Source organism: Eurosta solidaginis, chromosome 4, assembly GCF_040869045.1.
Source record: "Eurosta solidaginis isolate ZX-2024a chromosome 4, ASM4086904v1, whole genome shotgun sequence".
Taxonomy (NCBI): Eukaryota; Metazoa; Arthropoda; class Insecta; order Diptera; family Tephritidae; genus Eurosta; species Eurosta solidaginis.
In genome coordinates, this window is record NC_090322.1 from 197,411,830 (window position 1) to 197,483,918 (window position 72,089).

Genomic DNA, 72,089 nt, shown 5'->3' on the forward strand with positions numbered 1-72,089 from the left:
ATTTGGGAAAAATTTAAACAACGTGACATCAGGACGTACAAGGTGGCAGCTGTTTCGATTATACCTTGTAAATCTCTTCAAAGCCTTTTCTCCCGAGGCTGGGAGTTGAACCCGCACTCCTACGATGTTTGAAGTGTTACAAACGCATTCAGCCACATCATGCCTTAGTTGTTGTAAACCTTATACCAATTGCCTTCTTTGCATTTGCATTTACAACAACTAAGGAATGACGTGGCTGAATGCGTTTGTAACAATTCAACCATCGTATCCCACTCCCGGGAGAAAAGGCTTTGAAGAGAGTTCCAAGCATAATCGTAACAGCTGTCGCCTTGTCCGTCCTGATGTCGCGTTGTTTAAAAAAAAAATGTCCCAAATTATTAAATAAATTATAAATTAGAAATTGCTTCAAATCAATATTTTCATTCATTTAAAGCAATAAGGGTAATCCCCGCTTAAAACTCATACTAATATAAAGGAAGCAATAATAAACTTTTACTTGTTGCTCAAATATTTGGCATGAAATTTGACTAAACTGTGACTAGCAACAGATGTGAAAGTCGCCGCATACTTAAAATGAAATAAAATTGCAAATAAAGAGAAATTTTTTTAAAATATCGATATAATAATTGGCTGAGTGTCGTGAATATTTGTTACGCGTCTACGGACAACAACGTCTCACTTTCGTTACAAATATGAGCGGATAACTATGTTCGCTGTTCGTTGTTGTTGTCACTGTCATGCTCAGTTCTTAAACCACACGAAATACCAACAAATAATTTGCCTATCGAAAATTTGGCAATGTGACAAAAAAAAAAAAAACAAATATTAATTTATTATAAAATATTATACAGATTAAGAAATAAAAATTAATGATTATTTTAATTACGAGATTAAATTAGTTTGCTAAGTGCCGTAGAAAGTAGTTCAATGTATATATTTAAAAAATGACTAAGGTGATAAATTTACCGGTAGGTTAATATTTGGGATGTTGATTTAGATTTTGCTGAATATGCAAAGAGGCTTCTGCTTCTTTGCCATGCTCAATGAAGATTGGTTTACCAGTAAAATTTTAAGTAACTTCACTCCATCCATCTCTCCGTTTTCATCACCCTCATATCTTTCTGCTTACGCTCTTTCTATTATCTACCTCTCGTTCGCGCTTTCCTTTTACATATTTTTCTTCTTACCTCCTCTCCCCCAATTCATCCCTCTTTCTTCTTCCTTCTTCCCTCACCCTCTCAGCATCACTCCCTCTTCCTCTAATTTCAAAATCTTTCTCGGTGAAAGTTATAGTGTCGAATCATATAAAAAAAGGACTAATCAGCTAATTTCCGACCGTCACCTGTTCCTGGTTCCACCATGACTACCTAAACGCTCTATCTTCCTCTTGCTCTCCCTCTATCTACTTCCCTCCTCTATCGCTCTCTTCCTCTCCCACTCCGCCCCTCCCTCCTTTACCTTTTACGTATGTTTCAGTTCGAAATCTGGTAATCAAATTCTCGTTTAACATGTCCGTGTCAAAAATACTGGTTGCTTGTATATAAAATAGCCGAAGGCCCTACTAGTTGTCTTGGACTTTATACTTGTTGCCAGACAGGTTTCGACGAGTTTTTTTGGCTGGTGGGTAAGTACCGAAACGATCGTGACGTTGCTAGTGGAATTAATATATATACATACATATGGGCCTTATAATAGATCATCGAGCGTATGTCCACATATATTTGATGTCAAAAAGTATTTGATGGTTAAGAGAAAATCGCATAGTAAATAAGATTAGGTGATTTGTGCAAATTAAAAAAATTATCCACGCGGATTTTTACAAAGCCCACAGATTATATTAAAAAAATAAAAACAAACAAAAATTTAAATAGTACAAATATAAAAGTAATAAAAACATTCTAAAAAGCAATGAAAATCACAAAAAATATTGGAGGGTTCCAAAAAATGCAAAAACAATTAAATTGTGCATAATTCCTTAAATATTTTCAACTAAGAATAAGACTTTCGTCACACACATAATTTTATTTATATTTATATATAAATGACATTTTTATTTATATATAGATAAATAACATACAATACAAAGTAAAAAGAACGACTATTTATTTACAATGAAAATTCAAATTGAATTTATTTAATTAATTAAACAAATACATTCATATCACACACTAAATCTAAAACAGAATTATTTTTGTGCTTAATGATTACACTGGATCAAATATTCCAATTTTTTTTCTGCACCAGAGTTGCCATTATGAAATTCCTATGTAAAATCACCCCCTGATTTCGAAAATCAAGGTTATTTTTAATTCTATGGTAAAGATTCTGAGATATTTACGGATAACGGTTTTTTCCAAAAAAAAATAAAAAAATTGGGTCCACATAATTATATATATCTCAAGAACGAATTGAGCAATTCCAAAACGGTTTGAATCTTTTAAAAGATAATAAATTTGCTATAAACTGTCATACACTTTTTGCTAGGCCCTGCAGATTCAAAGATAACGAACAATCATTACGGATTGTTTCCATTTTTTTGTTTTTGTAAAAATATAAAAAAATTTGTACTTTGTGTGGGGCGATCTCGAAAACTTTTTATTTTTTTGCTGATTTGTTTTTTTTTCTCTAAGCTCTGTTTTATTACAAAAAAAAAAAAAATAAGCTTTCATTCAAACTGCGCTAAACTGGGTTAAGTATATCTCTATTTTTTATCGGGAATTCTAAAACAAACAAAAAATTAAGGGATATAAAAAAGTGAGAATCCAGTACTCGTGAACTTCAGGCTTTAGATAGCAACCGATATCGCCACCCCTCGATAATATGTCGATAACTTTTTGATGAAAAAATAACAACCCTTTGAAAAAATGGTAACTCATCGATAAGTCTTTTTATCCATAGCAAGTTTATAAGACTTAAAAAAACACCGTTAACTCGTCAATACCTTTTTGGTATTCTTCGGTTGCTTCGGTTTTGACTTGTTATCTTTTATTACCCTTCCCAGCACTCCTCCCCCCCCCCCCCCCCTCCCAATAATCGACATCACTGATATGTTAAAAAATGTAGAATCTCTTCATCAATGACCTAGAAGACGTATCTCAAATTATTCGCAATTTGATTACTAGAAAAATACATCATCCTTTAGGACTTTACTTGACTTCTTGCTTGTATTTTTATTTTTTATTTTTTTTTTCTTTTGTTTTGAATCCGCTCATCCGCCGTTTTTCTAACGTTAGTTGTCAGTCGTGTAGACGCCAGAATCGCTGAGGTAAACCTTATAGGGATCGTTGAGCAGGAAAGTGTAGTAATTTCGATCGCTGACAGTAAATAATGCAAATTAGAGATCGACAACGTTTGGTTGGAGACAGAATTGAGTACACTTAAACCGAGTCTGCCTTAGATCCCAAAGACATCTTCAACTTTATACGCCTAGAGAGGAGTTGTACTTAACTAGCCTATTCCGGTAAGCTACCTATGGCTTCTTTGAAAGCCGGCTGGAGTACGGTACCCATCCTCAGGCCGAAGCTGGCCTCAAGCCGTACCTAGAATCCAAGTATAGCTTTTTACGTCTTCCGGTTTTACAATACAAGTGGCTAGGACTTTAAAACACAGTTGTTTGAACTAGGGCTTTGAGAGTGTATTGCGGAAGTCAGATGTGAGAGTGCAACTGTGTGCATCTCGACCAACAAAGGGATCGTATACTCATCATGGCTTTTGCCCAGGATATTTTCCCTCCTACAGGGTGATGTTGTTATTTTAACGACACTGACACTGTAGAAAGCTTCTGAGGAGCATTGTCGGTGTTGGTGGTCCTAAGGTACTATCGCGGCCATCTCAGAAACGATTTGATATGACCGCGTTTAACTTTCTAGATCATCCCACCCTCTAGTTCCAAATTTTTAAAGTCCGCGATCGCAGTAGTTCGCTATTATTTCTAAATACTTTTCGTTAGCCGGGATTTAATTATATGCGATCATTTCATCCATGTGCTATCTCCTTCAAGCCACTATCCCTATCCCCATATCATGTACAGTCGTCATCGGCAATTTGCGTGATAGCCTTTTGATACTTAGTAAAGTCGGTGTCCAAAGCCAGAAATAGCGTAAGTATGAACCTAAGTCAAGAGTTGCCAAATATTCATGAAGCTGTGGTAGCATTTTTGCAGCGATCCGAGACTGAACTCTATCACTGATTTGAAATGTAGTATCTTAGAGATACTTAAAATAATAAATTTTTCGATGCAACTTTTAATGAGACATGAGTTCATTTACTAAATAAATATTTCAGCTTTACGAAGCGACACGTAGGATTAATATGGTCATCGTCTCCATCGCCGTCATCAACATTCACAGGTCTTCTATATTTGGAAGATACCTCGATTTCTCAAAACAACACATTTAGTGACAATGTCTTTTCAGTTGCATCGATCCGTGACTGAAATCTATCACTGTTCAGTTTTTGTAACGTCTATCACTGTTCAGTCACGGATCGCTGCAACTGAAAAGACATTGTCACTAAATATATTGTTTTGAGAAATCGAGGTATCTTCCAAATATAGAAGACCTGTGAATGTTGATGACGGCGATGGATACGATGACCATATTAATCCTACCTGTCGTCTCGTAAAGCTAGTAGACATATTTATTTATTTAGTAAATGAACGAAATGTGTCATTGAAAGTTGCAACGAAAAAATTATTAATTTAATTATGCATAAATGTTTACACCATGGGTCTGCGATAGGTGATGTCTGCGTTCATATTAACCCAGTTTATTATTGTTGCTAGCAAGCGAAGTGTCAACAAAAGCAAAAATGTATACCGTAACATGCCATTAAAAATTAAAAGAAAATATTTATTGTAATTTTGAAACAAACTAAATTTAATATAAAGCTAATGAGCATGAAAAACAAGAAGAAGAAAAATAAAAATAAAAAGAAGATGAAAAATGTTTAACTAACTACTTCGTTTATATAAATGGAACAGAAGAAACGAAAAATGCCTCTTTAAACAAAACATTACCTTGATGAACTTTGATATTAAAATTTTGACATGACTACTGTAAAAATTTGTATGAGGAACAAAAACATAAATGAAGTACTTACATTTTTTTATTTTCTCCCTTTGTTGCATCTGCAAAGTAACCTGAACTATCTGTAAAGTTTCATGTTTCTAGCTCAATGAGTAGTTACTTAAAAATCGATCGCAAAATTCCACAATTCTAAATGGACTTTTTACTACTTGCAAATATTTCGATCCCTGTTCCAACTAGAAAACCTTTTTATCTAAAGTAGAACAACTTAATAAAGCCCGAAGTTTCGTTCAAAGTATCAGGTCTCTCGACTATGGGGTAAGTCCATAAAACTCGAAAGCAAAATGTCCAGGTTCCGAAGATTTTTTGTATTTTCACGACCCCTAGACCGCCTAGCAAACAAATCTTTCCAAAATGTTGCATTGATATAGAGTTGTAAACTAGGCTCTTAGTTTAAACAAACTAGTTCTACGGGAAGTTATTCAATTAGCAGTCGAAAGATGTAATTAGATTTCCTTAATACTCTGGGTATCTCGATCCCTGTCCAATACAGAAATCTCTTTTGTCATCAATATTAAAGCCCTATAGAGTTCAAAGTTTCTTTCAAAGTTTCAGGTCACTGGGTTATCGGAAAGTTCGAAATTTTTTGAGAATATTCACGATCCCTGGACCACCAGGTACATTTTTTTCCCGCTTGTTAAATTATCGTCCGGTTCCGACAAGTCTTCCAAGTTTCAAGACTATAGCTCTCTGAGAAGTCACCCAAAAATTGATTGCCAGGGTTTTCTCCAATTTTGCATGCAAATTGGCGGAAAAACATCAAATGCAACTAATATAAATGAAGTAATAATAAACTTTTACTTGTTGCTTAAATATTTGGCATGAAAGTTGACTACACTGTGACTAGCAACAGATGTGAAAGTCGCCGCATACTTAAAATGAAATAAAATTGCAAATAAAGAGAAATTTTTTTAAAATATCGATATAATAATTGGCTGAGTGTCGTGAATATTTGTTACGCGTCTACGGACAACAACGTCTCACTTTCGTTACAAATATGAGCGGATAACTATGTTCGCTGTTCGTTGTTGTTGTCACTGTCATGCTCAGTTCTTAAACCACACGAAATACCAACAAATAATTTGCCTATCGAAAATTTGGCAATGTGACAAAAAAAAAACAAATATTCATTTATTATAAAATATTATACAGATTAAGAAATAAAAATTAATGATTATTTTAATTACGAGATTAAATTAGTTTGCTAAGTGCCGTAGAAAGTAGTTCAATGTATATATTTTAAAAATGAATAAGGTGATAAATTTACCGGTAGGTTAATATTTGGGTTGTTGATTTAGATTTTGCTGAATATGCTTCTTTGCCATGCTCAATGAAGATTGGTTTACCAGTAAAATTTTAAGTAACTTCACTCCGTCCATCTCTCCGTTTTCATCTCCCTCATATCTTTCTGCTCACGCTCTTTCTATTATCTACCTCTCGTTCGCGCTTTCCTTTTGCATTTTTTTTCTTACCTCCTCTCCCCCTATTCATCCCTCTCTCTTCTTCCTTCTTCCCCCACCCACTCAGCTTCACTCCCTCTTACTCTAAATTTTTTGAATTCCTCCCATGGTGTAGCCATCATCTACTCTCTTTTTGTAAATCAATGGACTAATTTCAAAATCTTTCTTGGGTGGAAGTTGCAGTGTCGAATCATATTAAAAAAGTATTAATCAGCTAATTGCCGACCGTCACCTGTTCCTGGTTCCTGACTCTACCTAAATGCTCTATCTTCCTCTTGCTCTCCCTCTCTATCTACTTCCCTCCTCTATCGCTCTCTTCCTCTCCCACTCCGCCCCTCCCTCCGTTACCTTTTACGTATGTTTCAGTTCGAAATCTGGTAATCAAATTCTGGTTTAACATGCCCGTGTCAGAAATACTAGTTGCTTGTATGTAAAATAGCCAATTGCCCTACTAGTTGTCTTGGACTTTATACTAGTTGCCACTTAGGTTTCGACGAGTTTTTTTGACTGGTGGGTAAGTACCGTAAATTTCGTGACGTTGCTAGTGGAATTATTTTATATACATTCATATGAGCCTTATAATAGATCATCGAGTGTATATCCACATATAATTGATGTCAAAAAGATGTGTATCGTGAGAAAATCGCATAGCAAATAAGATTAGGTATTTGTGCAATTTAAAAAAATGATCCACACGGATTTTTACAAAGCCCACAGATTATATTAAAAAAATAAAAACAAACAAAAATTTAAATAGTACAAACATAAAAGTAATAAAAACATTCTAAAAAGCAATGAAAATCACAAAAAATATTGGAGGTTCCAAATCTAAGAAAATAATTCAAAAAATTCAAAAACAATTAAATTGTGCATACTTCCTTAAATATTTTCAACTAAGAATAACACTTTCGTCACACACATAATTTTGTTTATATTAATATATAAATGACATTTTTATTTATATATAGATAAATAACATACAATACAAAGTAAAAAAGAACGACTATTTATTTACAATGAAAATTCAAAGTGAATTTATTTAATTAATTAAACAAATACATACACATCACACACTAAATCTAAAACAGAATTATTTTTGTGCTTGATGATTATTATCTGCTAGCTACCGCCAAGATTATTTTTGCTTTAAGTTGCGATATGTACAGCAGCGCGCAGAAAACTGGTTGTGACAGTTTTTATTAAATATCTACAGGTTAATTTTTCTTATTTTTTCCGATATTTCAAGAAAAACCCATTGGAATTTTGTAACTAAAACTATGCAAACCAATCTCAAACCCGAAATTTCGAAAAAAAATTTATCAAAAATTCGAATATTTTATTTGAAGTTTTCTGAATTTTTTTGAGTATGCAGTTTTGTAGCCCAATCAATTTAGTTCTAATAAATAACAAGTTATAGGTCTCTGAAAATTCGAATTTATTTTGTCCAAGGGTATATTTGATTTTCCCCCCATATTTTTTCTTTAAATGGAAGAAAATCGTAAACATAGGATAGGGGAGTTCAAGATTTTTGCAAATGGTCTAGCATCATTGTATTTGTAAACTGGTGTAGTATTTTGACATAAAACGCAAAAAATTTATACGACTATGCATTTGCTATTATCAAGTTTGAATAGCAAATTAACAACTGTCAAAACAAAACAAAATATGGAAAGAAAAAATTTTAGACGAAAAAAAGTTGTTCACGAGCCTTAGCTTTCATTTGCTATAGCAAAGTTTCTAACACTAAATACACAAAATTCTGCACTCCCTTACTAAGGGAGAAGAAAAAATGGGTGCGTGTACTTGTGTACGAGCGTGAGAAGTTATACTTCTTTGTCATCATTGAAAAACAGTTTTTAATTGCATGCCAATAATTAATAACAATAAAATAATAAAAGAGCTTGAAAAAGATGGTCAACAAAGTCAATAAAGTTTAGTTTAAGTTTTAAAAAATAAATAAATAAATATTTACTTTCGTATATTAAGTGTAACATAAATTCCCAAATAAATCGAATGTTATGATTTTTAAATTATGTCCACTATCATAATATCTTCCGATAATGACTGTATCGGTACTTCAGCTATCAGTTGCTTATGATAAATAACTTTCAAACTTATGTACCAAATTTCAGGAAAATCGAAGCGGAAGCAGAATTTGTCCATTTTCCGGAAAAAAGGTTTACAGAAACACTCTCTGGGTTGCTGTGAAGCTATCCTCCAAGTTCGAGTTAAATCGGCGGAGTGGTTTCGAAGTCCATAAACGACATACAAACATATGTACATCCTTCTTTATGTATATAGTAAGATTAAATTGCCTTAGTGCACTAACATTAGCAAAAATAGAATATTGTTTAAGAATTTTAACGAAACGCTTAAAACTTTTAACGAAAGAATATTTTTGAAGAGATGTATGCATTATTAACCATTAAAAACATTAACAATATTAGCAAGCATACATATGTACATACTCGTATGTATGTCAAGCCGAAATGAAATGTAAATACATACATACATCCATACATACCTATCAATGGACTCCGGAAGTTAAATAACGCTAGCGAATGCTGGCTTTTTTCACCATTCGAACTGACTGAATATGTATATATATGATGTGGTGAAAGTCCAACTCAAAGCAGGTATGCTTGTACAGTTCATAGCGAACAAGCACACGAACTGTATTTTCAACCTGTTAATTTTGTGTCATATTTTAAAATTTCACTCTCATAATTTTTTCATAACGCGCCTAAAGAAGTATAACTTCAAAAAAACTGCATACTCAGAGAACTTTAAATAAAAAGCGCGAAATTTTCGCAAAATTTTTCCCAAGTTTCGAATTTTTTCGAAAACGTTTTTGAGGTCAGTTTAACGTATGGTGAATGAAATCCGAACACAACTTGGGAACACAAAAACTAAGTACCCCTAATTTATTAAAAACAAATTGCAGTGCATAAAATTAACGGGACATCTTTGTGACATTTTCGCGTAAAAATTATTTATATGAGGCCAACATTAGTAGTCAAAATATATTTGAACGAGTTTCAGTGGAGCGAATTAATTTGGTAATTTTATGAAAATAATCATGACAAAAGCATAAACGTAATATTTCTTTACTTTAGGGACATGGGATTTAAGATAACATCCATATATAAGACTATTAGGCTTTTCAGAGATAATAAAAGCATATCTCGAAAAAAAGGTTCCGACAAAAAATGGAATTTACAAGACAGTAAAGGTCGTGAAAGGTTGAATGCAGATACAGTGGGGCGCAAAGCATAACCGTTCCGTCAGCTCGGACAAAAACACCAAGTTGATAAGAATGCTATTAAATATTATTTGGAAGCTATGAATATACAAATTAAAGAAAGAAAATCGAAACCAGCTACTACAGAAAAGCAGGCACAAACAATAAAATCCAGGTTGCGGCTACTTTCGCAAAAATATTTTTCCACATCTTCAACTTACAAATGCGTTATGGACGATGAGAGCTACTTCACAGTGGAAGGCAACAAATGGCACCCAAAGTATTACTTCGAGTCCAAAAAACGAAAATCTTCCGACAAAGTGATATATATTCAAAATACTAAATTACCCGGGAAAGTTTTGTTGTGGCTAACAATCAGCGAGCGTGGAATAAGTGAGCCCGTATCTTTCAAGGGTAGTTTAGCCGTTTCTGCTCAGTCTTATATAGAGAAATGCATTCCAGAATTTCAAAACATTATTAAAAAGGGGAAGGTTAGTATTCCGGCTGGATTTGCATCTTCACATTATGCGAAAGGCAAGCTAAGGGACGTACAACCCCCCAAACGTTCCCCCATCTGAGACCAATTGAAACTTTTTGGGCAAATTTTAATAGGCTTGCTTATGGGGAAGGATAGCCTGCAAAAAATACGACTTATTTAGTTAATGAAATCAAAAAGTGGCTTAAAAACATCGATACAAAAGGAAATCAAGAATCAATGAGGAAATTTCCGGACAAAAAACGAAAAGCAAACCGTAATGGAGCAAATATTTATTTATAAATTTATCTTATATATCTAGATATTAAAATAAATTTACTTTAAATAAAACAAATATCATTTCATACTTTGTTTGGACTGTAATACATTTGTTCAGATTTCATTTACCATACGTTACATAGTTTCAGTTACAAAATTTATAGTAGGTTTTTCTCAAAATACCGAAAATAAAAACAGAAGAATATTATTTCAAGAAATTTGGTAAAAATTGCCACTGCTATTTTTCTGTGCGTTACTGTAGATATATATCCTATATAGTTTTATTTGTATACATGTGATATTAGATATTATTGCACAAAAAATTTTTTTTTTCTTTTCATTTGTGTCATACGTGTCTTTGCAGCGTAATTTTCGTATTCAAATAACATGATACAAAAATTAAAGAGAAAGGAAAATACAAATTGTATATACAAAATATTATTTAAGAATAACGTTAAAACTGTTTTTAAAACAATTGAATTTACAAAAGCAAAACTCACGATAAACAGTTGAGCGTCAAACGCGCTTTAAAACAATTTATCTATACAAAAAAAAAATCGCTATTATATAAGAAATATAATATACTTATGTATATAAATAAGATATGTACGTAACACCCACTTTCACCGCCCGTCAACGCCTGCTCTACATTTATTTTACCGGCTTCGCCTTCTCGGTCTCCAAATATGTGCGCATCACACAATCGCCCAGTCCCAGCTTGTCCATAATTTGCAAAATATCGTCACAGAATTTCGCTTTGGCCGTTACTTCGTCATCACCGCAATCCTCACGTTTCTTTGACAAACGCGCAATTGTTTTTAATTTTGCATCGATTACCACATGATTGCTATCGGGTATAAATTCTGAACTTATATCTCGAATATATAGAACGACGGACTTTAGTGACTTAGAATTAAATTTGGAATTAATGGCACCGGAGGCAAAATCTTGCGCTTTCGACATTTGTAAATGTGTTGATTTTTGTTTGCAAACCAAGCAATTCCAATTGGGATGTGGCATGCCGGCGATCTCGGGCACTGCTAAACCTGTACAATTGGTGTCACGACAATAGGTGGCGGATATGAAGGCACCATTCTCCTATAAGAGATAAAGATAAAAGTGGAATATTAGAGTTGCTATCAAAAGTTTAGAAGATATATGCAGAATTTTGCTTAGCAGATCCCAGCTCCGCAAATAGAAGCTAAAATTGATTCAAAAATTTTGTTTAGATAAAAAATGTATCTACTATCTACCTTATATCGGCTGTCAGTGTGAAAACCGCCTATCTTAAAATATTTGTCGGTTGAATTAAGCCTTATCCCAAAATATTTTTCATAAAAGCCCTTTTCTCGCGTCAAATTAAATTCTGATATTTGATGTTTTTTGAGTAAAATACTGAACTAGGGCGTATTTCAAATGATTTTCAGCCAGGGTGTTTTCGAAACGGCAAGTTATATAGTGATATTCCACTGAGTAGTCGATATATTTTTAGTTTTTCAAAAGCACTTCTATTCACTTTGGTTGGATGTCGCTAGGGAGGACAAATCGATACCAAATTTCACTGAAATATCAGACAGACTCTTATGGCTAAGTCAACCCAGCTCACCCTTCTATGCATTATGGTATATTTATTGTTGTAATTATTATACTTTTAGGGAGGGGGAGGGGGCATTTCATGGCGGTGTGCTTGTAACCCAGCACCTCCCCCTCCCCATTTTGGGCTGGAGCCTTCTCGTGGTGAATCCTGGTAAGGCTTCGGCGACAAATTCGGGAGGCGCCTTTTTACTTCCTCCTCCCCCCCCCCCCCCCCCCCCCGCATACTATAATCTAGTTTTCCTTCTTCACCCAACTACTATCGGTACTCCTTTGTCTTATTATGGCGGCCTACAGGTACCTTACGCCCTCTGATTGTAATTACTCGTACTAGTTAATCGGGGATGATGTCCCAGTGGTGACCTACTTTCCCCTATACTCGTTGTAACAGCTCAAAAATTGGGGCGTCTTAAATGCCTCCACGCGAACCTCTACCACGTCAAGACACCATCGGACGTCCTATGTAAGAAATTTGTTCAAGAAGGTATGTGAATAGCCATCATCCAGTAGGCCTGGATTCAACATGATGCCGTAAAAGATCTAAACAGTCCTGATGATAAGTTCATCTATGCTACCAGCTCTCGCCTCGAGTGGCGATGCATTTCAGCAATTAATAAACGTTTTTTCCACTTTAAGGGTTCATGACAACTGATTTTTGTAGCATTTGGACAAGAATTCTAACCTCGAGAGATAAACAAGAGTTAGTTCTGGCCTCTGCATACTTCTCGGGTGAAGGGGAAATTGCCCCAGCAACTGAATCAAATAGAATAGCAACTGAATCATAGAATATTTTCAGCAAAGTGGTGGAACCCTCATAATTTAAGGATCAAAAATGAGTTAGAAATATGTGAAAAGCTTGAGAAATATCAGAAATATGATCATTTAGGATTTGTTAACAAAGCAAATTCGGAAAAAATATTCATACATACATTTTGTACCACAAAGCTGATGTGTGGGCCCTCCATGTATCACCATTAGCGCTGACGGCCAGATATCGATATGACCTAGTTATGGAGTAGTTCCTTCGGCTATATTTTTTGCTTCTCCAATTGCAATGCGAAGAATGTGCAATTGCCATATGTAAGAGCATATGTACATATATATGTACGTATATATGATTTGGATTATCGTTCTAAAAGAGTATTTTCGGAGTCCCATATGTGCCGAAAATGAGCTGTTTATGACGCCAAAAAGTGACTAAGAAGGGAAATGCATTAATTTCAGACTCATAAAAAGCGTTAACCCTCCGACTTAGGATTCCTTTCTGAATCTTCTATGACTACGAACATTTGCTGGGAGCAATTTTGTTTGTACGGTACATGTATTAAGATTATAAATTTGTTCATCTATTTAACATGCACGAATAAAAGACATGACTACAAAGGAAAGGAGGGTTGGTACATATTTAAGTTTTAAATATCCTTTTTTTGTTCTTTACGAATCCCTTATTTTGTTTTTTTTTTTTTTATATACATATTTTTTTTTTTCTTAAGTTGGTACCGTGTAATTTTAAATTCTTCCGCGGCACGTTGAGCAGTGGTATATTTAATCAGTTGAGCAGAGCTCACAGAGTATATTAAGTTTGATTGGATAACGGTTGGTTGTACATATATAAAGGAATCGAGATAGATATAGACTTCCATATATCAAAATAATCATTGAGCCATGTAATTTGATTGAGCCATGTCCGTCCGTCCGTCCGTTAACACGATAACTTGAGTAAATTTTGAGGTATCTTGATGAAATTTGGTACGTAGGTTTCTGAGCACTCATCTCAGATCGCTATTTAAAATGAACGATATCTGACAATAACCACGCCCACTTTTTCGATATCGAAAATTTCGAAAAACCGAAAAAGTGCGCTAATTCATTACAACAGACAGCTAAAGCGACGAAACTTGGTAGATGAGTTGAACTTATGACGCGGAATAGAAAATTAGTAAAATTTTGGACAACGGGCGTGGCACCGCCCACTTTTTAAAGAAGGTAATTTAAAACTTTTGCAAGCTGTAATTTGGCAGTCGTTGAAGATATCATGATGAAATTTGGCAGGAACGTTACTCCTATTACTATATGTACGCTTAATAAAAATTAGCAAAATCGGAGAAGGACCACACCCACTTTTAAAAAAAAAATTTTTTTAAAGTAAAATTTTAACAAAAAATTCAATATCTTTACAGTATATAAGTAAATTATGTCAACATTCAACTCCAGTAATGATATGGTGCAACAAAATACAAAAATAAAAGAAAATTTCAAAATGGGCGTGGCTCCGCCCCTTTTCATTTAATTTGTTTAGGATACTTTTAACGCCATAAGTCGAACAATAATTAACCAATTCTTCTGAAATTTGGTAGGGGCATAGATTTTATGACAATAACAGTTTTCTGTGAAAATGGGCGAAATCGGTTGATGCCGCGCCCAGTTTTTATACACAGTCGTCCGTCTGTCCTTCCGCATGGCCGTTAACACGATAACTTGAGCTAAAATCGGCATATCTTTAATGAACTTAGTTCACGTGCTTACTTGAGCTCACTTTATCTTGGTATGAAAAATGAACGAAATCCGACTATGACCACGCCCACTTTTTCGATATCGAAAATTACGAAAAATGAAAAAACGCCATAATTCTATACCAAATACGAAAAAAGGGATGAAACATGGTAAGGTAATTGGATTGTTTTATTGACGCGAAATATAACTTTAGAAAAAACTTTATAAAATGGTTGTGACACCTTCCATATTAAGTAGAAGAAAATGAAAAGTTCTGCAGGGCGAAATAAAAAACCCTTAAAATCTTGGCAGGTATTACATATATAAATAAATTAGCGGTATCCAACAGATGATGTTCTGGGTCACCCTGGTCCACATTTTGGTCGATATCTGGAAAACGCCTTCACACCACTCCATTTTAAAACTCTCACTAATACCTTTAATTTGATACCCATATCGTACAAACCCATTCTAAAGTCACCCCTGGTCCACCTTTATGGCGATATCTCGAAAAGGCGTCCACCTATAGAACTAAGCCCCACGCCCTTTTAAAATACTCATTAAAATCTTTCATTTGATACCCATATCGTACAAACATATTCTAAAGTCACCCCTGGTCCACCTTTATGGCAATATCTCGAAAAGGCGAACACCTATAGAGCGAAGGCCCACTCCCTTTTAAAAATACTCATTAACACCTTTCATTTGATACCCATATCGTACAAACAAAGTCTAGAGTCACCCCTGGTACACCTTTATTGCGATACCTCGAAAAGGCGTCCACCTATAGAACTAAGGCCCACTCCCTTTTAAAATATCCATTAACCCCTTTCGTTTGATACCCATATTACATAAACGAATTCTAGAGTCACCCCTGGCCCACCTTTATGGCGATATCTCGAAACGGCGTCCACCTATGGAACTAAGGATTACTCCCTTTTAAAATACTCATTAACACCTTTCTTTTGATACCTATATTGTACAAACTAATTCTAGGGTCACTCCTGCTCCACCTTTATGGCGATATCTCGAAACGGCGTCCACCTATGGAACTAAGGATTAATCCCTTTTAAAATACTCATTAACACCTTTCTTTTGATACCCATATTGTAGAAACAAATTCTAGGGTCACCCCTGGTCCACCTTTATGGCGATATCTTGAAAATGCGACCACCTATACAACAACCACCACTCCCTTTTAAAACCCTCATTAATACCTTTAATTTGATACCCATATCGTACAAACATATTCTAGAGTCACCCCTGGTCCACCTTTATGGCGATATCTCGAAACGGCGTCCACCTATGGAACTAAGGATTACTTCCTTTTAAAATACTCATTAACACCTTTCTTTTGATACCCATATTGTACAGACAAATTCTAGGGTCACCCCTCGTCCACCTTTATGGCGATATCTCAAAACGGCGTCCACCTATAGAACTAAGGCCCACTCCCATTTAAAATACTCATTAACACCATTCGTTTGATGCCCATATTGTACAAACAAATTGTAGGGTCACCCCTGGTCCACCTTTGTGGCGATATCTCGAAACGGCGCCCACCTATAGAACTAAGGATTACTCCCTTTTAAAATACTCATTAACACCTTTCATTTGATACCCATATCGTACAAACGCATTCTAGAGTCAACCCTGATCCACCTTTATGGCTATATCCCTAAATGGCGTCCACCTATAAAACTATGGCCCACTCCCTCATAAAATACTCTTTAATGCCTTTCATTTGATACATATTCCAGGGTTTTCCTCGATTAATTTTCCTACATAGTTATTTTCCCTTATGTTGTCACCATAGCTCTCAACTGAGTATGTAATGTTCGGTTACACCCGAACTTAACCTTCCTTACTTGTTTTAATGGAAATTTGAAGCTTGTTTAGATACCTAATTTAAGTTTTAATTTTTGGTTTAGGGTCCATTTTGATAATTTTTCTCAATAGACATTTAAGGCATAAAACTGAATTTTTTTTATGTTGAAGATATAAACATTAGGGTGCTTTTATCTCATAGGGTAAAAAAAATATCAGAATTTTTATGGGGGCACCCCCTAAAATGTTTAATTTTGTTAGATTTTAAGATTGCCAAAGTTTGAGCACATTTGGAGTATGTTTACCCGTGCCAATGGGGCCATTGTAAAGCCTGGTTTAACACCCCCAGGAGCGTGTTTCGCACAAAAGCAAGACCTAGGCCTCATTGAAAACCTATTGAAAAACGAAAGCCTTGACAAATAAATATCAGAGAAAGGAATTAACAATATGATAAATCACCTGTGGTATCTTTGTCCTGAACTTATTGCCCTGGCATTGTTTGATCCGACAGTGCAAAACCCCGTCATTATCTCGAATTCAGTATTAATTACGAATTTTTTCATTGGATATAAAATATTTTTAACAGTATCGCCTTTAATTTAATGTAAGACACGGGCAAATAGCTCTAGCCGTTGCAGAGATATGGCTCGCCGAAATCGCCAAAAAATTGAGATTTTCAAAACTTTGAGGCCCCAGTGGCACGGGTTAACATCTTCCAATTATGCTCAAACTTTGGCAATCTTAAAATCTAACAAAATGAATCGATTTTTTAAAAACACCCTAATATACATATTTGAGAACAAACTTCTAACGGATATCCCACTGGCAGACTCGTTTAACGCATATATTTTATTGACCAAAAGTACAATGTAAATAAGTTTTTTGAAACCTTGAAACATTTATACCGGCAGAATATGACTAGTTAAATATAAACAATAAACAATTTTATTAGTTAACTCAAAAATTACACTTGGCCTCGACTACGAAGTGAAAAAAAAAGTGCAAATGAAAAGTAATTGCACTATGCTATACAGAGGTTTCATAACTTTAAAATTATGTACAAACAACAGCTGTTTTCCGAAAAACAGAAGGGGGAGGAGCTATCGACTTCTTCTCCATCCCAACCATTACGGTACCTGAATTTGTAAACCATAAATTCTTTTGCGCTTCGTTACAATCTATCTTTAGACGAACTAAATTCATGTGGCACGGTGGGGTATTTGATCAATCTAGCTGGCCAAAAGTCGATTTTTCAAAATATTCCAATTTTTTTTTTTTTTTAATATACTCCCTGGCGTTCTTAGATGTCCACTGAATAGTATACATACCTCAAAACCCATCTGCAACGTCAACGGAGCTAACCGGGCACATCTAAAGTTGTATGCAAATTGTGTGCAGTTGGATGTATTTTTGGATTAAATAACAATATACCCTTCTAACCTAAAATACTTGTTCACATTGTTTAGCCTTAATCAAATCTAGTTACATTTTCTTTTAGGACAGGTTAATGTGTTTTTAATTCATATGTTAGATGTTTCTTACCGCATGTTTTAACTGAGTTATACTACTGGTAATTCTATTACTTTTCAATATTAATTTTTTAAAAACCTTGCAAACAAAAATATATATCTTTATTTGTTTCAAAATGTAATACTATGGACGATGTACCAATTTGATTCAAATCGGTTAAGCCGTTTCGAGATGGCACTGGATACACAAAGAATATAAAAAAGGTGAGGTGGCAACCCTAAGAGGCAACCTTCTTAAAATGTCAATAGACATGCGGAGTAAAATACTTTTCGTTCGATACCCCTATTGACATGTCTCATGTAATGCCAAAAAATTACCCCGGGTCCATCCGAAACCAAACGGGGGTCCGATGCATAGTAATTCTGCGCGGAACACCGTGAATTTACTATCAGATATTTATTTTCATAACAATGAAGTGAGGCAACCACTTTTTGAACAGAAATAACTGCTGTTTTAATTTTGGCCAGCTAGATTGATCATTACAGGACGACACGTCTGTAATCTAAACACAACTGAGTATACACATAATTTATTTCCCTTTAACTAAACACATTGCACCGTGCTTATTTAGCTTACACCTATCGTTTGCGTGTGGTCCAAGTTCAATAAGCAACAGGTCGAAAACAATCACTCATTCCATCATTTTTACGTAGTTTGAGGTGCATTGACATGCCCACTCATATTTATATTGTTTTTGTTTTAATAAGGTTTTTCTATTTCATTTCGTATTTTTCATATTTTCTATACATACATACAGTCTATCACGAAATAACATCAGTGTTCAAGAAATTTTCATTTTTAGTAGAAAGAAGAAACATTCATGATTATATTTACTTATACAAAACGGAGTAAAAAATATATCATAATAAATATTTTTCCATAGAATTTGGATATCATGCATATTTGCGATTTATAATGCGTTAAAAATTTATAATTTCTATTTAGTAAAATTTTGCGTCCGACAATACGACAGTTTTGATGTTAAATCAAACATTATATACCTAGCTCCGATTTTTCATGGCCTACCAAGGAGCAGACATGGCTCAATTGATTTCTTTACAGATATTTTTAATATTACTCAAGTAATATTAAGTTAAAAAAAAAGTCTGCGAAAATTTCGGAATTTGATTCCATTTCTCAGTTACAGCACGGAGAACGCGAACAGTCGCTCAAATTTTGCCTCGTCCCAGATGGAGCGAATTCGCTCAAAATTAAATACCTTTTGATTTTTTTTTTGGAAAATAGAGTTCTATACCCCTGGAAATAGTTACTGATGAACATTTCGGGGTACTTCGGAATCATTTTGCGACTGTTTCAAAGATCATAGTTTCGTAGAATTTTAAAACTAGGTAGAATTTTAAACTAAGGATTTTTTTAAAATCCATTCGGAACTACTTTGGTATAATTATTTCGTTGTTGTTTCCGTTATCATTCCAGATTGTTTTCTAAATCGTTTCAGAACTATTTCTAAATGGACTCGCTCATTTCGCGGATATTTAATAACTAAAGACAACTGTTCTGGCGGGTGGCTAAAAAGTATGTCCTTTCCAACCTCCCAATGAAGAAAATGCTGCTATGGTGCTTGAAAACCGTCCATCCAGACAACATCAACAATAAAATTTTGAATTTATGTGAACTACGAAGTGCATACTTATATGTTTAACTACAGATGTCAAAAAGGCATAAATATGCCAAAAAGATCATTGTTTAAGGAGTTTCGGCCTGAAAAACAAAAGTAATAACTTTTTACAACGTGTCATATTTTACGTGAAGGGGAACCTTGAAAAAAGTATATATCCTTTGCACATTACCTTTTCGGTTTATAAACTAAATAAAAATAATAACTTTCAAAAATCTTAACAACAAACATTTGCGTGAAAAGCGACTTTATTCCTAAAATGAGTCAAATTTGACCTGCAAAGGGTTAAAGAAATTTTTAGTACTTCTCTGCAATTGTGTGAAATGGTCATTCAAATTTCCCCTTCATAAGTAGAAAATAAGTTGCCAGTGGTATGGCACAACTAACGACTTTATTCCGGCTAGTGCCGGAATCACTGCAACATGAAGTTTTAATGACTGTAAATTGGTGAGAAATTGAAATTTGTATTTCTCTTTATGGACTAGAACGCTCAATGTCATACTAAGGCTAGAATTAAGACGATAGTGATTTGTTAACATGGCAAAGAGACAGAAACCTGGTTTTCGTGCTTCCAAAGATCGCTTTGATATCGAATTAACCGCCGTGATTGTAAATTTCCTGGGAAGCAGGAAATATGATTACATTCCTTTCTAAACCATGCTCATTCAGACATAGCTACCACACAGCACACCAGTCTATATTTATCTCAGTAACCGAAAAGCTATAGCTTTTCAAACACCCTTTACTTCTAAATTTTTTTTATGTCCTTGCAAACTTAATTATAAAACAAGTAAGGAAGTCTAAGTTCGGGTGAAACCGAACATTACATCCCAGCTGTACACTTGAACTGTTGTTGTTGTTTGTTCTGTGTGTTTAATAGTGTTACAAGGCTGCGCAATAATACATATACATATGGTTCTATTCTGAACTAATTTTTCTTCGAGTTATGGCTCCTGAAACATAGAAAATTGCTTAGTCATAAAAGGGGCGGTGCCACGCCCATTTTTTTAAATTTAAAGTTGTTCCTAAATATTGTTATAAATCCACTTGGGAAATGAAATACCATTGATATAAAGCTCTTTTTTTTTGCAAAGATATAGCTTATTTAATTCGTCCACGACCCTTTTAAAAATATTTTATATGAAAGTGGGCGTCGTCCTTAACCGATATCGTTAATTTTTCTTCAAAGCATTCCTTATAGGAAAGGCAACCTCTCTGCCGAATTTTGTTACGATAGGTTTAACGATTTTTGATTTATGATTAATAAATATAAAAATAGGACCATAATACATACCTATATACTAGGCCGGGTCGATTTGTGGGGATGCAAAAAAATCGCCCATTGCTTTGTGAAAATCATATGCTAGGGATCAAAATAAGAAACTTTGCCGGAGGAACCATACCTCTAAAACGAATTCTGATGTCCCATCCTTTGGGTCGTAGGGGCAAATTTTGAAAAATCCCACTTTGAAATGCCTGTTTTTTTTTTTTTTTTTTTTGTTTATTTTTTACTTTAGAAATTTATTTAGTCAGAACATATGTAAATGAAAAACTGAATTTAACTTGGTAAAGAAAAGAAATTAAAAAAAAAATTATTAGAAATTAGCGTTTTTACAACCCCCTTTTAAAACCAAGGCATCACTGTGATGCATTTGCATGTCGTAAACATAGTTGTGTGGGTTTTTTTTTATTCAACCGTTTTAAGAAATGAAAGTATCACTGTGACACAATTGCAGATCGTAAAATTGCTTGTGTTGTTTTTTTTAAGCCACCAAAAGACACAGCAAGTAGAATTGAAATTGCTCCTACCCAAAAGTTCGACCCAAAGGGGGGGGTCATCAGAATTCGTTTTAGAGGTATGGTTTCTTCGGCAAATATAATACGATTTTCACAGAGCAATGAGCGATTTTTAAATCGACCCGCCCTACTATATACATATGTGTATAGGTATGTATTAGCTTTATTGTCTCTACCATCATTTTAATTATTTTTCTATTTTCTATATCTCTCATGACTTGCCAAAGAGCCAACAAATATTGTCAAATCATTTACTACAATATCATTTTGGAATTTTTATTTGAAACAAGTGGTTAACAAATTGGGATTTTCTGCTTCTTTTCCATCCGTCAGTTTAGCGCTAAAAATTCAAAATATGTATAGATAAATCAATACTTATCAAACTTATTTGCCTGCCACTTTTTTTAACTCATGGTATTTGTTGAAATACACAATTCGCGTGAGAATCTCAAAATTTTTAATCTTCATATAAATGTACATTAGAGTGACCACAAAAAATTTAGGGCGCCAGTGCGATGTTCTTATCGAATTCATTTTAACGCAGGGGTTAATTCAATCGAAATTTATATAAATTTTCAACATGGCCGTTCAATAAGGCCTCAGATAGACTGAATGTGTCCGAGAATTTGTTTGACAACCAAACGTAAGATCCCCAATCAGGTGCCAGGACTTAGGTTATAGAATAACTCCGTCTTATTGCAAAATACTAAAAGTTTTATAGGACCTAGCTTAATTGCTACTTCGATACCTGGCAACTCTGCTTCCCCTAATAGCTTGAGCCTTCAACTGGAGAGTGCAGGACATGAACACGGTATGTGCTCAACCGTTTCTGCCTTCAGCTCGCACTTTCTACATCTGCTGTTACTGATGAGGCCTCACTTATAAGAATGTAACACCAGAAGGCAGTGTCCAATTAGTATGCCTTTCGTGAGCCTTAAGCCTTCTCTCTTCAGCGGTATGAGTCAATTTACGAGTATTATACTCATCGTCGGATTTCCACATGATCATAGAAATAGTGCAGCCACGCGCTTCTGTCCAAACTTTTCCTACTTGATGGATCATTTACAACTCTTTTCTCCACTTGATTTCTTCCAAACGGATTGGGACGTTTACCTTCGATTTAGTGAGTACTGTTCCTCAACTCCTCAACTCATCGGCCTTTTCGTTACCTTCTATCCTTTAAGACTGGGAACCAAGTACAGATGTATGGTCCGGTCTGAGCCAAGTTTTTCCAATGCTTCTTTGCATTCCAAAACTCTTCTTCATAAAGTACCTTGTGAGATTATTGCCTTAATCGCCGCCTGACTTTCAATATATGTATTGACGCGACTGCAGCTTAAGCACGCTTCCTCCAAAATATCTATTGCTTTCTTCACGGCAGTCTGTAGGATCTACTTATGACTGGATCGACACAGTAAACAGCAGACCCAACCCTTTCCATTAATTTGGAACCATCGGAATACATGTGTATAGTATGTTCTGCCATTTCTGCACCCTGGGGCCAACCCTCCGGTTCAACTGTGGCCCCCAGCACTCTTTCGAATCGCATATAGCTGTTGCATTAGTTTCGCACAAATTATTGGTTGAAATGACAGATTCAATAAAAAAAAATGCATCATATTTAAGCCATAGCTTTGTTTACTTAACAATTATTGACATCCTCCTAAGTATCAAAACTATTAAAACAACAGATTTTCGTCAACATTAGAGTAACAGTGAAGGCTGTTGATATGACAGGTTTCTGAAACAACATGGTCATAAGAACTAAGTAGTGAGCGCCATGAGCATTAGTTTCTCTTTCAAATTAGCTGATGCATTTACATAATATTAACAGTTGTTCGCTGTTGAAATGACTAATAAAATAAGTTCTTTTAACAGGAGAATCTATTATAATGATCTGTATTTTTTACGCATATTGTTAAATTGAGACTAACAGTTTCTCTTCAGATGAAAAAAATCGGTTGAATTAACCATAATGCGATAAATTTCACCGAATATCTGTTAATTAAAGAAAACAAGTAAAGGTGTCTAAGTTCGGGAGTAACCGAACATTATATACTCAGCGTGAGCTTCAATTGTATGTTTCATTTCAGATAAATAACTTTTCTACATAACACGTGGCACCGCCCGTTTAAAAAAAAAATGTCTCCCCATTTCCTCTTACAATAAAACTTGATAAGTGAAATATCATTGATTCAAAACTATTTTTGCTAAGTTATAGCTTATTATTCTAGCCTACTTGTTGCCATGGTCTTTAACCGCTCCCGTCCATTTTTCCTAGAAATATTTCCAGCTATAGGGAAAATTTGTGTACCCAAATACCATTGATATAAAGCTCTTTTTGCAAAGATATATCTTATTTCATTCGTCCACGACCTTTTTAAAAATCTTTATATAAAAGTGGGCGTGGTCCTTAACCGATTTCGTTAATTTTTCTTCAAAGCATTCCTTATGCTAAAGGCAACCTCTCTGCCGAATTTTGTTACGATAGATTTAACGATTTTTGATTAATAATATTTGATTTAAAATAATTGATTTTGTCAAAAGTGGGCGGTGCCACGCCCATTTAAATTTTTTTTTTTTAATTCCATCTCACTCTAATGCCCATAAATACAAATTAGTATGTCTATTTTTTGCCAACTTTTAATTATGAATTTATATTTATGATTTTATTTACGTTAATTTCGATGCCAATGCGTCGACTATAAATTAATGAAATTTATTTAAAACTAAAAATCTTTTAATATACTAAGCATATCCACATGACAAATCCATAAGAGATTATATCAATTATAACAAATAGGTAGATAATAATATCGGACTGCATGAACTGTAAAAAAACATACACCGTATAAAATTCTGCAAAATAAACATGTCAGCTAAAACCATGGCCAAGGCTAATCGGATTAGTTTGAGGGCAAGCTATCCAAATAAAATATTTAATTTAAATCTGTTTGCAAACAATGAGCGAGGCAATTATTATCTTTATGACTTTCAGTTTGTAAACAAATCAATATTAAAAATTCATGGTCACAAAATAGTCTATAGCGTATAAAATAATTCAAATACATGCCAGAAGTCTTTATATAAAAGTAATATGAAAAAGGAAACAGAATTGAAATTTTGTTTTGTCATAGCGGTCGTTCCTCGTCAAAGGTCGATACACTCCACAATAGTAAAAAAATTTTAACATAATCGTCAATCGAAACTTTTTTCAAATCAAGTGAAACTTTTTCAGGCCAAATAAATCTTTTTTTCAAGTAAAATGAATACTTATGCTTGTTTGTTTAATGGTGTGTTCAATTTATACTTATTATTAAGAATTAATGAGCTTAACACTGGCTTATAATAATTGAATATTCAATTATTATGTTTTTATAAATGAAACTGAAAAGAAAGAAAGAAACATTTACTGGAATATTGCGATGGTACCATTTCGAAAACCGCCAACGTAATCATCATCAGGCAAGTTCGTAATGTTATCTAAGGTTTAGAACCGCGAATCACACGGTGAAACTGCAGTTGCTTTAACGACTAGGCTATCCTGCTGGTATTTGTTTTCATGCTTATTTCAGTTTTTCTCATTTCTACACTACCAACACAATTGAGACATTCTGCGAAAAAGAAACTTCACAAAAACAAATCTACACAACACGCAAATTAATAGAGCCAGAATGTCTCAATTGTGTTGTTAGTGTGGAAATGAGAAAGACTGAAATAAGCATGAAAACAAATACCACCAGGATAGCCTAGTGGTTAAGACAACTGCAGTTTCACCGTGTGATTCGCGGTTCGAATCTCTGTGAAACCTTTGATAATATTAAGAAATTGCCTGATGTGATTACGTTGGCGGTTTTCGAAATGGTACCATCGCAATATACCAGTAAATGTCTCTTTCTTTCTTTTCAGTTTCTCTTAGAAAAACATAATATCTGAATATTCAATTATTATAAGCCGGTGTTAAGCTCATGAATTCGTAATGAAATGAATATTTTACAAATCGAATCAAATCAAATTTTTTTTTTTAAGTCAAATTAATCTTTCCCTCGAATCAAATGAAAATTTTTTTAAATGAAACTTTTTTCAAACCAAAAGAAATTTTCTCCAATCAAAAGAAATAATGTAAAATGAAACTCTTTTCAAATTAAATCGGAAGTTTTTCAAGTCAACCCATATTTTTTTTTTTTTTTTTTCAAATCAATGACACTTTTTTTTAAAACAAATTAAACTTTTTCAAATCAACTTAAACTTTTTTCAAGTTAAATTTAACTTTTTTAAATCAAATTAAACTTTTTTCAAATCAGATGAAACTTATATCAAGTCGAATGGACCTTTTTTCTAATCAAATAGATCGTTTTTCAAATTAATTAAAACTTTTTTAAAATTGATTAAAATTTTTTTCTAATCAAATGAAACTTCTTCCAAGTAAAATGTCACTTTTTTAAATCAGGTGAAACTTTTTTCAGGTCAAAAAAATCTTTTGCAATTAAATGAATATTTTTTAAATCAAATCAAACTTTTTTTAAAGTCAAATTAAACTTTCCTTCGAATCAAATGAAATTTTTATTAATGAAATTTTTTTTAAATTAAATGAAACATTTTTCAAAACAAATAAATTTTTTTTAAGATTCATTAAAACTTTTTTCTAATCAAATGAAACTTTTTTCAAATCAAGTGAGACTTTTTATAAAAAATACAACCTTTTTTAAATCAAATGAGACTCGAAAAGAACTTGTTTTCATTATTTTTCTTACATGGTGACGTGTAGTATTGTCAATAGAATTAAAGTCAACAGAAATTATTTTTCTTTTGAAAGCGAATTGATGTCAGCGACATTAATTCCTAACCCGAAAAAGAATTGCTATAAATTGGCTTTGCTCAAAGTAAAAAATAATATTGAAACCGCAGCGGTTGTTAAATCGATAAAACCATTCTGTTACTGAAGTTACTGGCGTTGAATCGGCAAAACTAAAAGTATATGTAAATTTAATATAAAAGAAAAAATTATTCGTTTGATAATTATATTATGATAAAAAATAAAAATTTTCACTTTTTATTATGACTACAGTAACCGACTTTCAATCACATTTTCTTCTCTTTTATATTCCAATACTCTGCTATGTTTGCCCATACTTTATTGCATTTATCTTACTTCCACTCCCAAATCAACTTTCCCTCCCACACCCACTCGCATTCCAACACCCCCTCCTACCCCCACCAACTCTCCCATTGCCATTCCCACTGTCATTCCCACTCCCAAATCCACACACAATCCCACTTCCATGCCTTGCTCAGCTCAATTTTCTCATACATGGCGGTCGTCGTAGTGTGGTGGTGGCGTGCTACGTCTACCACAGCGAAGATCCTTAAAACCAAGTTTTGGTAATTAGAAAAAAATTTGTCTTTACGGGGTTACCCCTCGGCAGTGATTTGGCAAGCACTCGGAGTGTACCTACCTAAATACCTACTTCACCTAGACGACCGATTTAAATATGAAACTAAAGAGTAAAATTAAAAAAAAAATTTCATTAATTTGTATATATAAGTTATAGATAGGTTAAAGATACCCAACGTATGGCTCTAAACACCTCAGCCTCACAGCTGTGGGGTTTGGCTAAACCCTCGCACCAGTGACAAGGTGCCTACCTTCCAAGGCCTTTATACCAAATAGCGAAAAAGAAACTATGAGGGCTGTTTGCAGTGCGGTCAAAACCAGAGCAACAACTATTTTTAATCGAATATGAACGACGAAGATACAGTTTTTACGGCAAATTCAGTTGGAGTATATTTTTGGACCGGTGTTAGTTTTGATAACTGCTCGAACAGCTTCTTTAAATCAAAAATTCATGCAAAAAATTAAAGAAAGTCACGCAAAGCGACAGTTTCGAAATGCAGGCTTTATTACTACCACCGAACTGTTACTAGTGGGATGTATCGGTAGCGCTGAAGAGCTATTTCATAACCACTTACGACTGAACCAGTTAAGAATGCATTCAATTCCGTACATGCATACAAAGGGGCAATCGCTATTTCACACGACACATACAATGTCAAAAGAGTCCGTTGAAAACATTGGGAAGGGCAGATTTGTAATAAGAAAAAGATCTGCGATAATTGGAAAGTAAAGCGGTTCGCTACAGGAAAACTAAGAGAGATTTTTGCCGATACGACTGTCGATTGTGAGACTCCTTTATCTTGCTGCATATAAAAATAAAAATAATAATCACACAGGAACCATCTTTTATTAGAGTGTAAAACTGCTGGCGTACGCTGATTGTCTTTGTATCACTGGATTGAACTACGAATCGTGCGGCGAATCGCTCTAGTTTCGAACCAGCGCAGTACTCTCGCTTTCAGAGATGGTATTAGTTCTTGTTTTCTCCTTTCGTAGCCTTTCCAACCGACACCTTTAATATTATGTTGTCCTAGAAATTGGCAACTGCCCCACAACCCCCCCCCCCCTTTTTTTGCAGACCTTGTGAATGAAATTTTAACTTGTTGAATCCTTAGTGGTTCCGAAATAGCCTATGAAAAATCTGAATTTTGTCTAAGCTCAATTACGTTTTCTTGTATATAATCCATCTAATCATAAAACGTCACTTACTGTTGGATCCGTACACCGCGCGCATTTGCACGTAAATCCTTTCTTCATTTTCAAAAATAGATAACGAGCTATATTATTGGTAAACAATTTCGTATATGTTGTGGTGATTTCAGTACCAGCTGGTATATCCACTGAAGCACGTACCACCATATTCTTGGTCTTATGCTCGAACGTATAATATGAATTAGGAATGCAATCGTGATTCATAAGAGCAAACAATGGGAATAGAGCACGATGCGAAAATTCCTGATTATCATTGGTGCGATCGGAAGTCTCATCAAATCCATTAGTACGTAACACAGCTACAGTACGATTCATAATTTCAATTATTTTCTTATCATTGGGAAATTCATTAAAAGCCTTAGCTGCATTCCGTACTTCAGTACGATGATTATTATCCAAATTTGCTTGCAAACAATAAATAAGTTCACGTTGTTCTTTAGTCAAATTGATGGCGCGTCCCACACATAACAAACGTATCAGCAAAGAATTAGCCACATCCGGCTCACAAGGCTTCCACGATTGAAAGAGTTGACAATCACTTTTATGTTGTGGTTTTTTACCACACAACGAACAAACAGGCAAACCACAACCTTGACGACACATAAACTTTGTATCGGGCAACATTTTGAAACAAACCGAACACGCATTAAGCGTATCCTCAGCGCGTGCAGCGGGACCGATCAGTAACGGACTGTCCTGGAAAATCACATCACCACGTTTTAAATCGCGCGTTGCAAATATACCACGGCCAGCTATTTTCGAAACATCAATCTCCCATGCAGGATCAGTATCCTTGAAGGGCGCCAAATGTAAAGAAACTAACTCTGCAGTGCGCTTCGGACAAATCATGTTTTTGTGCGGAGTGTTTTTACGAAATGGCGGTAATTTATTAAACAAATTTTTTTTTTTAAGTTTGCACAGTCACTTAAAATGCCTTCTTAATTTAGTATTTTTTTTTTTTTGTTTAATTTGCACAAAATTAATTAAATTATTCAATTTCACTGCTTCATTAACTTTTAGTTATTTTATTTTTCTTTTTGCACACGTCTTTCTTTGCTTAATCCAATAAAATTTATTTCTCTTTTTGTTTCACAAATTTTTCAATTTTTCTTTTAATATTTCGCGCTACTTAGCTCTTGGCAAACTGTCGCCTTTTTCCAGTTTACAACGCTTTTATTCGCGAATCTTTTAAATATCTATGTGAAATATGCTTGATCTCAAAATAAATGACGATGCGAATACCGCCAAGATCGAGCCAGCACTACAACGTCGATCATCGGCATTCGTATGAATTTGCTGAGAGTGAATGCGAACATCTGAGTGAAATTAACAAAATCTTCTTTCAAGTGGCTTAATTTGACTTTAATTCGTTCAATCAAATAGAGTGTGTTATAAGCCATTACAATACTATTTGTCTACTGATGTGTTTTGGTGATTTTATAACAGGCAAGTGTCTAATCAATTGGAGGATCACTGAGCGCAACGAAGTTTTTAACACTGACTTCAACAGCAGGGATATTACCTTAGAGCGTCAAGGTACATCTGCTCTGATTGTCATAATTACGATAGTCAGTACTCCTCGCACTTGACCGACCAGCCGGATTCATAATGGTCCTTCTTTCAGTAACTTCAAAAAATCTAACTGGAACGGCTTCAAAAAGTTTATGGAGCGTTTTTATCCACCTTCGCCTTTTCACTATGATATTCGTTAAGGTAAACTTGAGCTCTGCAAAGTTATTTATTCGGTTTTTTAATATAAAGTAAAATAATAATCAGAACCTATTCCCCTTGTTACCTATTACAAGTTCCTTTCCCCAAAAAAGGGGTCACGATGCGGATGGCTGCACGGTCGAAAATTTTAGTTTATTTTTTAAACCTAGCCAAATTTACTACTGATGTTAAGCTTTTTTAGATTACTTTTAAAACCACTCAATTGTTTCATACGTACTTACTTACTTAATTGTAGCTTCACCGTTTAAACGTTTATGGCCGTCCAACAAGGCGCGCCAGTCGCTTCTTCTCTCTGCCAACCGGCGCCAATTGGTCACACCAAGCTAGCTTAAATTGTTTTCCATCTGGTCCTTCCAACGTAGTGGGGACCGCCCTCTACCTATGGTTCCATAGGCGGGTTCCGATAGAAACACTTTCTTGGCCGGAGCGTCAACTTTCATTGGCATAACATGGACTAGCCAGCGCAGCCGCTTGCTTTTAATTCGCTGGACTATGTTGATATCTGGGTAGAACTCATACAGCTCATCGTTAAATATTCTTCGGTACTCACCGTTGCCATTGCGTAGAGGTCCATAAATCTTTCGAAGAACTTTTCTCTCGAACACTCCCAGAGCCGCTTCATCTACGATAAGTGACTTATAGGTTTTCGTTTGCCGAGAGACTTTTTACTTTTCAATTGCCTTCCTAGTCCAAAGTAGCATTTATTGGCAAGAGTAATTCTTCGCTGGATTTCAGAGCCGATGTTGTTGTTAGTGTTGATGCTGGTTCCCAAATAAACGAAGTCTTTTACCATTTCGAAATTATGGCTGCCAACAGTAGCGTGGTTGCCAGGGCGCATATGCGCATAAGGTAACTTGGTTTTAAATTTAGTTCAGACATTTGAAAAATATAGTTTTTGATGAAAATTTTAAAGTTAAAACTGTAACATTTTCCGTAGCTTGTCTTTAAACTTTCTTCGTCTATTTTATAAACGATGAGAGGATAAACCAAATTTTTTAAATATCTGCGTTTAAATTAATACATTTTCTGGAATGTTTTAATTCAATACCAGTCATATGAGCTCGTTTCGTTTTCAACTTTGCAAGGTCTGTTTTTATAACAAAAACAAAAAAGTTTGGGCATATATGTAGACCAAAAAGTTTAAGTTTTCCACCAAAATTTTCAACCATATGCACAATACTAATCCACAATGCCAGCAAAAGGTCTGAATACTTCTGTCGATGAGCCATGCTCATCACCGGCCAAGTCTACAGCCACCCGAATAACGCTGTGGCAGGAGCAGATGACTCAACTGTTGCATGATCACATAGATTTCATTATGTTGCCGGCTGCCTAATTCCCAAAACTATTAGGAGTACTGTTCGATAAATTTATGTTTTTTCATGCTCATACAGTTAACCAACAAAGCCCTAAAACAACTTTCAGACAGCACTTGGGGCAAAGATAAACAAGCAATGGCTAGTACGGCCCCCCTCACTAAGGAGACACACCGTGAATGGCGAATGGAAGTATATTCATCCTAACAGACATTTTCTACTTAAGTAGAGAAGTACTTAATTATTCAGTCTTTCCTATAAACTAACTTTGGTGCGAACTTTGTCTGCCTAACTTCCTAAAAACTATCGACGAACAGCGCCGTAACAAATCTGAGTCGATCTGTTTATATCGACAAAAGAAGTAACAAATAAATTCGCCTTCCTCCTTATCTTGACAGGTATTTTAGAAGTATCTTCTAGCATAAACCAACTTTGGTACACCCATTTGTACTTCAAGTGCAGTTTTATTTACTTTGAGAATAAACCACGTCCTTTTGCTATCCAAACATAATCTTAAGCACATTCAAACTTCCGAAACGTCCTGGTTGGTTCATTGCAAGTTCGCTGCCACAACAGTGCGTTCCTCAGAAAATCACAACCGATAGTCGCATAAAGTTGTCTGCCGAACTTAAATATATTTTTGAACGTTTTTGAACTTCCCATCAGCGATCGTACGCTCTACAATATTGAGTTGTTCTTAAAAACCCATCCATGGGTAGTACTTTTAACAACAATATCGAGCTTATTACCTTTGACTGCAATGCCTTTAAGGTGGACTGGCTGTTGTGAATGTTACTTATGATGGTTTCATACCGCCCGCCTCAGTTTTCTTTTCCATTTTTCGGTCATCCGTCCTGCTTCTTATTTTCCTATCAATAGCTTAGATCTGCGACATTCCTTCCAAAAGCGAAGGAAATTTTCTGTATCTGAAAGCCCGCAACTGATGTTGTTAAGTCCATTTCAAATTATAGGCTAGTTTTGTCAACTGAAACCTTCTACTTAAGTTATCCCGCCTATCCTCCTTAATATTTGTAACGGCTTCCGCCTTGAACAGGCGATATAGATAATTGGTTTAGGTATCTGGGAAACTCAAGAGGTATGCGCTTGTACCCTTTGAATTAAATACACTTCTTCTGTAACGCCTGTAGAGAGAAAAGAGCTCCATGCTATGGGGTTGGTCAAATGCGTTTATTCCTTAAGACATGCATGATATTCGGCAACCGTTCCCGGCTCTTGCTATGGCTATTTTATATGGCAAATACGTTGACAGATTCTCCTGCAATAGCTGCAAGAGGCCTTACCACATTTTCTCACAACCTTCTTCGATATTTCAATCTCAAGAACTTCATTAAAAAGCAGATAAGTGCTACCTCTTTCTAAGGTTGTTGGATCCCTTACTTGCTTGCAAATCAAATTTTTTCCTTCTTTGTTGAAATAATGTAATCACTAAGTCGCTATGAGCAATCGGGTTTGCACTTCAATCATATTTGTACTTTTAGTCCTATATATTACACTCTCATTGCCCCGACAGCTCCCACTATATAGTTACTCTGCCAACCAACCACTCCGTACATTGGCAGCGTCCCAGAGATACACTTATTAGCTCATACCGTCCGTCTACAGGTGAGTTAAGAACAAATACTGCACAGTGGAATGAAATCGTGTAAGCTTTCATTTTAACCAAGCTCAAAATAAAAAATATATAAATACTCAAACATGATTAAAAACCATAAAAGACAGCCCCAAAAGTTTAAAAGGTAATTTTTACACCGGTCTCTTCACAGTCTAAACGTTCCTTCTCGGCTGGTCAAGATACTGTGCGATAAACGGAGGCTACTCCCAGAGTTTCTGATCACTGTACAGATGTAAGGATCTTGCAGCGATTTTTCTTCTAAAGTATGGTTGCACAAAGTTCGGAGTCGTACAGTAACATGGATAGGGCAAGGCCCATCAGCAACTTCCTTTCGCTTTTCCTGTGCTTTGTTGTTCACCGTCAACCTGTTCAGCAACGATACTTGTCGAGGTGTCTTTTCTTGCATCTTTGCGTCCAGTATCTTAGTCAGGAGCATAACCTTTGGCGTAAAAAGTTGACTAACTTTAGAGAAGGTTTGAAAGCCAACTTTGAGCAGTATGTGCTTTCCCCAGCACTACATTCGCCAGGTTTCGGTCCTGATGTGCCGCTGCCAAGATCAAAAGTAGAAGTATTGACGTATCACTTTCCCCTGCATCCGTCATGGTACCATTGCCTCCTTCTCATAAGTAACACGTCCCTCATTCAAATCGCTTATGTTTACATAACAGGCGGCATCTGCGACTCCCACTTATGCTACCTAGGCCTAAGTTGAAAGCATGTGATGCCAGAAGGCAGTGTCCAGTCAGAATACCCGTAATAAGGCCACAGTTCTCTCTTTTTAATGATAGGACCTATTTTGATAGAGTTGTTAGACCTGCATATGATTTTCGACACTTTGTATTCACGCGCTTGGGTCCATGCCTTTCTTGCTAAGACGATCACGTGAAACTCTTGCCTTCTCTTAATCTCTTCTAATCTTATTGAGAGGTATAGGGTGCAAGCTTCGAAGAAAGCGCCCATTTAAGCCCGTTTTTTCAATGCTTCTCTCTATCTCCTTTCTTTTCTATTGTGCTATGCGGGATTATTGCCTTAATTGCTGCATAGTTGTCAATAAAAAAGTTGACACGGCTGCAGTTTAAGCTATTTTCTTCCACTGCTTCTATTGCTTTGGCTGTGGCTACTACTTCCGCCAGAAAAATACTACTCTAATCTGAAAGCTTTTAGGATTTCTTTATTTCCGGATCAGCACAGTACCCCACAGACCCTACTAATTAAATTACTTTTTTTACCCTTACCACAATCGCCCACCTTTGATGTCGCTCTGAAAGCCCTGTTCGGAGCGCATGCTGAGCAGGTTGACGATGAACAACAAAGCACAGAAAAAGCAAAAGGAAGCTGCTGATGGGCCTTACCCTATCCACTTTACTGTACGACTCCGAACTTTGTGCAAACATACTTTAGAAGAAAAATCGCTGCAAGCTCCTTACATCTGTACAAGTGATCAGAGGCTCTGGGAGTAGCCTCCGTTTATCGCACAGTATCTTGACCAGCCGAGAAAGTAAACTTTTCATCCATCTTCCGCTGGTGATTTCAATATTTCAGCATTTATGTAAAATCTTTCGACTCCGATGTCCGCCCTAAATATATACATATAGACGGTCTTGGTATCACTTCTCACTCAGCCGACTGTTCATTGGTGCGATGTTGCACACCGGCTATATTAAAACAGATCGTCAACAGCAAAGTGATGCACCGGCGCCTATAAAAATATTTTCTGAAGATGATACTACAAGATATAATACGCAGCAGTGTGTTATAAAGCAAAAACCAAAAAAACAAAAAAAAAAGAGATCTGCAAAAATTTCAATCACTCGCAGTGATGCCAAAAGTGTTGATCCCCAATGGGGAATTATGAATTTGCCGCCAGCATACCAGCAAAGTGCGCATGAAATTGTAATGTGATGTAGATATGTATGTATATGGGATAAATTGCATGTTTGTTGGGTGTAGTACCTGAGAATTATTGTACAGAGCAGCCTGTGTGGGATTAGTTTTTGGTGTATTACGGATTTGTAATACGTACAGATGCATGGATTTTTTCAATCATTAAAAGATTATAGTTGTTGTTAGATACATACATACATATGTATTTATATGTAATTTCATGTACATTTATCTATTCGTATACATGTATGGAATTTGTTTTAATTTCGCAGGGTGTTAGATTTTTCACGACTATGCTGAAAAATTTGCAATATTTAGTTTATGTTTGAAAATTAATAAATCTTAGCGTTTTTGTCACGAGTTCTTTGACGCAATTACATAATTAGAAAATAAAATAATTTAATTTTTACACACATATTTTTACTGTTTATTCATCACTATGTCCATGCCCTATTTCTGGCATTATTTGGCGCGCAAAGGGTATTACATGTTATTATTAGTTTATTTATCATGTTTTCGTTTGCTTTACAATTGCAACAGCAATTTGTCGACATTCTTAAAGAAAATGCATTTATAATATTTTTGTATATGGGGTATTCTATCCCATTTCGATCAATTTTGAACCCGACCCCTTTAGAATTGGCTGAAAGTTTTTCTTCTTTTTCTAGCTTACGAAAGACGTTTTTCAGAATTTTTTCAAATTTTTTCATCCAACTCAAAAAAAGTTATGAATTTTTAAACAAACACCGTTTTTGTTTTTTTAAAATGCTATAACTTTTTCAAAAATTGACCGTTTGGTATCTTTTTTTTAAATTTATTTTTAAATGTACTTTTCGGAAAAAATACAAAAAAATTTTTAAAGTTTTTTTTTAATTTTTCAGTTTTTCGAGATTTTTTGAATTTCACCATTTTTTTTTTTTGTTTTTTTTTTTTTTCTCATAAAAAACTTCAAGAAATTCTGCAATCATCCTCACTAATCCCGGAGTGGGCCGATTTTTTTTTTTATTTTATTTTATTTAATTGAAAAAAAAAAATTTCAAAAATAAAATTTTTTTTTATCAATTTTATTTATATAACAAAAAAATGTAAAAAAATGATTTTTAAGTATTCTTTTCTTTATATATTATGCTAATCTTACATGTTTACTGTGTCAGTCATTAATCCTGGTTATTTTAATCGTTTTTTGTTATATAAATAAAATTGATAAAAAAAATTTTATTTTTGAAATTTTTTTTCAATTAAATAAAAAAAAATATGAAAAAAATCGGCCCACTCCGGGATTAGTGGAGATGATTGCAGAATTGATTGAAGTTTTTTAAGAGAAAAACAAAAATGGCGAAATTCGAAAAATCTCGAAAAACTAAAAAATTAACAAAAAAAAAAACTTTAAAAATTTTTTTGTATTTTTTCCGAAAAGTACATTTAAAAACAAATTAAAAAAAAAAGATCCCAAACGGTCAATTTTTGAAAAAGTTATAGCATTTTGAAAACAAAAACGGTGTTTTTTTTAAATTCATAATTTTTTTTTAGTTGGATGAAAAAATTTGAAAAAATTCTGAAAAACGTCTTTCGTAAGCTAGAAAAAGAAGAAAAACTGTCAGCCAATTCTAAAGGGGTCGGGTTCAAAATTGGTCGAAATGGGATGGAATACCCCATATACATAAGTATGTAATTAAGCTGCCTTACATGTAAGTGTTCATATTTAAAATTTATATTCACATTCATATCAGAGATGCCCTCAAGTGCTTCGTAGATCATGTTATTGTTGTACTAACGACAAAGACATTCGCCGAAGCTTTTGGTGTGTTCGATTTTGATGGTCATTTGCCGGATATAGATCCGGTACGTTCCGGTAACAAAAGCACCATTAAAGTACTAGGCCGGCCATCTCGGGAAGTATATAAGCACATTAAACCTTCCAGATCACCGCGCCCCACCCTCTAGTTACATGAGGAACTTTGGGTTGTCAGATCCTCGCCTGCTAAATATGTGTTTGATACATTCATTGTAACAGGATACCCCTCGCGTAGGTCCGGTTGACAATTACGGAAGTTTTGAAGCTATAAAGTTTTGTATTAGGCTTATCAACCCCCCTTGAATCCCCTTCGTAGATCATCGGACATTTAATCGGTGTCTACCTATAGGTCGTGCGAGCCTAACGACTTATATTCAGTAGAGCAAGCAGTGAATCAGTTTTCGCTTGTACTTCAAGCCATTATTTACTATAGGCTCATTCCATTTCAAGACACCCGGTCCGCGCAGAGCATGCTCTTTGATTTTGATGAAATTTTAATATTTTGTTCTTTGGTCAAAATAATGAAACACGTGTTTTATTTTTTTTTTGCCTCATAAAATTTTTTTTTCGGATTTATCAGCAATTGAATTCCACAAAATTCAATCGATATTTTATTCACCTACTTTGAAACTGAAAAAATCATGCGAATCAATTAATTTTTGACAAAGCAATTGAATGCTGATTTGCATTGGATCAATATATAGGGGGAAAAAATATTTAATATTCAAAAATTCATATCTCGAAAACAACGAACTTTGGCTAATAGGCATTAAGCAAAGTTGAAATATAAACTGTTCGCTCAATATAAAAAAGTGTAAACAAAAAAAATAAGCTTTTTTGAGATATTAATTTTTGAAGTCATAAATTTTTACTAAAAACTAAAAAAAAATTTTTTAAACTATATGCTATTTCTTATCTTAATATATAAAAATCACGTGTCACAATGTTTGTTCCCGATGGACTCCTAAACTACTGAACCAATTTTGAATTTGTTTTGCACCCCGTGTGTAGTTCGATCTAACTTGAAATATAGGATAGGTTTTTATTTCAGTTTATAGTCGCAATATTATTTTATTGCAAATTTTTTATTTGTTTTATACGTAATAATAAAATGTTACGTATACGTACCGGCACTCACATTTTCAGGTGGTGCGGATATACTTCCGTGTAATTGTTGGTTTAATTAAACAACGTGCTTATCAATAAAAAATATTATAGCGAATGATATCAATAGGTTTGGTTGCCATAGACGTAAAGGGTCTCCAGATATAGGCCGAAAAGTGGACCCGAGTCCCCCTAGAATGTGTTAATAGAATATGGATAACAAATTAAAGCTGTTGATGAGTGCTTTAGTAGAGGGTAATTTTCATACCCCTGGGTATCTAGGGTCTCGAGATATAGGCCAAAACGTGGGCCAGTGAATGCCTAGACAGTGTTTATACAATATGGATATCAAATGAAAGCTGTTAATGAGTGCTTTAGTATAGAGTAATATATTATCCAGAGACGGACTGGGACTGGGATTAGGACTAGGACTGGGACTGAGACTCGGAGTGGGACTGGGACTGGGACTGGAATAAAATACATACCACCCTCTGGGACAGGCAATAAGGGATGCAGAAGAATGAGAAGAAATTGAGAGAAGAGAAAAGAGAGAGGAGATTGAGAAAGAGATAGAATGAGACGAAGATGGAGATAGAGGAAGTGAAAAAGACGGAGGGAGGAGTGAATAAAAGGATTAGGAAAAAGTGAGGAAGGGGGGGGGGGGCAGAGTCAGACGGAAAAAGCTTATTAAAATGTATGCAGATAGCCCAAATTTAGGGCAGAACAACGTCTGCCGGGTCTTATAGTAAATTTATGTAAAAGTAAATAAAATAAAAATTGGTGTGATGGTAGCGTGCTCCGCCTACCACGCCGGATGCCCTGGGTTCAAACCCCGGGCAAAGCAACATCAAAAATTTTAGAAATAAGGTTTTTCAATTAGAAGAAAATTTATCTAAGCGGGGTCGCCCCTGGGCAGTGTTTGGCAAGCGCTCCGGGTGTATTTCTGCCATGAAAAGCTCTCAGTGAAAACTCATCTGCCTTTCAGATGCCGTTCGGAGTCGGCATAAAATCATGTAGGTCCCGTCCGGCCAATTTGTAGGGAAAATCAAGAGGAGCACGACGCAAATTGGAAGAGAAGCTCGGCCTTAGAACTCTTCGGAGGTTATCGCCCCTTACATTTATTTATTAATATTTTAAATAAAATAACGAACATTTCAATGAAAAAATCATCAGAATCGGTTAATTTTTGACAAAGCAATTGTATGCTGATTTGTATTGGATCAATATATAAGGGGAAAAAATGTTTAATATTCAAAGATTCATACCTCGAAAACAACGAATTTTGGCTAATAAGCATTTAGCCAAGTTGAGACATAAACTCTTCGCTCAATATAAAAAAAGTTTAAACAAAAAAAATTACCTTTTTTAGATATTAATTTTTGAAAAAAGTCATAAAATTTTACTAAATACAAAAAAAAAAAATATTTTTAAACTATATGACAGTTTAAAATGAGGTTATGTTGCGAATAGAGTCGAAGGCAGTAAAAGGAGGCCGTTGAATGGAATGGAATGAAGAACTGCAGAAAGAGCAGAGTTGCACTGCATCAATATAGCTTCAATCTTTGCGTCAATGTAACAGAAAAATTTAAAAAAAAGCCGAGTTTTTTTCACAATTCTCCTTTTACACACATACTACTACCAAAAATATTGCGTTTGTTTTGTGCACCACTGATTTATACATATGAATATTTTTTTACAATTTTAGTCATTACGAAAATTCTTTACATGCATTTCGAAATTTTCAATTAAATTTGTATATTAAATAAATTATGTGCTTCCGTTGAAGCGAAACGGGAAATAAATAAATGTAGATATTAATATATGGAAAAATTGTTTTTTTTTTTTTTGAAATTCTCCGCGAATACTGATTGTTGCTCCCACCTATATTTGCACCCACCTATTTGTAAACATGTTTACAGTAGCATGGCAATTTGTTTTCAAATCGCGTGAATTTTATTCTCGTTTTTTTTATTTTTAATATTTTAGAAAATATGCAATGAATTTTGTAACTCAAACTGTGCAAATCAATTTCAAAAACGTTTTCTAAAAAATTCGGAAATTCAAGAAAAAAAGAAAGTTTCACGTTATACAATCCATGATCGAAATCAATTTCTTAAATCACAATAGCTCTGAAATGGGTAGTCGAATAGGAGAAATATGTGAAATGGTGGCTACCAGTTACATCATTAGATCCATAACTTATTATCATTTTACGTATCGTTAGACAGTTTCTGATGTATGGTTTGAGTGAAATTGCTTTTCGATAAGTGATCGTATAACACAATACGGGCCTAACTATTTATTTGGATTTCTCTGAATAAATTTTAGTCTCACAAAGTATAAGTAATGAAAAAAAACAAAAACCATAAATAAATACTTGGCGCGATTTACCTCCAAGAAGATTTATGCCGAGATTCTCTTCCAACTAGTGTTGTGCTCCCCCTACAAATTGGCGTGAGGAGCTCTATATGTTTATGCGGGCTCGGAACAGCATTACAAGGCAGTGCAAAGTCCCATGAGAAGCTTTTCATGGCAGAAATACACTCTTAGTGTTTGCCAAAAAACTGCTAAGATGAAAAAATGAAATGTATGTCCTGCTTGTCCCCAAATGACAGCAACCATCTTTTCAATTTTTTTGCGGAGCCAACGCCTCTAACACCCCTCTCATTATGATCCCCCTGTTGAAACTGCAAGTTTCCTTGGACTCCCGTTAGAGAACATTGATGATTGGTCGCACCTATTGGTTTGGCGAAGCACTGCTAAAACAACAACAAAATGAAAAAAATATGTGGTTTTTACAGATTTTTTTAAAAACGAATGTAGCCAATGTAAATATTTGCTTCTTCCTGCAGCTGTTTATCAGTGGTGGGGTACTTAGGTTTACGGCAGTGGGATGGCAAAGATTTAGTGGGAATACTCTGATTGAGGACTCACTTAAGTAAAAAAAAGTCTGCCCATCAAGAGGTATGGCTGCATGCTTGCATCTGTCCTGTAGAAAGTACCACTATATAAATCTGCGGATATCTTTTCAATTTCTCTAGTCGGGATTGTGGTGGGCTTGGTATAGATAGATAGAGATTAAGAAAACCGGAATCAAACTTAAAAAATAAGCCTTGCTTCTCCTCTTCACTCTTTACTTTTTCTTCCTCACAAATGGAATCTAGTATATAAAAAATATGGAAACCTATTTTAGCTGACCAACCGATTTCAATATCCTAGTTTTTATAAACCACTAGCAGAACCGGCAGACGTTGTTCTGCCCTAAATTTTTGGTCTATCTGCATACATTCTAATAAGCTTTTTCCGCCTAACTCTGCCCTCGCCCCTCTACACTTTTTCCTAATCTTTGTATTCACTCCTCCCTCCGTATTTTTCGCCTCATCTATCACCATCTTCGTCTCATTCTATCTCTTTCTCAGTCTTTTCCTTCTCTCTTTTCTCTTCTCTCAAGTTTTTCTCATTCTTGGTGGTATGTATTTTGTTCCAATCCCATTCTGAGTCTCAGTCCAAGTCCCACTCCGAGTCTCAGTCTCAGCCTCAGTCCCAGTCCTAGCCCTAATCAAAATCCCAGTCCGTCTCTGGTCTACTTCTCGGAAAAAAGCATCGTAAATACTAATATAGGCAAATTTATATACCAAATTTCAGGCAAATCGAATAGGACGTATGTAAATAGGTATGTAGGTATTATTAATTCATGTCTTTATTTCGGCTTTGCATGCATATTTATCAGTTTTGCCAGGTTGATGCGACTAAATCGAATATCACAATGAAAATTACTTTAAAGCTCTCAGCAACAGCTTTCATTTGAAATCCATAATACACGCACATTCTAGGGGTATCCGGGTCCATGTTTTGGCCTATATCTCGGGACCCTAGTCACCCAGCGGTGTAAAACTTACTCTGTACTAAATCACACATCAACAGCTTCAGTTTGATACCCATAATGTAAAAACACATTCTAGGTGTATCCGGGTCCACGTTTTCGACTATATCTCGAAACCCTAGTCACCCAGCTGCATAACACTTACTCTGTACTAAAGCACACATCAACAGCTTCAATTTGATACCCATAATGTAAAAACACATTCTAGGTGTATCCGGGTCCACGTTTTCGACTATATCTCGAAACCCTAGTCACCCAGCTGCATAACACTTATTCTGTACTAAAGCACTCATCAACAGCTTTCATTTGATATCCATATTGTATAAACACATTCTAGGGGTGCCCGGGTACACGTTTTGGCCTCTATCTCGAGACCCTAGTCACCCAGGGGTACGAAAAATACCCAGTATCAAAGTACTCATAAACAGCTTCCATTTGACACACATACTCTACAAACATATCCCAGGATTACCCAGGTCCACGTTTTGATCTTAATACCCTAGCCAGAACTGGATAAAAAGTATCCCATGTCCCTTCTCTGATTCTGAGCTACCTGTCCACCAATTTTCAGCCAAATCGGTTCATTCGTTCTTGCGTTATGCGTAGTGTATCTAACACCACTTTCTTTTATATAGATATTTGAATTTTTTCTAAAAAAAAATCATAACTCAAGAATGGCTAAACCGTTTGGGATTTCAAAATCTACTAACCATCATCTCTCCTTCCTGTATCTTTCCTAAAAATTTCATGGTAATCTTTCTATCCGTTCTCGAGTTATGGAGTGACAATCAAAATGTGCACTTCTTTTTATATATATAGATTTCGAAAGATGAGGCCGTACCAGAAGAAACGAAAAAGGTCTCCTTAAACAAAGACATAATTTTGCTAAACTTTGATATACAAATTTTAACATAACCAAAAGATTTGGCATTCGTTTTTAGGTATAAAATTTACTTATTCGAAAGTCTGCCAAAATAACAAATTTCAAACAAATCCCTCGGACCCTGTTCCACTTGTCAGAAATAAAAAATAATAATTTAATGTAAAGCGTGATAACCTCCAAAGAGATTTTCGTCGAGCTCCTTTTAATTTTTCCTACAAATTGTCGGAGACGGGACCCACATGTTTTATGCTGACACCGAATGGCACCTGCTAGGCAGTTGACTTTTCACCGAGTAGCTTTTCATGGCAGAAATATTGATTGCCAAATCACTGCGGAGGAGCGACCCCGCTTAGAAAACTTTTTTCTTATCGAAAAAACTTGTTTCTAAAATTTTGATGTTGCTTTGCTCGAGGCATGAACCCAGGATCTTCGATGTGGTAGGCTGAGCACGCTACAACCATACCACGGCGGCCGAAAGCACTGTTGGTGAAACTATTTTTTTTAATTTCCACATCAATAGCTCATTTTCTGCATGTTGAATTATATAGTGAGATTTATCTGTTTATTAAATATTTGCCACAAAAGCAAGTTTGCTAATCCACAGTGCATTGTTCTAATTAATTTGCTTATATTAATTTATATAGTACATTGAATAGTTTTAATTAATTTTAATATATGTTGACATAGTGCCGCTATGCCACCATGCTATGCTTGAAATCTTTGCGGTTGTGCAATATTAATTGCAATTGTCACGCGTGTGCGCAATAGATTTCTGCTAAGTTGACTTCATTACCAAAAACAAAAAATGCTGTAATTTTGATTTATGTGTAAAAAAATGGAGAAACAATAGAGCGTGTTACACAAACAAATTTAGAATTTTCCCTCCTAAGGAAGGGGAACTATTGCTAGAATTTAAAAAAATAGCAACATAGGTAGGCTTTTCCCTATAAAGTCTACATCTCAAGCCCTACTGGTATATTGAGCTGCATGCTTTTTGAAGGTCTGAGCCTGAAACAAATTTTGTCATAGGAGCTATTAACCTGTATGTGAATATACTCATTGTTGTGGTTCTGAGTTGGGATTACTATTTGGTTCACGTTAGGATTACATTTGGTTCTGTTATCATTATATCGACTGCCATTTCGAAAAGCCCTATCTGAAAAAACGTTTTAATAACACCCTATTTCAGAATTTGTTTCAAAAACGTCCTATCTGAGCTCAAATTCAATACATTTTGACATTAGCTGGGTGTTTATGAAAACAATTCTGAGATAGTGTGTTCTTCAACCGACTTTTGAGATAGGGCGTTTTTGAAATAGCAGCCGAGATAGGACGATATTTAACTCAGCAGTCGATATGTTCATATGTGATCTTACAGGCAGAACTAACAAACACAAAAGGTGGTGCTCAATAGCTTTTATCTAAGAATCTCAACTCCATTGCAATATACTCCGACAGTCAAGTAGTGATGACATCTCTTGAAGGCAGAAGCACTTTCTTAAAAGTAGAAATAGATTGCGGGCGGTCTCTAAAGGAGGATAGCGTTGCCCCACAAAGCTAATATGGGACAAAGAGAGCACGAGGAACTGTGCGAGGAAAGCCACTGAACAGACGGAGGCAACTCAGTTAAGTCGCAACACTTTCCCATGTCTGTATTTACCGAGAAAGGTGAGTACTGGAACCCACTTGTGAAGTGTCGCACCAATATAAATAAGAACCAAACTAGAACCAGAATTTCTTTGACATCCAAACAGAAAATCGCCAATTACTTAGGCACCCAGTACTCATCTTATAAAATAGCTTCGTCGTCTTGATAAATACTAGAAGTTTTCTGGGATCTAGCTTAACTACTTTTTGGACCTGTCAACTCTGCTCCCCTAGTATCTGAATATTCTCAACCGTTTCTTCTTGCAGCCAGCACTTCCTAACATCTGCTGTTCTTCACGAAGCCTTTTATATAGAGAGCCAAACTAGGTTTCTTATCAATTTCAATCGTCTCTCCTTAGGCCTATTGAACGGGATATAAACGGAAGACTGTCTGAAGGAAGTACACATCAAACGTATGGGAATCCCAACGAATAACTTCTGTCGAGACTGTAGGCATAAGGAGACAAGCTTAAACCAGATACATTTTGGTGCATATTTTTTCTAGAAAAAGGTTTATTGAATGGATCTGAACAATTTAGAGGTAGCTTTGGATTATAAAACAAAAACTTTTTTGTTGTCTACTTAGCTTGCAGTAGATGAGCAAATTTAAATTTCGAAGAGGGCACCATCATCATCCATGGCAGCTGCTTTCGAAAATTTTAAAATGCTGTTTAGATTTTAGTTTCTCAAACAGGACGTCCCCAACCCTTTTATTATATTTTTGGATATATGCTTCAATTGAACCGCTTTTACTGGCGAGGATGCAATCATTAATTTGTCTTCAGCCTTCCTTGTAGGCGTAGCATATTGTAAAGTTGTAAATTGGCTTTCATATAACATCATTAAATCCAGCAATCTGTACTACTAAGCCTAGTTATTTAATAACGGTTCGTTTCACTAAATTTCAAAGTAAATACACTCATATATTGTATACCTATAATTATCTTCATTGAGCACTAAACGTTTTTGTACAAATGCACACTTTACTGTACTTCATCGTACTTTTCTTACATTGAGTCAAAATCAAACTAATCATCTGATGTAGTGCGCTTGCTGCTTTTATATCCTCAGCTAGGCTATAATTTATACGTTGTTCACATCTTTTTGTGCAGCTTTCGCTATCTGCTTTTTGTGCTTTCGTTGGTGTTGTAATAGAGTTTGCTTACAAGTGACAAAAGTAAAAATGTCTTTAAAATGTGAGGAGTTTTACGACCAGTTTCGAAGTAATGAAGGATCTGCATAAGTCACGAAGCATTTTTCAAGAGCAAAGGCCAGGAGAAGTCGCTGACAAAAACCGGAAGGGAGCGGGAGGGAAGGGGAGATTAGAAAAAATAAAAAATTAGAGCGATAGGGAGACCGAGAGTGAGAACTACAGAAAGAGGAAAAGAAATAGAGAGGAGAAAAATAGCGACAGTAAAAGGGATAATCATATTCATACCTGGGCATCTAATGTCGGGTTGATAGTGAACACGAGTAAGACGGATATGGTCTTGTTTACAAAGAGATACAAGGTCCCAAATTGGACCAGGCCTAAGTTAGGAAGGGTGACCCTACAGTAGAAACCTTGCACAAAATATCTAGGAATCATCCTATCATCTTAGACAGTCAGCTGTCATGGAAGGTCAACGTGCGGGAGTGGGTGAAGAAGGCCTCAACGGCACTTTATGCATGTAAAAGAATGCTGGGGTGTACGTGGGGTTTATCGCGCTCTCTCAGTGGGTTTTTACAGCGATTGTCAACCCTATTCTATACTATGGAGTTCTTGTTTGGTGGAAAGCCACACAAAAAACAACCTACCTCAAAAAATTAGAGGGTGTGTGCAGAATATCAATGCTTAGCATTACGGGAGCCCTGAAAACAACCCCGACGGTTGCACTGTATGCCATTCTGCACATTCCACCTGTAGAATTGATAGCGTTAACAACTGAAACCAGGCTCAGTGCCTCGGGTCAGCATGAGCGCCGACCATACGACCATAGTAGTATAGTGTCATGTATTACAGGATGAGCAGACTATCTGATTCCCTATCTGCGCTTGGAGGGAGATTTTAAGGCCACAATAAAGGTGGATGGTTGGCGCAAGGGTGCTCAAATGGTGGACCAGCCGATGCATGTGTACACAGATGGTTCCACAGTAGTGGAAGGAGTAGGGTCTGCGGTATACTGTGCTGATCCGGAAATAAACAGATCCTACAAGCTGTCAGATTACTGCAGTGTTATCCAAGCGGAAATATTAGCCGTAACCGAAGCAGTAGAAACCCTGGAAGAGAATAGCTTAAACTGCAACCGTGTTAACTTTTATATTGACAGCCAAGCAGTAAAGCAATTAAGGCATCAATGTCGTATAGCACAACATCTATAAATATGTTAGAGTGTAAGCAGTCTCTGGAAAGATTCGGGACTGGGAGAAGCATACATCTATTTTGGGTCCCACAGCATATGGGAATAGATGGGAATGAAAAAGCAGATGATCTAGCTAAAAAGGGCGCATCCCTTGAAGCTTGCTCCGTAGACGTCCCAACTAGACTGGGCGAGATTAAGAGAAGGCGAGAGGTGCACATGATCGACCAAGCGGGAAAGGTGTGAGTTCAAGAGAGGGGCTGTAAAGTGTCGAATATTATGTGTAGGTCTTACAACCTTAGATTTCTATCATTAAAAAGAGATGAATGTATACTCATGATGGATATTCTGACTGGACACTGCCTTCTGGCATCACATGCCTTCAAATTAGGTTTGGTCAGTGATAGCAGATATAGGAAGTGCGAATTGGAGGAGGAAACTATCGAGCATGTTTTGTGCTCGTGCTCTGCGCTTGTCAGGCTATGCTCCAGCTATTAGGAGTGATACAGGTGTCAGATCTAGTAGCAGCAAGTGGCTTAAGTCCTAGAAAGCTAAAAAAATTTACATTACAATTTACAATGACATGCTTTTACTACATTTTTCTTGTACACATAAAGCCTTAAAGACAGCAACAGTTGTAGCCCAATGATCACTGCCACACTTGTCATACAAACATTTACATTTCCTACCCTCGATGGTAGACCGCAACTACAACGCTTGTCATGCGGCATGCAATCAAGACAGCGTGAACATTTTTATTAATCGAGCGTGATTTATAAGTGCACTTTCATACATAATTTTCACACAAAAATATTATAGAACAGAGAAATTTGCAATGGCGTGAAATAAGTAAAAGGAAAAAAAATGGTAATCAAAAAACGACAAACAAAACAATCTTACAATGAAGTCATTAAAATTAATGTACACAAAAATTGCAGGCCATGCATTAATTGTCAGAAGAAAAGTAATGAATGAGAAATAATAAAGGCCAAGCAATATACTTATGTACATACATACAGGCATGCAAACATACATAGCTACGCATATATGCATTTCTTTAATAATTATAATAAAGCGAATAGGTCTATCCATGCATCGTTTCCTGCGCTACGCATTTCTCACACCCATCGCTTAAATAATATTCAAAATTTTGCGTAAACTTGCTATTGTTTATTTACTTACAAAAAAAAAAAATCAAATACTCACATACAATATATGTACATATGTATTCGATCATGGCGTGTGTGCAAAATTGTTTGCTTGTTTGTTTGTATGCCACGCGTTTGTTTATTTGTACTACACTTGGCCAATATAAGAAGAGTACTTGGCCGAAATGAAAGACACGCTGCGGAAGTTGTAGAAATTAATTGGTTTTTGTGTATAATGAAGGAAGTGAATGTATGTACATAACTTAGTGTCGGTGAGGGGGCGCTATCACCTAGTTAACATATTTGCCCACACACATATATAACACTGGTTTACAGCCAAAATGCGCCAGAGACGCCATTATGAAATTCCTATGTAAAATCACCCCCTGATTCCGAAAATCAAGGTTATTTTTAATTCTATAGTAAAGTTTTTTGAGATATTTACGAATAACGGGATTTCCAAAAAAAAAAAAAAACGTGGGTCCACTTAATCATATATATCTCAAGAATGAATTGAGCAATCCCAAAATGGTTTGAAGCTTTTAAAAGTTAATAAAATTTGCTATAAACCGTGTATACAACACTTAGGCCCTGCACACTCAAAGATAACGAACAATCATAATATATTTTTTAAATTTTTTTTTGTAAAAATATAAAAAAAGGCTCTCGAAAACTTTTGATTTTTTTTGCAGATATTTTTTTTTTCTCTCAAAGCTCTGTTTTATTACAAAAAAATAAAGCTTTCATTCAACAAAATCGATGAACTAATACAAAAGTTTTATGCATCCAAATAAATGTATCCATATAGTAAAACTTAAGTACCCTACAAATAATAGCGTATGTACATATGTACATATATACGATTCTGTCTTAACTCTATGATCTTATTTTATAACTGAAAAAGTTATGTGTCTTGTTTTGACGCTTATTTAGATTAGGATCGGTTTCTCTTATGAGAATCCAACAGTAGTCACCCATCGCAGTGAAATCCCAGAATCCTTGATACCGACTTTCAATCATTTTCATTTGCTGGTGAAACTTTTCGCCATACTCTTCACTTTCGTCGCCAAGATTTTGCGGGAAAAAACATAAGTGACACATTAGTTATTAATTGTCTTAGGCTGGATTTATCTTTCAACTCAGAACAAATTTTTTGTTTACATTTTTCTCGATCTTGTTTGTTCGGAACTGGACGATGAGTTCAGATTTAGGGATATATATTCTCATGTAAATTTAAAAAATTTTCATACAAATTTTTTGTTTATCGGGCAGATAGGTTTTAAACTTAACTGAGAAAACGGTCTTAAATATGTTTTTTTTATTTACACATTTCCGCATAGTTTTTGATTAAGTCGTTCACTATCATCTCGTAGTTAGGACTTTTATGTTTGCCTAAAAAAAAGTAAAGAATCCCACGCTGCTGCTTCCACTGGTGACAATAGTTTCTTTGAAATGTTTATTGGTCATCATTTTCCTTATTTGCGGTCCCACAAAAATCCCTTCCTTTATTTTTGCGTCTGAAATCTCTGGAAAGATTGTCTTCAAATGATGGAAAGCTTCGCCTTCTTTGTCCAAAGCCTTCACAAAGTTTTTGATAAGGCCGAGCTTGATGTGGAACGGTGGTAGGATTATTTTCTCTTCTTTATTAGTGGGAAATATTTTATGTTATCCACCCCAACTTGAAACTCTATTCGTTCTGGCCAATCCTTTATGATGTAGTGGTCTTGACGAGCTCGGCTATCCGATTTGCATAGAAAGCAACAGTATTTTCTGTATCCACTTTGTAGACCACATAGCATTCCAACGACTTTAAGACCGGCACATATTTTCCAATCATGTTCTTCGTATTTGATTAGTTTAAGCAATTTTTGCATTATCTCATACGTTTCCTTCATATTTACTGCATGCGTGATCGGGACAGATGGCTTTTCGTTGCCAATATGCAATAATATGGCCTCTAAACTTAATTTATTGCCTTCTATGAACAATCGCCACTCTTTTGAATCATATGGTTCAACAAACTGTTTTAACAGGCCAGCAATGTCTTTGCAGTAACAAACACTGTCCTCCTTTGTATAGTACTTGGAAAATTGTTCGTGACGAGTTCTGTAATATGTTATCTTAACATAGGATGAAACAAATTTAAATTGTTGCATACGAGAGGCGTGTAGTTCGGCCTTTTCCTTTGAAAATTCCAAATCCCTTACCCAACCATTGAGTTGTGCTTGTGACAAAGAGTTTCTTTCGTTTTCCGTTTGAAATCCAGTACAACATGATGCCGTGTAATCAGATACTGCTGTTAACAATGAAACTGGAGCCGGAACTAAGGTTAAATTTGATTCTGGCAATGTAGCTTCCGTTGAATTTAGTTCTGGTAATGACACTGTAGATACGCTCGCATAGGCAAATTTCTTGATTTTCCAACCCCAAGTACTTTTGTAGTACAAATATAGCAGTCCGTTGAATGACAAGTTGGTTTCCTCCACTTCATCGGTGTAATAAATTTCATATGTCGCCTAAATAGATAGTTTCAGAAGTTAGTCATGCATTAAAAGGGAGCAAGTTCCTAATTTTTACAACGCACCTTTTTGTTCCGTTTTCCAAAAAAATCAATTCGACTCGACATGTGGTACACACAGTATTCGGTGTCCATGGTTTTTCATTATTTTTAGGCTCAATTCCAAAATATTTATAGTATGTCATTTTCAAAGGATTTGAAAACACACGTCGCATGCTTTTAACCATAAATTTACCGCGATGAAACAGAACATATCTGGATCATTTGTACACTCAAACTCTCGCGCCCTTTCATTCAGATTACATTTTAAGTAAATGACGGGTTATAAACTGCAATTATAAACTGAACAGTATGCGGCGATCCTTGCAGATATTATGAAGGAACAAGGCGCATGTACTATTATTTATATTTAGATCAAGTAAAAATTCAAGCCTACCTAGACCAAAAGGTTCCCTAGTTCTTCAAAGAAAACACTACCTGCCTTAAAAATATGCTCTTGCTTGAAATGTATCTGGGTTTGAGAAAACGACACTAATAGTTTTTTGTATCTAATAACCCGTCGATCATCTACCTGCTAACTAAATGATATAAGAATACTAACACATATGTATCAGTAGGATACTTAAGTATTAAACGGATATATTTACTTGAATGCTTATAACTTTTGTATTAGCCCCTCAGTTTTGCTGAATTTAAGCTTATTTTTTTTTCTGTAATAAAAAAGAGCTTAGTGAGACAAAAAAAATCTGCAAAAAAATAAAAAGTTTTCGAGATCCTTCCTCGCAAAGTACAATTTTTTTATTTTTACAACAAAAAAAATTTAAAAAACGCATAATGATTGTTCGTTATCTTTGAATCTGCAGGGCCTAACAAAAAGTAGTGTATGCACAGTTTATAGCAATTTTTATTACCTTCTAAAAGCTTTAAACCGTTTTGGAATTGCTCAATTCGTTCTTGAGATATATATGATAAAGTGGACCCAATTTTTTTTTTTTTTTTTTTGGAAAAAACCGTTATTCGTAAATATCTCAAAAACGTTACCAAAGAATTAAAAATAACCTTGATTTTCTGAATCAGGGGGTGATTTTGCTTAGGAATATTATAATGGCGTCTCTGGTGCAGAAAAAAAAATTGGGATTTGTGATCCAGTGTAATCAGTCACTCAAACGCAAATGTTACGTATACGCAGCGTACACTTCAGCAACTTTTATCATTGTAGACGCCTACATTTTGTTATTTTGACGAATTTTTATTTATTTGCTAGCTGTCCACTAGCCACTCAGTTTATTTGTATAGTTGATGTTTTGTTGTTGTTTTTTTTGCTTAGATAAACAACTTTTCATGTCAACATATACTCACAGACACATTTGCAATAATTTTCACTTATCGCCGCACTTAGTAAATAAAAATAAATGTAAGGCGCGATAACCTCCGAAGAGATCTAAGGCCGAGCTTCTCTTCCAATTTGCGTCGTGCTCCTCTTGATTTTCCCTACAAATTGGCCGGACGGGACCTACATGTTTTATGCCGTCTCCGAACGGCATCTGCGAGGCAGATGAGTTTTCACTGAGAGCTTTTCATGGCAGAAATACACCCGGAGCGCTTACCAAACACTGCCGAGGAGCGACCCCGCTTAGAAAAATTTTCTTCTAATTGAAAGACCTTATTTCTAAAATTTTGATGTTGCTTTGCCCGGGGTGTGAACCCAGGGCATACGGTGTGGTAGGCGGAGCACGCTACCATCACACCACGGTGGCCGCCCGTGAAGCATGTTTGTTGTTGTTTTGTTAGCGCACATTTGTTTACATATACCCAAATCAAATGTTTCATTTGTTTTTTCTTTCCTCTGCACTTACAGCATTGTTTTTAATTGATTTTATGGCGCTTTTTGTGTGCCTTTTCTGGAAATGTAAATAGATATTTAGTAAATTTTGTATTAACATTTTATATATGTATGTTATTGTTCAGATAAATTATTTCACGACGACGTTAAGTGATGCATTAAATATTTTATGTTTTATTGAACTCACACGTAAAGAAAATGTGGCGCACATCTGTCGATTTGGCATTTATTTAGTCTTTACTTTTAAAGCTTTATAGCAGATTGTATAAAATATTAAAGAGCTGATGCTGTTAAATATTTATTTACGTGGAGACCAATCTTAACACGGCAGAATTCCCTTTTTCGTTAAAAAGAGTGATATACAATAATAGAAGTATTTTCAGCTGGTGGGGGCTACTCCAAAATAAATTTTATGAAAACTGTTTGATGTCCATATTGGCATCAAATGTATAGGCATCGTTTTTTTTGAGGATTCTATTAGAATATTTTTAGAATGTTGTAGGTATGTACCTTTAAAGAATCGGTAAGGAATCTTTTTTTAAATGTTTTACGGTGATAACTTGTCGATAACAATTGATAACTTTCGATAACAAATCAGTAACACGCCGATAACAAATCTTTAATTTTCAATAGTAAATCTTAATATTTTGATAGCTGATGCGATTACAAAACGATAAGTCATCGATTAAAAATCGATAACCAGTCGACAACTCATCAATAACGTTGTTACCTATCAACAGTTTATAATCCTTCGATAACTCATCTTAATTTCGTCGACAACAAATGAATAACAAATCGATTACTCGTCGAAATGAAATAGATAACACTATTTAAACCCGTCGATAACAAGCTATTAAATCATCAATAATAAATCCATAATACGCCGTCCGGTTTCGGTTTCGGCTCCTCTTCTGATTTCTCTTTTAGGTTCTCAACATCAATGTCACTAATTGGCACTTAAACGCTTAAGCGATTCGTTATAGGTGACGCCAGCGATCCGTGTTTCGCGACAACAGACGCCAATTGGGATAAACAAGGGTGACCAAATCTGATTCGACCTGCCTCTCCCATTTCAGTAGTGATCTCGCCCTTTCTCTGCTTCAAACAGCGGTCTCGACTGATACTTTCTTGGCCGCAGTGTCTGCAGCCATTCGCTTAACATACCTACACAGCGAAGCCTTTGAAATCTAATTCACTGCACTATCGTCATGTCTGCGTTAAGCTCATACCTCCTTCCATAATCGCCGTCTGAATTACGGAGGGGAACATAAATTTTCTGTAGAACTTTTCTCTCGAACACTCCATGAACCATCTCATCTTGGGTGCTAATATCAAACCAATATTAGACAAACCACAACACCAGGTGAAAATAAAAAATGACACTGAAGACAAAGGATGACCGAAAAACGTTCCAATATACATCACTTAGCCACCCCATCGGAAAGCCAACAGAACAAAATTAATAATGTCGCAATCCCAAATGAAGCGTTCTTGGAAGAGTTTGTAACGTGATACAATGTAAAATACCCTAGGTAGCAAGCTTGTAAAAAGTCTTCTTGAAAAAATGTCGGCTAAAATAAGACGCAAAATATCTTTCGTTAGATAGACAATATTTTCTTTGTAGGATCACGGCTCAAAAAGAGAGACCTTTGAGGAGAGCTTCCTTCGAATTGCTCAGTTTAAGAACACGCTGAGGTTCGCGTTGTTTGCTTGTAGTACGCTACAGCTGCAAGAGGGCAGATTTACTGAACTGAGCGGCTCGCAAGCGCTCTAAGGATTTATACCTGGAATGTTCGGACCATTTAATCCGAGATCCCAGACTATTAGATTTCTAAATGAAGACAAAGGTTAACATCGCCCCGTCTGGGAGACGTCATCGTCAGACATCAAAGTTGACGGTATAGCCTTATGTCAGTTAACAAAACAGATTATAACAACAGTTAACGCAAAGGATTATAACAACAACAACAAACGTTAGCCACTATCAACGGTCAACACCTCTGAACGAACAAATCAATAACTGCTGACGCTTGACCAGCATTTCAATAAAATTGGTAAATTAAATGGGTCAACCAAATGGGTAAACAACAATCAGCGGAAAGATCGATTTCCGCATTGATCAATAAAGACACATGTAAGTTCTAGTCTTAATTGCAAAGTGAACTCAATAAAGAAAGAAAAGCGGACGAAACAAGTCCGCTGATCTTTTTAAAAAATAAATTTCTATAAATGAAATTTTAACTTGTCTCTTGCATTAGTGGCCAGAAGGAGATAAGCGCCAAACGTAGTCACGGTGTCGGTTTGTGGTTAAAAAAGTGACTGCAGCGGCAAGTACTGTCGTTCACGGCTATGAACAAGTATTTTGCATAAAGACATGGATTTGACTGCGCTTCTGCGCCAACAACGGCGGACGGCGATAAACAACACTTCTTATTATAAACCATAGAAGCCGTACAAGCGCGTACCGGGCCATGATATTAAAATTTGACTTGCTACTTTGACGCCAGTATGTGCAAGGGGAGGCTTTGATCGATTATTCGGAGAATGAAACCAACAAGATGTAACATCTTCGAACAAGTTCAGGTTGATAGACTTCAAACTGGCTTGGAAGTTTGCACTCAGAACCCAGCATAAAATACGATATCCCAAGCAACTTTGCGGTCTTCTGATAAAGTAACATGAAGCTTAATTATTCACGACGTGATCGAAGGCAGGTATTGCAACAATGACCATGCTTATACATATATTGACTACAGATCGATATACTCCAAATTGCGGACAGCACCTACCATAAGAGAATCGGCACGAATTTTAGTTTCCTACCAAATGATTTTGAGCAGCACCGGCATCAGCAAATCCATCCAAATCCATAAAAGACTTCGTGCATTTGGAAACCAGAGCTAACCGCGTGAATAATATTGGCTTGAAATCCAACGAAAAATCACTCTAGACAACAAATACAATTTTAGCATGAATAGGCAATTGTGAAATAAAATCTTCTCTCGACTAAAAACATCGAGTCCCCTAAGTCTCACATCATACATGTCCTTATGTAGGGTTGGGAAACAGGGAAAGATTCTCTAGAAGATTTCTGGCTCTTCCTATACATACTTCTAACCAGACATCATTATTTGACCGTATACCGTATTTATCTTCATGCTCATAATTGACATGGCAGTTCAGAGTTGAAAACGTCAAAAAATCGCCGGCGGAATTATGGGCGCCGTAGAGATGTAATATGTTGGAAGCTATGAATACTATACATATATATTTGGGCAGAATAACTAGATATATGTATGTGTTTATTTTTTTTTTTTCAGTGCATTGCACACTTATTTTATAGAATTGCTCATTTTAAATGAACCAATTAATAATCATCAATTTGAACCGACAGAACCACGAGGGACTTGTTGAAATGCTTGTCCGCTGTCCATCGTATTCACACCTATTTGAGAACATTGATAAATGGTTACATATAATTTTCGAACATTTGGTATACTTTAAAATAAATACTTGGCGTAAATTAACACTCTGGAAGAAAAAGACTGGTAAAATCAACCGAAATACGGGTCAATTCAACCGAAATTTCTGTAAATGTTTATCCATCGCAACAAGATGTTGAATCAACTGCGTACAAATCGTTGATTCGTAATTGACCGTTTTAGTAGTCAAATGAACAAAAAAAAGTTGTTGCGACAAAAAAAAGCAAAAAATGTAAGGCGCGATAACCTCCGAAGAGATCTAAGGCGGAGGAGCTTCTCTTCCAATTTGCGTCGTGCTCCTCTTGACTTTTCCTACAAATTATCCGGACGGGACCTACATGTCTTATGCCGACTCCGAACGGCATCTGCAAGGCAGATGAGTTTTCACTGAGAGCTTTTCATGACAGAAATACACTCGGAGCGCTTGCCAATCACTGCGGAGGGGCGACTCCGCTTAGAAAAATTTTCTTCTAATTGAAAAACCTTATTTCTAAAATTTTGATGTTGCTTTGCCCGGGGTGCGAACCCAGGGCATACGGTGTAGCAGGCGGAGCACGCTACCACCACACCACGATGGCTCTTACTAACCGAACGTCAATTGGGCTTGCATCAAATATGCTGGCACACATTAAACATTATAAACTTTATTATTTTGTTTTATTAAACGCACTTTCACCAAATTTTATATTTTATAATTTATTTAATTTATAGTTTTGATCTTCCCTTTGCAAATAGAAATGAAAATAGCAGTCACAAAACTGATTCTCAATTCTTTCAGTTGCAGCTCAGCTCATTCTCAATTTCTTCTCTCGCATGTAGTTGCCACACTTGATTGTTTCGAACAAAACTTGTATAAATGTTTGACATAACATTTTAAATAGAGAACTTGTAAGTTATAGAAAAGTAAAGAATCAAATCGCTAGAACGTAATTCACCACTGGAGTAACTTTACATGTAATTCGGCAAGTTTAGTTCTCGTAACACTTTAAGTTGAAACGATTCCAAAACAACTCAAACTTTTATGTTGTCAGAAACATCAACATTAAAAAAGGATGTTTTTTATTATCCTATTAAATTCGTTCGCGTCAGTGAAACTTCGTAAAAACTTGAACAAAATGTTACTAACTTTGGAAAAATCCTATTCGTTCAAACAAAATTGTGCAACAAGAGGGCGCAATTTTGCATTTCGCTTGGAGAAGAAGTTGCAAAATTGTACCCGATAAATCATAATTTTTTGCCCAGTAAATTCAAAAAAGGGGTTTTCGCTTTGTATTGATAACTGAAAAACTATTTTTTTGTTGTTTTCCCATTTTGTGTGTTTTTTCGATTTGGTGGTTTTATTATTTTGGTATTTTTTTTTTTAAGAAGTGGCACCATCGTCATAAGTACAAAGTAGGGAGCGCAGTGAGCGTAAAATTCTCTTCGAAATTTGCCCATGTATTGACTGTTGATCGCTGTTGAAATGACCAGTGAGATCAGGTGCGTTAACAGAAAAATCAGTTAGATTGACCAGGAATCTGTCAATTTTACAATTTTGTTAACTTAAGAGCTATAATTTCTCTTCTGTTGAAATGACTAAACTAATTTGTTCGTTTGACAAATAACTCGGTCGAATTAACCATAATTCGATCAATTTCACCGAATCTCCGTTAAGTCAAGAACAACAGAACCGATTTGTTGATTTTACTGGCACCATTTCTTTCAGTGCACCAACGAGATTTGGGTCAAGCTTCTCTTCCAATTTTTGGTATTTTTTATTTTTATTTGTTTTTCATCCAAGTGGGGAACCTAGTTGCTTTATGCAAATTCCAATTTTCTTCTGCAAGAAAAATACATTTTTTCGGAACTTTTGAACTTAGTACCTCGTTATGGTTGACTAGCACACTACATCATTACCAAAAAAAAATAATAATATAAAGTTTAGCATGTAATTATGTATTTAAATAGGTTTGAGTATTATTTTCAAGTCACGAAAATTGTAGTGAACAGCCTTTATTTCACATTACTGATTCGAAGTCGATAAAGCAGTGCGTCAAACCCCGAGCTAAAATTGTTATGTTCAGTTATTTCACGATCCATTATTTACCGTTGTTTCACACGCTGTGGCATTATTTATGGATGGGACGCCAGGTGGACATTAACACCCATATGCTAGCAAATAAGATTTGGGTGTCACATTTTTCCAAGCAATCACCGTTTTCACTTTAAAGTCACTTTGTAGTCAAAACGGACGGCTATGACGTTGTATGACAAACCTTCTTCATTGATATGACGAGGTTTGTGATCAAATTTGACCTTGTGAAAATCAAGCATTAGTGCATGTGTAAATATGTATGTGTGTATATTAATAAGGTACAAAATGTAACGAAACGCGCAAGAGGATTAAGGAAAACTTCGTTTTTGCTTAAACACCACCGGCCAAATAGCTCTTATATAAAATAACCCAATAATATTTATTTCTTTGCCAACACATTTTGTTTGTTGTTTTAGTTTAATTGTAAAATTTACGAAAAATAATTAATGAATTAAATCAACTGCCGTTGTCCATTGACATTGTCAATGAAATTTTGATACATTCTTGATAATTTAAGTTTTGTTCTGAAACACATTGGTTTCACTGCTACTGCCGCTCACGAGAAATGAACTTATACCAGTGGTAGAATATTAGGAATACTCAAGGACACAAAATCGTTTGATACACTTCTGGCAAACTATGAAAATTGCCCAAAACTGAGGAAAACAGACAACTACCGGAATGCTCTCCAGTGCTGCAGATAACCACTCTTGGCAACACTAATACTTGGTTTACATTAGTTCAAAATCACTGACATCAAAAACTGCCTCAAGTTAATCTGCTGGTCAGCTGGGATCAAAAGCGTTTCCGTTGTGTCAGATTACCGACCCGAAGTCGATAAGCAGTGCGTATCCAAAACATACGCTGACATTTTGTTTTCATTAATCTTACAACCCATTTCATTATTTTCCATTATTTCACAAGTTTTGACATTATTTATTGGCGTGATGCCTGCTGGCAAACGAAAATAAATTGCCGAAATGTTAGCAAATGAAATTTGAATGTCAAATTTGCCATACCGTTGGGCAAAATGCTGGCTAGCAACTGCACAAAAAATGCTGCTGGTAACCATAGCAACGGGTGGTTAACATAGCAATCGGGGCGAGCGGCTGTAGTCATGCTCAGACGTACTTGTTGTCGGCTTCGCGTTGATGAAAATCAAAATTTTTAGATTTTTTCGCTTGACAGCTGGTCTATTTGATCGTGGCCAACGTGATTGACAAGTATTAGTGTGCTAGTTTTGTGAGAACGTGAAATGAGCAATTTCGTGGAAGTAAAAGATTTTAGATTACCAGCATTGTGGAACGTAAAGTGTGAAGCATATTCCAACAGTGATGAAAAAAGTAAACAATATGATATTCTGCTCGAATTGCATAAACAAAGATACCCCAATGCAACAAAAGAAGACGTAAACAAAATTTAATTTTCTTTCTTTTTTTCCGCCAAAACAATAAAAAAAATCGTCATCCGATGACATTTTTACGTCCGCGCGCTACGAATTTTCAATACAAATGGCGCTTGATGCTTTCTGCTTGTTTGGTGGCCGCCGGGCAAGCGACAATTACCCGATACGCACACAACCACCCGTTGCTATAGTTACCAGCAGCATTTTTCGTGCTGTTGCCAGCCAGCAATAGCAGTTCTCACTTATTGGTCAGTTTAACTTTCACATTGTAATCAAAACGGACGGAAAATATTGACATTGATTGCCAAGTTTTTGGTCAAATTATACCTAGTGAAAACCAAACATAAGAGTCGTCATGGTCCGGAGGACGATTGTCTTTATTTTCTTGAATTTTTCGGTTTTTGGTTTTCATCGCTGGGGGGCTGTTACAATTTCCGAAATTGAGACTCAAAAATCATTACATATCTCTGAACCCAAATGCATTTAAAAAAAGAAAAATATTAACTAAAATGTTAGGTTAGAGTTCCGATAAGTATACCGAAGTATTACCTTAACTATACAGAAACTACACAAAACCAATCATGCAATTGTTAAAAAATTTTCTTGAAATTATCCAAAAAAGATCACAAAATGATGGCGTAATAGCTCTAACTGTCTTGAAACTATCCTAATATGATCATGAAACAATCATAAAATAATGCAGAAATATTACTGGAAATATCCTGAAGTGATCTCAAAAACCATCCCGATGTTTCCGAAGTCATCCCAAAGTGTGGCGTAATATTCGATATGGCGCCGCCCTTAAGGTTTTTCACAAAATTCAAAAATTTTTAGAAGTCATTTTGTTCGAGAAAAAGTCTCATTTGAAATTAAAAACAAGCGTCTTCTACCTTAAAGATTGACCGTTTAAAAAATTTGCTTCGAAATTCTATTTTACAGCAGCGATTCAGTATTGTCATTGAAGCAAACCATAAGTGTTTTTTAAATAAAAAGGTTTATTTTGAGAAACAATTCAAATTAACTCACTTCGTTTTAAGTTTTTGAGGCTTTGAAGGTCGTTAGTTTGTTTACAGAACGGTTCGTATTTCATTCAAATTGTTTTTGCTGATTTTCCGATACATTGGGTAAATGTTCCATCTTTAGTGCCATTTTTCTTTCGTTTGCTACACACAATAGTTTTTAGATTTCCATCCAAAAACTGTTCCGAAAAGTAACGTAATTAATTCTCGAAGTGTGTATTTCGGATCATTAACCCTTTTGCGCACACTGTGCTATATATATGAAACCAATTAAAGCCACGCTCAAACGAAGCTATTTAGATGTTCAGTCACTCTGTAATATTATATTTATTTGTTCTAAGGTTACGGAAACTGAATTAATAAGTGGAAAATGCTATTTTCACATACAAATCGTCAAAAGGAAAATATACTGTTTACTAACAAGAACATAATACCATAGTGAAAGGAAAGGACTCTTGAGCGGCCACTGTAGGCGGTAAATAAATTGTCAGGCGTTCTTTAAACTTAAAGAATAATTATTTAATTCAAGAATTTAGTTATAAGTAACATTTTAAAATAGTTTAGCAAATTCAATATTTTATTGTGAGTGCGAAGGAACCGGCGGCTTTGAATATATACGATCGACTGACTGTCGGTTACTGTTTAATTGTTCGCGTTGGTTTTATGTTAGAGTTGCATTTATGGCAGAGTTGCCATTAGCATCTTACATTCGGCCTCTCCTGACACATAGGATCGCCCCCGCTCCTGCCCTGAGGTATTTTGGTCGACCTCGTCTTCATACGTTTCATTATCATCGTAGGGTGGTAACTCACACCACAGTTTTATTTTATCCGATGAGTATACTGACGAATAATGTCGCTGTGTTCGACGAGAACCTGGCAAGTCCTCAACTACATACCTGTCATTACCAAGAGACCGCGTGATTATGAACGGACCCTTGTAATGAGGCTCTAATTTTCGTGAATGTCCGGTACTAGGTGCCTCATTTTCAACGAGCACCAAGTCATCGACGTGATATACTGTTGGTTTTCTATGTTGGCGGTCAAATCGTATTTTTGCTTGCTGCCTCATCTTGCTTATTTTAGCTGCTGCATTATGTCGTATTTCTTCTAAATCAATTTCGTTAAGTTCATGATTATCGTCGTGTAAAGTTAATAATATTTTGTTTCGCAAAATGTCTCGTGGCGAGAAACCTAGCAAAAGTTCTTGAGGTGTTTTCGTTGTCGTTTTATTCTTCATTGAATTTATTACCCATTGGATTTCGCGCAGCTTCCCATCCCAGCGTTTATCATTGGTTGTGGTTGGTAATAGCATTGACAAAATTGTTCTGTTTGTACGTTCAGCGTGTCCGTTTGCCCTCGGAGTACGCATAGCGTTTTTTACATGTTTGATTCCGTTGTCATTACAATATTTCTCGAACTCTTTGGATGTGAATGCGGTACCTCTGTCCGTAACGATTCGCTCAGGCATACCTACATAACTACTGACCTCGTTTAATATGTTTATCACCGGCTTGGTCCTTGTACTCTTGACTGCTCGTATAATTGTAAATTTTGTAAACGCGTCGACAAGGACAAGTATATGCTCGTTTCTCTGACTACTTTTTGTGAAAGGACCTAAATGGTCTAAGTGTACTGTCTTAAACGGGATTGGGTCGATATCATCAAAATGATATTCACCTTCTTTCCTCCCCCCTCTATCTTTATTGTATGCGCATTCTACGCACGATTTAATATACGATTTTACATAGTTCCGCATTCTCGGGAACCATAAATAACTTATCAATCGCTGTATCGTTTTCTCGACGCCTAAATGTCCAGCATTATCGTGGCAATCATGTAAAACCTTCCATCGCAGTGCCTTTGGTACAACCCATAATTTTGCACCTTTGCGTTTTTTTAATAATCGACCATTCTCAACTATGTACTCATCTATCATATTATTATTTTTCATTTTCAATTTTTCGACTATATTCTTTATATCAGCATCCTGCAGCTGCATACTGAATAACCAGTCCGTTTCATCTACTCCTGTTTTCAATACACACAAGGAAGCTTCATCCACCTCATGCGATACTTCTACGGGTGCTCTGCTGAGAGCGTCTACGTGTTCCATACGCTTACCAGAGCGATGTTCTATCTTTACATCATATTCTTGGACCTTCAACCACCAGCGCGCTATGCGCGGGATAAGCTCTTTCTTTGACATAGCCGTCTTAATTGCGTTGCAGTCGGTTACCACGGTAAATTCTTTTCCGTGAACATAGTATTTAAATCGTTCAAGTGTTTCTACCACAGCAAGAGTCTCTAACTCATAACTATGAAACTTCTTCTCGTTTTCGCTCGTTGATCTACTGAAATAAACTACCGGCTTCCAGCCGTCGGCTTCTTCTTGCAATAATACTCCAGCTAACCCAATGGAACTCGCATCGGTATGAATTTCATGCTTAGCTTCGATTCTGTATGACGCCATAACTGGCTTAGATGATAATGCCACCTTTAGCTCTTCAAACGCGCGTTGTTGTTCTTCAGACCATTGAAACTTTTGATCTTTACGTAGTAAACGTCTTAGCGGTTCAGATTTTATCGAATAATGGGGTACGAATTTTCTAAAGTACCCACTCAAACCAAGAAACTGTCTTACTTCAGTTACGTTTTTCGGAGTCAGAAAATTTGTAATAGCGAGCGTTTTTGCCGTACCTGGACTAATTCCAGTTGGTGTTAAAGAATGTCCCAAAAATTCTATCGTTTCTTTTGCAAACTCACACTTCTTCAAATTCAAAGTCAAATTTAATTCTCGTATTACATCAAATACTCGTCCCAATTTTGTTAACATTTCTTCAATGATAGAACCCCCTACCATAATGTCGTCCATATAATTAATCATATCGCCGTTCTGTGTTCGTTCTTTTACCTTTGCCATTAAGCGTTGGAAAACCACGGGAGCATTCTTAAGCCCGAAAGGCATTCGTTTAAATTGATACAACCCCTCTGTTGTAACAAACGCAGTAAACTTGCGACTATCTGGATCTATTGGTATTTGGTAATATCCACTATTCATATCAAGTATTGTAAAATATTGATAACGTTTAGCTTCCTGAAGCTGTTCCTCAATATGCGGCATTGGATAAACTTCTTTTCGTGTATGCTGATTCACCCTCCTGTAGTCCACACACAATCTCGACTCACCGTTTTTCTTTTTCACGAGTACAATGGGACTCGCATATTCAGACTCTGACGATTCTATTATATCGCTATCTAGCAGTTCAGCAATCATTTGTTGCACGATGATTTTCTTAGGTTCTGGGATACGGTATGGATTTTGTGCAATGGGTGCTGCGATATCTAACTCAATTTTCATGGATAATGTATTGGTCTTACCTATTTCGCTTATGTTATTTGCAAATATATCGTTATACTTATTCAGCATTCCTATTAATTTCTTCATCTTCGTATTTTCAAGTTCTCCGCATTTTATATCGTTTTCGGTTATTGTCTTACGTTCAGCTATCAACGTTTCCCGATTTCTCGCGACGGTCGCGTATTCGAATTTTAATTGTCCGTTATTTATTTTCGCGAGGATATTTCGACTAAATATCTCTTGACCTAATAGTACATCTGACGTTAACAAGTCGTCATCAACTATATATAACACTACGTTTAGTTTAATACTGTCTATCTGTATTTCAGTTTTTATCAATTCTTTTGCATATCGCGCGCCACCGCAAATGCCTTTTATTTTCAATGAACAATGCTCTCTTTCAATTTTTAACTTGTTGGCACACGATTCCCGAATCATGCTACACTCACTTCCCGTATCAACAAACGCTTTTATTTGTTGTTTCTCAATGTATATTGTTTTCATACAAAACTGATCATTGCACTCGACTTTTCGTGTTATGGCACTCTTCTTACCACAATTCACAGGTTCACCTTTCGGATGAACTTTCTGACAATCGACACATCGTGCTTTGCGTTGTAGTTTAGGACACTTAGTCGATATGTGACCTTCTTCACCACAGTTATAACACTTTATTTTACTTTTATTTTCCGTGGCAGGCTTATTAATAGTGTTACTCGCGCTTTTCGTTTTGTTTTGTTCAATTCTTAAAATCGGTGTACTGTTTTGATTTTTACTATACTCGTCGAGCGTTTCACGTAAATGTCTCATCGATTGGAATCGTAACGGAGCAATTGCTGTTTGCATTTCACGGTTTCTTAACCCGTTTCGCGTATATCTTATAATAGCATCTTCACTCAAATTATAGCGTTGACCGATAGCGTTCATACGGAAACAATAATCCACGATTTTCTCATCTGATTTACGTACCGAACTGTTCATCTTATAATGTACCTCTGCCTCGTTTGGCTTTGTACCGAATTCTTCAATTAATCGTTCCGCGAAAATTTTCCAATTCGAATAGCACTGTGGTGATGCATCTAACCATAGTTTTGCAACACCATGCAGCCGACTAAATACTGCTAACATTAAACTTTTTTCATTCCATTGATAAGCACTACGCGCTTGGTTAACACGTTCAACAAATTTTTCTACCGGCAAGGAAAGTTCATTTGTCGGATCGAATGTAGGTAACGTTTCGGCTATTTCTTTTACCGAACACCTTGTGCTTGGAAAATCTACCATTGATACCGGAGTAGCTATATTTCGCGTTTCTGTACTTGCGTTTGATTGTTCATTACTCACGTTATTTGTTTGTTGTAATATTTGTTCATTACTTAAATTATTCGTTTGTTGTTCTCTATCGTTTCGTTGTTGCAACAGGGTAGTAATGCTTTGCATCATTTCCCGCAACTCATCAATTTGTTGTTGCATTGAATCAACAACATCTATTTCATCACTTTTTTCTACCTCGCACAAACGTTGAATTAAATTCTGCTTTAGTACCCGTCGTCGGTTTATCTCGTTCGCGTAGCAGCGTTTTAAGCTGTTCTACTCTTAAGTTAGCTATTTTCTGCATTGCGTTTCTTTGTTTACGTCTCGTATTCTAATTAGATAATTATATGTACTCGTTTTTCGCGTTCCAACTACTCTTATTAGAACTTGTTTACGTTTTGCGATTTGTTTTGATCGTTTCGATTGTGACGTCTCGTTGTCATGCACTCGCACGGTTTGTTTTATTCGTACCTACTCGTTAATTCTCTTTGTTTACTTTATTTTCTTTTCAACAAACTCTCGCTGATTTTTCAACTTCAACTGATGTTGTTATGTCGAACACATTCGTTAAGCTTTTCTTCTTTTCCTGGAATTTCACTCTCGTTGTTATTCGTTCAACTTAGGCCTTCGTAATTTGTTTCTTTATATACGTTTCGTTTTTTTGTAATCGTTGTTATTACACGTTCAACTCCGATTTACGTTTACTATTGTTATCTCGTTTATGCAACCGTCGTTATTATACGTTCAACTTCGGTGCGCGTCCAGATTGTTATCTCGTTTTTCCAACCGTCGTTATTATACGTTCAACTTCGGTTCTCAATATATATGTATTCAACTCAACATTTATATTGATGCTACTATGCACATATGTATATTCATACATAAGTACGTCTAACGTTCGTTGCAAATTCAAATTTTGCTTTATATAATGCGCGCCCTGATGATGCTGACAACTCGTCAACAAACACTTTTGTGTGGCAAATATATACACCGTTCTAGAATTTTCTCTTATTTACTCGAATGCATTTGTACATATGTACGTATGTATGTATGCACGTATCCACGTTAAGGGTTGATTTTCTGGTACAATCACGATCTTATCCACATATGTATATTTGTATATATGATTTTTAATCATGTTACTACACGAATCGAATTTTTCTTTTATTTTATATGTATCTAACCGTTGGTACATATAAATATTTTCTCAAATAACTATCAGTTTCAGCACTTTTTCCGTATATTCGCGCGATTCTCGAATGTATTTAACGCGTGCATGCTACAACATGATCTCGACAATACTGGCGTTACACGTATTTTATATATTAAACATTTATATGTATTATTTCTAGCACTTTTCCATATAGTATTTTTTCCGGATTCACAATCCCCTTCTGACCTGAAAGGAAAGGACTCTTGAGCGGCCACTGTAGGCAGTAAATAAATTGTCAGGCGTTCTTTAAACTTAAAGAATAATTATTTAATTCAAGAATTTAGTTATAAGTAACATTTTAAAATAGTTTAGCAAATTCAATATTTCATTGTGAGTGCGAAGGAACCGGCGGCTTTGAATATATACGATCGACTGACTGTCGGTTACTGTTTAATTGTTCGCGTTGGTTTTATGTTAGTGTTGCATTTATGGCAGAGTTGCCATTATCATCTTACAATAGTTTCGACTGCCCTCCCAAAATGGTATTGCCCTCACCCTGTTTACGAGAGCCAATTTAATGAGGGTTGAGATAGACAGCAAGCTTAGGTGGAAATCGAAGGTAGGGTCAAAAAGACTTGCATATCCTTCTATTCGTGTATAAAAATCGACGGCAGAAGTTGGGGTCTAAGACCCAAACTCGTGATGTGGCTATGTACGGCCGTCATCGAACCCATACCAACATATGGAGCTATAGCATGGTGGCCGGCCATGGAAAATCGTTAAAACATTAAAAATATGAATAAAATACAGCGGCAGTCCTCGGTGGGGTAACGCGGGCACTAAGGTCGTGTCCAACTGACCCACAAAATGTACTCCTAAACCAGCTACCTCTGAACTTTAACATACGAGAAGCTGCAACCTGTTCGGCAGTATGACTTCGTGAGTCTTACTGTTGGAACTCGAGGCAGTATGGCCACGACAGTATTTTCAGAAGTCTTCCTGGCGAGGCTCCGTAAACAGATTATCACATGTCCTTACTTAATTTTCACAGGTACCATTCGGTTAAGTTCCCCACAAGGGGGTACTGGAAAGGCGACAGGGTGCAAAGGAGGACGCGATTTTACTCTACAATGGCTTACTCATTACATCATCTTAGGCCGTTGGCAGCTGCAAGAGGTCAGTTCAAGGTGCAGCTAACTTCTCAAGCATAGCCCTTGTATGGGTACCTGGTCACAGGAACATAGAGGGCAACGAGAAGGCAGACGAACTTGCAAGGGCAGGGGCACTGCTGGATGCTGCGAAGGTGGTCGAGCTGCATCATCCATTTTGATCAATCAAAGGAAACATACACAGAAGATTCAAGGAGTTGGCAGTCTCCAACTGGTACTCCGCGGACACCGTCAAGATGAGCAAGCAAACCTGACCGAGTTGCGTAGAAGGAGAGCAGAGGATCTACTAAATAGGTCAAGGAATGAAATTTTTAGAACCACTGCTTGCCGGGGGAATGGGGATCCCTTTTAACAGCATTTGCAGGAACTGCGGCGAGGAGGGCAGCAAAGAAACAGTCGCGCACCACCTGTGTGAAAGTCTAGGTCTAATAGAAGCTAGGTTTCCTATGGGTCTGCCCCAACTTAAAGAAGTAGGTTAGGTTAGGTTAGGTTCAAGTGGCTGCCGTCCACATTGGAGCGGCATACTTAGGCCTTTATAGGCCCATTGTGAAACCACACGGATTTGTTCCTACTCTCCCAATCAAACCACTTCGTTGAGTTTACGAAGCTAACTAAGCGTCGTGTATTGACCTCAGCTATATCAGTCAGATCTACGAGAAACATCTTGCCCATAAAACGTTGCCTTCTTCTACCGAGCGGTGGACATTCACAGAGTAGATGCCTAACAGTTTCAGGTTCTTCTTCGTTGCCGCAGCTTTCCGCATGCGGTCCAAACTTAAAGAAGTACCTCTGTAAAATATATTAGCAGGTCTGCACCAACTGGTTCGTATGTAGTAGCGACTAGCCATATTAAAACAGCAGCAATTGATTCCAGAAGAAATGTGAATCTAAATGGCGACCCGTGCGCTACTTGGGCTCTGTTTTTTTGTATCTGTGCGGCGCAGCAACCAACCAGCCCATGAAGAACGTTGCGCTTTTTTAGGCTCTACTAAAAACATGTTGAAACTCAAGAGTAAAATTCATTTTCTGGAGCGTGAAAAAGATGTGAATGCTAAAATGGAAGATGAAAGTAATCATCAGTCCATACCGTCTTAGAGCTTGACAAAAGTTTACGAAAAGAAAAGGTGACGTTTTTCTCGAAAAGGGTGAACAAAACGAAGCTGGTAAAATTAAAATTCTTTGTGCTTCCCTTTTCCACATATTAAGAAAACTGAAGGAAACAACTGCAAGCTCGTCGAATTGCAAGCAAAACAAAGTCCGTACTTCCCTTTCGGAACAGTCCTTATTTAGCATATGTATTCAAATTGAAATATATCGCCAATTATAGTAGAAATAATAATAACTCATTGCCAATTGTAAAGCAATGATTTAATAGCATTTAAATTAAGTTGATTGAGTCAAAATATACTAAGTATAAAAGCAATTATTTATGTAAAAATTAATTAAATTTGGCGTAGGTGCATATGTAAATAGTTGTGTGGATACGTCATGTCTCATTGCAAACATTTTAAAAACGACTAATAAGAAAGTCTAAGTTCGGGCCGAATATTATATACCTAGCTGTGAGCTCTTACTTACCGTCACCCCACTTCCAGGACATTTTATTTTTTTCATTTCACTGGTACAGGGATTGTCAAAAGTAGATGGCAAACGCAAAATGTAACCAACACATTGCAAATTATTTACTTCCGTGGCGGTCTATCTTAATATATAAAAATCACGTGTCACTATGTTTGTTCCCGATAGACTCCTAAACTACTGAACCGATTTTGAATTTGTTTTGTACCCCGTATGTAGTTCGATCTAGCTTGAAATATAGGATAGGTTATATCTCAGTTTATAGTCGCAATATTATTTTATTGCAAATTTTTTTATTTGTTTATACGTAATAATAAAATGTTACGTATACGCATCGGCACTCACATTTTCAGGTGGTGCGGATATACTTCCGTGTAATTGGTTGGTGTTTAATTAAACAACGTGCTTATCAATACAAAATATTATAGCGAGTGGTATCAAGTATGGCACATCACTAAGCCCGCCGAGAAGATGGGGGCCGCGATTAGAGGTACTATGACATTTTGTTTTAATTCAGGAGAGTCTTTAGTTTTTTCATGTGCAATTTTTAAGCCGAATTTCAAAAGCAACGAAAATCTGCATTTCATTTTAATCTTATAGTGAAGTGTGAAAAATAAAAATCTATATATATAAAAAGAAAGGCTAAAATGTGTGTTAGTTGGTCGCCGGTGTTTGAAGAGATGCGTCGGTCGATTTTGTTCAAACTTTCATACAAGTTGCGTAAACCTCACACGGTGGTTACTACATAGGTTTGGTTGCGGTCGACGTACAGGGTCTCGAGATATAGGCCGAAACGTGAGCCAGTGAATGCCTAGACAGTGTTTATACAATATGGATATCAAATGAAAGCTGTTGATGAGTGCTTTAGTACAGAGTAATATATTATCCAGAGACGGACTGGGACTGGGATTAGGACTAGGACTGGGACTGAGACTCAGAGTGGGACTGGGACTGGGACTGGAATAAAATAGATACCAACCTCTGGGACAGGCAATAAGGGATGCAGAAGAATGAGAAGAAATTGAGAGAGGAGAAAAGGGAGAAGGAGATTGAGAAAGAGATAGCATGAGATGAAGATGGAGGTAGATGAAGCGAAAAAGACGGAGGGGGGAGTGAATAAAAGGATTAGGAAAAAGTGAAGGGGGGAGGGCAGAGTCAGACGGAAAAAGCTTATTAAAATGTATGCAGATAGGCCAAATTTAGGGCAGAACAACGTCTACCGGGTCTTCTAGTTTTTTATAAAAAAAAGTTTTTTCACATCACTTTAAGCTATTTTTATAATGAATGCATCTAATTTATCGCATCATTTTCCCACAACACACACGAATTTTCAAAGTTTTATGTTTTTTCTCCATTCCATTCGCCTAAAACCAATACGCAGGTTTTGACAATCTGAACCAAAGGTATGTTGTTGCTGTAGATATGAGCCAACCATGTACTTGAACCACGAGGACGATGATATTCAGGATGATCCAAAATTGCGTCTTAATATATGTGTTTTGTTGCAAACAAAAAATATTTTTTACAAATTTTTTTGAGAAATCGGTCAAAGCTCTCGTATTAGCGCCTTGCCGCTCATCACATTTTGGATGATTGCGGGAGTAATATAAAAAGATGAGATATGCTATTTTGCTTTTGAATCTAAAATTATTCGCGATGATCTCAAAGAGATTTCCAAATTTTGCAACAATCTCGATTTTTATTTTATATTTTGACATTCTGAACAAAACATTAATTTTTTTCCAAATTTTTGTATGTTCTTTTATATTTATCTCACCGAAGTTGAAAAGTTTCGCTAGAGTTTATTAGCTTCTTCAGGGTGTGTAGCATTTATTTTAATTCATAATTTTGATATACCCTGCTATTGCTAGTATCGATCGCAGTAGATATTCGATCCCTGCGTGATCAAAGCTTATCTTTATGATAGATAAAAAATACATATGTTATATATGGGGTATTCCATCCCATTTCGACCAATTTTGAACCCGACCCCTTTAGAATTGGCTGAAAGTTTTTCTTCTTTTTCTAGCTTACGAAAGACGTTTTTCAGAATTTTTTCAATTTTTTTCATCCAACTCAAAAAAAGTTATGAATTTTGAAAAAAACACCGTTTTTGTTTTCAAAATGCTATAATTTTTTCAAAAATTTACCGTTTGCGATTTTTTTTTTCAAAATTTGTTTTTAAATGAACTTTTCGGAAAAAATACAAAAAAATTTAAAAATTTTTTTCTTTTTGTAATTTTTCAGTTTTTCGAGATTTTTCGAATTTCGCCATTTTTTTTCTCATAAAAAACTTCAATCAATTCTGCAATCATCCCCACTAATCCCGGAGTGGGCCGATGATTTTTTTTTGTTTTTTGTTTAATTGAAAAAAAAAACTTTAAAAATTTTTTTGCATTTTTTCCGAAAAGTACATTTAAAAACAAATTTTTAAAAAAAACAAAGATCCCAAACGGTCAATTTTTGAAAAAGTTATAGCATTTTGAAAACAAAAACGGTATTTTTTTTAAAAATTCATCTTTTTTGAGTTGGATGAAAAAATTTGAAAAAATTCTGAAAAACGTCTTTCGTAAGCTAGAAAAAGAAGAAAAACTTTCAGCCAATTCTAAAGGGGTCGGGTTCAAAACTAGTCGAAATGGGATGGAATACCCCATATATATATATATACAGCAAGTAGTGAAACAATTTTCAAAATCTGTTTCGATTTGAACTATTTTGTACTTTAGCAAAAAGTAATGTAAAAGATTTGATCGATAAGATGTGGATTATGTTACCGGTCGACACTAGGTTAGGTTAAAGTGGCTGCCCCACAGCAATGTGAGGGACACACTTAAGCCGGCTTGCCCATTGTGATACCACTATGTGGGCTATAGCTCGTCATCCTTTAGATGTATAAGAATTTGAACCAATTTGTCTTTCTGATGTAGCTTAGAATATTTTCGATTTCCGCAGAGCCAAGTTCTGCTAAGCAGGTCTGGTTTGTTTGAACACCTCGCATGTGGGTTCCAGCGTCTATCTGGAATTTGCCTTCTTGGTGAAAAAAAAAATATGAGCCAGTATTTGCACGCAGCAAGAGGGGAAGCAATGTCCTTCAGCAGGCTTAGCTCTGTCTGTTCAGCAGCCTTTCTCGCTAGTTCATCGGTTCCCGGGTACACTGCTGTCACCTGGGCACCACACAACAGCTGTCTCGCATCGCGATGCAAGTTCGTTTAGGGTCTGTCTGCATTCTATAGCTAATTTCGATGAAGTGTTCTTGCCTTGGAGGGCTTTTATTGTCGCTTCCCTGTCGGAGTACTGATGTGGGATTTCTAGATAGCAGCCAATTAAATAACAATAAAAAAATTGCAGTTAATTCCGCCTGGAAGACGGTACAGTGGCTTGGCAGCCCTATGCTTGGGGAAAGTGAAATACCCTCAGCATAGATTCCACTACACATGTTACCATTGAGCTTGGAGCCATCCGTGAAGATGGTCGTCCACTCTGGGTCTAGGTTAGTGGCGTTATCCCATACTAGCAATAAGGGAATTAACCTAGTTTTATCTGGACTTCTTTATACCATTATCACCAACCGTCATCCGATTAAAGTTGTAATACCCTTTGTATAAGTGCAGCCGATTATAAAAATGTGTGGACCGCCAAAATAGGCGTTATTTATGACTTTTGTATATTCACTTGAGCTTTAATTGCTTTGCAGACTTTAAAGTGCAATAATTTTTTCAACTGACTCAAGTCTCTAATAAAAAATCTTATTTCAGTTATAAATTTATTGTGTCAACTTTCGAT

At 35.8% G+C, this 72,089-nt stretch overlaps 1 protein-coding gene across 1 annotated transcript; it reads right to left on the reverse strand.

The window, feature by feature from the left end:
- Window positions 1-7,470: 7,470 nt before the first annotated feature.
- On the reverse strand, window positions 7,471-29,326 carry SmydA-9 (SET and MYND domain containing, arthropod-specific, member 9). The gene is made up of 2 exons (XM_067784511.1): window positions 28,026-29,326; window positions 7,471-11,640 (listed from the first exon to the last, which is right to left on the reverse strand). Exons 1-2 carry the CDS (start codon window positions 28,875-28,877, stop codon window positions 11,194-11,196), a joined length of 1,299 nt encoding a protein of 432 aa, XP_067640612.1. The 5' UTR covers window positions 28,878-29,326; the 3' UTR covers window positions 7,471-11,193.
- Between the last annotated feature and the right edge of the window lie 42,763 nt (window positions 29,327-72,089).

Bases quoted from the DNA above. Each gene is read 5' to 3' on its own strand.
- SmydA-9 (XM_067784511.1), bottom strand. From the start codon at position 28,877: ATGATTTGTCCGAAGCGCACTGCAGAGTTAGTTTCTTTACATTTGGCG. The intron at 11,641-28,025 runs GTAAGTGACGTT...TATCTCTTATAG, and splicing joins CGCGGTGTACGGATCCAACA to GAGAATGGTGCCTTCATATC.